General features: G+C 39.8%; 5 protein-coding genes and 1 non-coding gene across 7 annotated transcripts; 1 reads left to right on the top strand and 5 right to left on the bottom strand.

Annotated features, from left to right (window-relative positions):
* Positions 1-284: 284 nt before the first annotated feature.
* LOC126603311 (exosome complex exonuclease RRP46 homolog) lies at positions 285-3,459 on the bottom strand. The gene is made up of 8 exons (XM_050270116.1): positions 3,189-3,459; positions 2,841-2,954; positions 2,623-2,723; positions 1,961-1,981; positions 1,506-1,578; positions 1,362-1,429; positions 718-847; positions 285-607 (listed from the first exon to the last, which is right to left on the bottom strand). Exons 1-8 carry the CDS (start codon positions 3,292-3,294, stop codon positions 507-509), a joined length of 714 nt encoding a protein of 237 aa, XP_050126073.1. The 5' UTR covers positions 3,295-3,459; the 3' UTR covers positions 285-506.
* A 4,588-nt stretch (positions 3,460-8,047) lies between these two features.
* LOC126606073 (U6 spliceosomal RNA) lies at positions 8,048-8,155 on the bottom strand. The gene has a single exon (XR_007617110.1). It is a non-coding gene; the product is annotated as a U6 spliceosomal RNA (small nuclear RNA).
* A 4,632-nt stretch (positions 8,156-12,787) lies between these two features.
* On the top strand, positions 12,788-19,297 carry LOC126603760 (nucleobase-ascorbate transporter 11). 2 transcript variants are annotated; one of them, XM_050270717.1, is made up of 10 exons: positions 12,789-13,751; positions 14,589-14,686; positions 14,771-14,941; positions 15,181-15,281; positions 15,660-15,795; positions 15,920-15,970; positions 16,710-16,997; positions 17,336-17,570; positions 17,816-18,096; positions 18,789-19,297. In XM_050270717.1, exons 1-10 carry the CDS (start codon positions 13,082-13,084, stop codon positions 18,999-19,001), a joined length of 2,244 nt encoding a protein of 747 aa, XP_050126674.1. In that variant the 5' UTR covers positions 12,789-13,081; the 3' UTR covers positions 19,002-19,297. The 2 variants fall into 2 exon arrangements, with proteins under 2 accessions (XP_050126675.1, XP_050126674.1); XM_050270718.1 differs by lacking the exon at positions 14,771-14,941 and having other exon boundaries at positions 12,788-13,751.
* A 749-nt stretch (positions 19,298-20,046) lies between these two features.
* LOC126603759 (putative U-box domain-containing protein 50) lies at positions 20,047-24,661 on the bottom strand. The gene is made up of 8 exons (XM_050270715.1): positions 24,247-24,661; positions 23,913-24,025; positions 23,664-23,791; positions 23,170-23,584; positions 22,040-22,180; positions 21,421-21,960; positions 20,475-21,188; positions 20,047-20,372 (listed from the first exon to the last, which is right to left on the bottom strand). The coding sequence occupies exons 1-8, from the start codon at positions 24,407-24,409 to the stop codon at positions 20,175-20,177; spliced, it is 2,412 nt and encodes an 803-aa protein (XP_050126672.1). The 5' UTR covers positions 24,410-24,661; the 3' UTR covers positions 20,047-20,174.
* A 22,346-nt stretch (positions 24,662-47,007) lies between these two features.
* On the bottom strand, positions 47,008-51,934 carry LOC126601941 (putative U-box domain-containing protein 50). Its single transcript, XM_050268721.1, has 8 exons — positions 51,674-51,934; positions 51,469-51,581; positions 51,248-51,375; positions 50,728-51,151; positions 50,469-50,609; positions 49,695-50,234; positions 48,722-49,420; positions 47,008-47,358 (listed from the first exon to the last, which is right to left on the bottom strand). Exons 1-8 carry the CDS (start codon positions 51,837-51,839, stop codon positions 47,161-47,163), a joined length of 2,409 nt encoding a protein of 802 aa, XP_050124678.1. The 5' UTR covers positions 51,840-51,934; the 3' UTR covers positions 47,008-47,160.
* Positions 51,935-61,140: 9,206 nt separating this feature from the next.
* LOC126602909 (uncharacterized) lies at positions 61,141-61,983 on the bottom strand. The gene is made up of 2 exons (XM_050269730.1): positions 61,677-61,983; positions 61,141-61,583 (listed from the first exon to the last, which is right to left on the bottom strand). Exons 1-2 carry the CDS (start codon positions 61,981-61,983, stop codon positions 61,141-61,143), a joined length of 750 nt encoding a protein of 249 aa, XP_050125687.1.
* Between the last annotated feature and the right edge of the window lie 8,506 nt (positions 61,984-70,489).

Here is a 70,489-nt window from a genome sequence, read left to right as displayed (position 1 = left end):
TGCAAATTTAAGAAGAAAAAAAATATTTTTCTTAACGGGTCATAACGGGTCGAGTAACTTGGGTAAAGTGACTCAACCTGTTAAAGACTAGTTAAGATAACGGGTGTGACACGACACGACCTATTAAGATAACAGATGTTACATGAAAACGACAAACACGACCCGTTTGCCAGGCCTAGTCTGAATGGATTGTCCGGCCCTGTTTATGCATGTATTATACCAAATTACCATCGATGGAATGCTGATTATTCGAAATTAATCATGTGCTATTCTGCTAATGGTGCTTTTGACAGAGTAATTACCGCTGTATTATAACCGCAGGAACAGTTTTGTTCTTCCAAAATTAACCAAAGGGCTACGTTGAAAGTTACCGTATTACATTGATCTGAGGTTCTAATACAGTGGAGTACACAAAATATTGTACGTATGGTTCATGTTAATCGAGTAGAGCTGCGAAATCTAGCTACAGAGACGTTTACGCTGTGCGATATCTCCCAGATTTAGATTTAATCATCTGAAAGCAGTGGTTGCAATCTCTTTTGGAGAAATGCCGACATCTTTGCAGTGGCGGCGCACCCTCGTTCTAAACTGTGAAGATAGTCGTCCACTGGAAAAATATAGAGTGAGAACCGGATTAGATCAAGTATTGTAAATCTTACCAACACAACCAAAATAGCATTAAACACCAGGAAGGGGGAGATGAAGAGCGGTAAACACCTGACATTGCGCCCTGGGTAACTGAGGTGATGATCCCATGCTCCATGGGTTCACCTCCCACCAGTAATCCTCCTTCTGGAAGGGTTGTGAGAGAGTTTGGGAAGACCAAATACGCAAACGCCTTCATTTTCTGCGTCACAAATTCAAACCCCATTAAGGATGGAGAATTATGTAGTGCCAAAGAATGTGACTCCCTTGGCTCACCAGGTAAGGTATGGGTTGGACGCGTAGCGAGTCATAGTTCAAGGTATTACCGATGTAGAGAATAACAAATACACACAAACCCAAACATCTCACATACGGAGATTGACCCTTACTCTTGGCTCACCAGGTTCAGGGGAGTTGAGGTTGGAGTAAGACATAGTTGTTATACTAACATAATTACATTTTTTGCGTGCACACATTTAGATATGAAAACAACTCGACTTCTATAACTCCAGTAAGATTACAGCATGGTGCCTGTTATCTTTAGTCCAACAACACAAAGCATTTCTTGGCACAAAACAAAACTACAGTTCTGCAGATGTAATGTAGACACACACGTGTGAATCGACCCCCCCTTTTATTGCTTAAAGAAGCTATAGAATTTTGGAGTATAATCTAAATGCAATTAGATGTTTACAGAGATATGAATGAAGAAAAACCTGCTCTTCCAGCTTGCTGGGGTCCAATATGATGTATCCGCTCTCTGCCAGGCAACAACATATAGCGACTGCAAAAAGCATAAAAACACCTCAGGACATATTCATCAAACATAGGATAGAAGACCAAACATAGGTCTCATTTACCAGCAAGATGTTTTAGAGGAGTCCCGGCATCAACAAGGGCAGCACACGCTGCATTTATGGCACATGGCAGAAGCTACACAAGTAGTTGTTAAGGTACTTCTACTTGTATCAACATGTAAAAGAAGATAACAAACAAGGGTGTAGCTAACACATTCTTGGATATGTGAAAATGTCAAACATGATATCTAAATGCCTCGAGGTTATTCACCACCGATAAAAAATACTTGTCCCTTGTGCAGTATGGAACTTTATGTAACCCATAGAGAATAACGGCACTACCAGCACCCCGCAAGGTTATATAAAGATATTTATTTTTCCGGGGCCAAACAGAAATAATGAAAGAATACACTGGCAATAAGGACATTCAATGAATGTCAAACTGGAGCTCCCAATTAGCCTATAAAAATTGCTAAACTTCTTCTAATGTACGAAAAATGAAAAACGTTGAAGGATACAGAACCATCATCATTGACAACCTGCAGCAGAAACATAATGTTTTAAAATAAAAGGACGATTACTTAACCATAGTTGTAAACAAGTTAATAACACATACCCAAGGAAACTGAAGCAGTATTCGGTGACTCAGTTACTGGGCATATAAAAGGGTCAATTCGCATACATGAAGATATATAAGAGATGGGAACCTATATTACTAGATGGACATAACTTCAAACAAAATCGGCATTTAGAAAGGGGAGACTACACTAAGTATATTGGCTTTACATAACAATTCATCTTACGGGTTGGAAAAACTACCGCCACCAGGTTGTTTGGTATCCTTCTTGAATCCAATTTTTGGTTTTGAAACTAATGAGTATTAAGTAAGTTAGCTACATTCATCATTTTTGAAAACGACAAAATTGGATCCAAGAAGGATACCAAACAGGCTATAATCGGCAGATGCATTTTCATGCACAAGCTCAAAAGCCAAACCACAGTTACACTTCCTGGAAACTTTTACCTGTCTATGTAAAGGGGCCAATGCCCATATTTACCACCACAAGCCCTTTAAAACTCCTAACATTTGACCTATCCTTAAAGTGATCCACTACTTGACTCTGCAAAACAACGCCTAAGATTCGGACACGAAGTTTTTCATGTAATAAAATTGCCTCACCTGAACAATGACCGAGGTTGTGGTATTTGGGTTTAGAGTCAGTATGCAGATGCTTTGCAAGGTTCTCTTCAATATCATCTCGTATTCCCTCTCCAATTTTCCTATATAATGCAAAAAATGTTCAAATTAGACGGAAATAACAGAATTCGCCCCCACTCTACGTACCCATTGTCCAGTCCAGAGCAATAAGAGTAAGTATAGTAGCGGCAAAAACTCACCACTCAGGCCTGTTTTAGGTTTCCAAACAACCTCAATGCAAGCTTTTTCGGGATTTTCATTCTTCTTTGTTCCTGCTTTAGGTCCATAAACTGCAGCCAGAACTTTCGTATCTCCTATCAAAACCAACAAAACAAACCTAAACATAAATACCAATATCAATCAAAAGCACAGATAAGAAAATGAAATTTCAAATTTTAGCCAAAATAACCAGAAATCAAATCTCAGCCGCTCAATTTATCAAAATTAACAATCAAATGTTTGACGACATACTGAAAATCTGATCATTTCAGCTAACGGCCACATTGAAAATACAGAAAATGTATGCGGATTTGAAGTGAAGTAAGAACCTTGAGTCCAACTTGCAGAGCCGTGAGCGCGGTTGAGGAAGCCGCGAGAACAAGCCAATGGTCTCAACTGGTTTGGCGTGCGTCCGTCGACTCTGTCAATTTCCATTGTCTTTGGCTTTTAAAATTAACGAAATTGATACTTCCGAGAGGCAAAATAGCTGAGATTCAAAAGCGATACTGAGAGATGTGAAAAATTGTAGCCCAAGCAGAAGAAGAATGGCAAAAGTTGGAGTTCCGTTAATGGGGTTTAGGGATGGCCGTTCGGGTTTTTGAGGGTCAATTTTGACTTTGCACTCTTCATGTGTTTGATTTTGGTAACTACGAATGTAGTTTTTATTGTTGTAGGTCTATTTGATTGAACGATCTAGGGTTTAGAGAGAGAGAGAGGGGCCGGCAATATTGAGGGACAAGAGAGAGGGTCGGCAATATTGAGGGACAAGAGAGAGTGATTTAATTATGAGGTGTGTTTGATTCAAACTATTGTGCCTTTATTTATTGTAGTAGGATAGGTAAAAATCTTTCCCTTTAGGATTACAACATTTAATAAGTAATCTACTCCTAAAAGGAATATAAGATACTTTCTCATATCTACTAGGATTTACACTATCATATTCTTATTCTAAATATGACTGCAACATTTATTTATTTATTCATTTTTTAAACAAACGTTATTATCTCCACTAATAGAGAGAATCCAAGATATTTCACTTTACAATTAGATCATAATACTAAGTGGCAACTACGAAGATAGTTTATATTCCTTTTCGAACAAAAAAAGTATATGGTTTATGAAGCACAAACGTAGGAATACACACCAGATTGTGTTAAGTTCTATTAAAAATAGGATTTGTAATTTTTATTCAAAGAAAATTAAAGGAAAAATTCTTTGCCGCAGCTCCTGCCTTTGGTTTTGGGGTCAATAACAATCCTCTTGAAAATCATTCTTCGTCTCTTCTTTTTCACTCTCCGTTTACTTTATTTGGTGTTGAATTGTCATGTGAAACGATGTAGTCGTCTTTTGGCCAACATACATAGTTATCACAAGGTTTTGGATCAAGTTATCACCTTCAATATAGGTTTGAAGCAATAAGCCATGTAAGATGTCAAATTGTGTCGGGATCGAGTTTAGGCAGTACGACATTTTGGGTTTAGCCGGTGCAATGATGCAACTTTTGGATGTTCGAAGGATGCGGAGTGGCGACATGATTTTGTCTTTTTATTTTGCTTCTGTTTAGTAATTTGCAGGAATTGTCCTAGAGTTTAGTTTGATTTCTCTATGTGCAAAGTTTGCCAGTATGATTGCTCTCTTTAGGAGAGTGCTTGATTTTCATTTTCATTTTGGTGTGCTGCCTCTTTTGGATTTATGTGTGAAGGTTGGAGCTGTTGATTTGCTGGATCTACTTTATTTGGTGTTTGGGATCATGGCGGTGATTAGCTAATGCGATTGACCCCCTGTCCCAATTTATGTTTGATATATTGTTCTCACTTGATCTCCTTGTAACATGAAGTTTAACAGTTATTGATAAGTGTAATCGTGTTGCTCCTGATGAGCTCAGACAAATGCTTAAAGTCTATTCATTGCTTTGTGATGCTTTATTGTAATATTTTTAGATCTAGTTTGCAAGGACCCTTTTGGGATGAATTCCTTATGATATGTATTTGTAATGCCTTTTTTTATCCATGAATGAAATATCGTACTCTTCTTATAAAAAAAAACAAAAAAACAAAAACATAAAAAGTGCTTCTTAAAAATTATTGGATTTTTTTTTTCTTAAATAAGTAAAGTGCTTCTATGATTTAGAAAGAGAACTGTTATTAGTATTCCAAAAATCTCATTTTACACTCCTCACAAAAAAACAAAAATACAAAAAAAACAAAAACATAAAAAGTGCTTCTTAAAAATTATTGGAATTTTTTTTTCTTAAATAAGTAAAGTGCTTCTATGATTTAGAAAGATAACTGTTATTAGCATTCCAAAAATCTCATTCTACACTCCTCACAAGTGTATTTTTCTTTCTAATTATAGAAAGTTTGGAGTGCCAAATGAGATTTTGGAGTGCTAATAACAATTCTCTTTATAAATACATACTCTTTATGCCAAACGCATTCACATGTACTTTTGGTTGTCAAAAACATTTTTAATCATTTAGTATGATAATTAGTGGTATTTCTCTTCATTTATAGGTATTTCTCTTTATTTGTAAGTGAGAAATCTTAGATTCGAATCTTGTGAATAACAAGAATGTTAATAATTACTAGTCTCACGCGTATCAGCTGGATATTTTGCTACACTCACAAACTCACCGGTCCTGGCAGAAGAGAGAGAGTATGAGAATAATTTATCACCCTATCCTTTAGTATAAATATATTAGTATATTAAAATTAAAATAAACAACGCTTTTAGCCCTTTCACAAGTAGTTCCAAACCTACTGGCCCTGAATATGGTTAGTTTTACTCACTTTATTTATGGTTACAATATCTTATCAGTTTTAGGATTTGTTACAAAAGTAGCAATCTTCTTAGTTCCCAATTTATATGGAACCAAGGTCTAAAATATCGATATTATCCTGATATTTCCATCGAAATTTCCGTGTTTTTGGACTACCGATATTTCCGATATCATCGATATTTTAGACTTTGATAGGAACTCTATATAGTACTAAGTCACTCATGTATCTTACCATATAATGTATAAAGTGTAAAATATTGTATTAATTCATTATATATAAATGATTATAGTGTGTTTAAACTTCTTTCATTAATTACTACATATTTTCTACTCACAATGTTTGCCAGCTTGCTATATAATCAACTTAAATCAGTTAAATCCATCATGCAATGCATTTCCTTCCAATTTTTTGTGATAAACTAATAGATAATTGACTAAATAAACATCCTGCAAAGTTTCAATAAAAATTTCCAAGTTTTTCTTACAATTTTCGTGGTTTTTATTCAATTTTTATCGATATCGATAATATCCCGATATTTCCATCGAAATTTCCGTGTTTTTGGACTACCGATATTTCCGATATTATTGATATTTTAGACCTTGTATGGAACACATATGCGTTTGTTGCACCGGACTGTCTTGAACTTAACTAGTTTAAGAGATTAAGCTAGACTGGTTTAGATTAGACTAACCTAAACTAGCTTAGTGAAGCGTTTGGTGCACTGTAGGACTAAGAAGCAGGATAAGACAAAAAAATGAAAAAAAATACCCCATAATATATAACAAAAAATTTATATTATTTGCTTCAACTTCAATTTCAATCAATGTCAAAATTTTCAACACCCAAAAATCCAGAGCTCACATCTCTTTTTTTTTAAATCAGAAAAATGAGGTCATCACTTGTGACGGCACCACTATATACATTGTATGCACACCACATGCACATCATATGTATAGTACATGCACATGATATGCACATAACTAGAGATCGAGCAACGAGTTGTGTTGATGTACAAAACCGGAGGTCTTGGAACAACGTAAATCCGACCGTGAATCTGCAAGTAAAGTAAATAACACAAGATGTATCGTGGTTCACCCCAAGGTTTGGGCTACGTCCACACTGAATATGTATTTATTTGAGGGAGAGAGAGCTCTGAGAGTGAGAGCTTGGAGAGGGGTGAGGAGCCTTAGGAATTGGTCTCCCCTAATTGTGAGGGTGAGGGGCCCTTTTATAGAATAAGGACTCCTCACTTATTACATATTTGCCATTTCCTTTACCACATAATTACATTTAAGTCCCCTGAGTATTTATACGAGGTCTAAATACGAGACCCTAAATATGGTACAAACAAGTTGTTTTTTGCATTGATAAGAAACTTTAACGGCAACCTATTAATATAGTGGATACAATTAAAACATAATTGTTACGTATATAAGGTAACAATGGTAGTTTGAAAAGTCTTGTTATGTATATCAACCGTCACTTAACCGTGAACGTAGAAAACATGATACTCATCGTTATTTCATAGATACGCATGACCCTTAACGTCTTTTAAGCTTTTTTTTTTTTTTTTTTTTTTTTTTGCCGATGCCAACTAGGTTGTGGTCATACTCGTTAAATTCCAGGGCCCAACATACATGCATTATAACTAGTGAACATTCTCGCTTCTTATCTTAAGTTGTAGCCATGCACACCACTTGCACATTACGGAAAAAAATTTCATAAATTTCTACAATTAAACACTTGAACCAGAAACTGTTTTATCCCAGTTTTATAGCACGTCAAAAAGTAAAGTTTATTCCACAACCCATAGGCCCCAACTTGAAACTCAAACCCTAATTTAACTTCTACGTATAAAGTCATCTTACAAACAACCCATTTATTCCCTAAATCATTGATGTAGAACCTTGGAACTAAACACTCTACCTTACTATGCTTGTCGAAGCTTCAGTCGCCGAAAAAAATGAAACCTTCTGGCTAAAACAGAAAATTTGGTACAAAGCCCAGCTCACTCTTCTCACCTCTCTCTCGAATCCCTTTGTTCAAAATCAGAGATATGAGGTCAACTTAAAACCGAGCTCACTCTTCTCACCTCTCTTTGGACTTCCCTCTCTTTGAAATATGAGCTCAACTCAAAAACTTAGAGCTCATAGAGCTCTCTTGACATCCCTCTCTTCCAAATGAGAAAAGTGATGGAATGAGTTGATAATTTTTAGTATTTATATGTGGGTATTTTAGTAATTTCAGTTTTGTGCATGGTGTGCATGGCTTGTGCATGGTGTGCATGGCTTGTACATGGCCGAATTGTCTTATTTCTATCCCCAAGATAAAGAAAATGTCCTATTTTTGTCTTCTAAAAATTAAAGTTCAACTGCCGATCGTGAATGGAATTTCATGGCATTGTCGGTAATAATTGATTATATGCTAACTCTCAATTCATGCATGTCATCCTTGCACAAGAGTCATACTAATCTTCATTGCATCGTTCTAATTTTGTAGAATGTTCCCGAAGGAACAATTATATATGGTAGCTCTTGTTGGCCAAAATAACTTTGTGGTAGGCCAATAAGTTATTAAGGAAAGGAAAACGAAGATGCGGAATCTTACAAAAACGTCTTTATCTTATCAACGACCTTACTTATATTTCACGATAAGTGTGTCCACTGCTTTGACAATAATTAAGCAAAGCAAAAGGACCCAATTTCTTTCGGATTAGACGATAATTACAGGACTAGGAGATTGTCATTTTACGGTCAAGACCAAATAGCTTATATACACACAAAATCTTTGTCCAAGCAAAGATTTAGTTTCCTACAGTCCAAGCTTCCTCTTGGAACATTTCATGCACCAAGTCTCAGCTTGAGGGGGTGTAAAGAGTCTAATAGTTCTAGTATAGTTGGAGTGAGTTAGTCAAGGGCTTTCTTGTAATTAGCTGTAAATGTTAGGGTCAAATGTGTACATTGAATTATCAAGTGAATGAAACGAAATGTATTTTTCATACGTTTGAGTTTTCTTACAAGCTAAGTTTCTTTTGAATTTGCCTGGCAACTAGCAATGAGACTGACTTGTGATCTTGACTAATAAAGTAATAGCGTTAGTGAGTTAAATACTTAGTTATTAAGGAAAGAATAAGTGGGGATTGAACCCCACCACAGTACATGAGCATAATTGTTTTTCACTAGTGCAATAAAGCATCATTTACTACTATATTCCTTCATTATTTTCTCTAATCTCTGGCTTAGATTCATTTAAAAGTGAAAAGAAGCAAAATAATGGAGAAATAGACTTGGGGATTATTCTTTGATTATTATAACTGAAATAAAAGTATCCAAACAGTAGTGAAGAGATCCAGCAATTAATCTCTTGACTAACTTTTAATTATGTGTATAAAGCCTCGAACCAAAGGTTGAGTGAGTTATCCTTTAATTCCAACAACAAAAAAGCCATCTTTTAATTGTCTTTAACTTAAAGGTAACATTCACTAATAACATCTTTAATCGCTTTTAAGCTATGAATGTCACTGCAAGGAATAGGAATTCTTACTAAATGAGAAGAAAAATAAATTTGAGAACAAAAGAAAATTTCAAAATACCCTCAAAACACAAAGAAAATTTCACAATACCCTCAAAACTAAAAGCGCAGTTTTTGACCTAGAAAGTGAAACAATCCACTCTACACCCAATGTTCACGTTGTTTTTAGGGAGATTATATTTGAACCCAACATTTCTCTCTAAACTTAGTGGTATTCATTTTCATTTGTAAGTGAGAGGTCTTAGATTCGATTCATATTAAAGGTGAATTCGAACTACATTATTGTTAGCCCATTATGAGGTTTAGCCCTGTCACATCCCAGCCCGGGCCCCCATCACATTCCGGGCTCGACTCTGCCATAACACGATATTGTCCGCTTTGGGCCCTGACCACACCCTCACGGTTTTGTTTTTGGGAACTCACACGAGAACTTCCCAGTGGGTCATCCATCATGGGATTGCTCTTGCGCAAACTCGCTTAACTTCAAAGTTCCGATGGAACCCGAAGCTAGTGAGCTTCCAAAAGGCCTCGTGCTAGGTAGAGATGAGAATATACATATAAGACTTACATGATCCTCTTCTTTGGACGATGTGAGATGTTACAATCCACCCCCCTTAGGGGCCCGACGTCCTCGTCGGCACACTTTCGACCATGAATTGGCTTTGATACCAAATTGTCACATCCTGGCTCGGGCCCCCACCACATCCCGAGCTCGACTCTGCCATAGCATGATATTGTCCGCTTTGGGCCCCAACCACACCCTCACGGTTTTGTTTCTCGGAACTCACACGAGAACTTCCCAGTGGGTCACCCATCATGGGATTGCTCTCGCGCGAACTCGTTTAACTTTTGAGTTGCTCTCGCACGAACTCGCTTAACTTTTGAGTTGCTCTCGCACGAACTCGCTTAACTTTTGAGTTCCAATGGAACCCGAAGCTAGTGAGCTCCCAAAAGCCCTCGTGCTAGGTAGAGATGAGAATATACATATAAGGCTTACATGATCCTCTTCCCTGGACGATGTGGGATGTTACAAGCGCACTCCATTATTAGGATAGATAATATTGTTTGTTAAATAAATAAATAAAAAATCTCCCTAAACCCTTAAATACCTTCAATCACTATGATCCCACGTCTCACATTGATTCTCTTATTACTTTTTCTACACCCAACCAAACAAGGGAAAAACATATAAATGTTACAGCCCTATATTTTTGGATACACAAACCCAAAAGTCCATATAATTTCCGATTTTTTCTCGTTGATATTTTCATCACCATCATCATCAGTGTTTGTGTTAATCTTCCTTTCATTAGTGTGTTAATCTTCCTTTCATTAGTGTTTGATTAGTTTCATTTCATCCCAAGAAATGATACTAATGGATGGTCTAAAGTTTCTGCTTTACTTTGTTTAAGATAAGCATGCCATCAAAACAAAATGTCAGCATGTGATCATGTTGGTTTCTTCAATCCAAGGAAGCAACTTCTCCATTAGGGTTTGCATGAATTAAAGGTCTCAATTCTGATAGTTCTTGATTAGGATTTGCAATATGGATTGTTAACGCTCAAAATTTGCAAGTCAAACTCGGACGAATCCGGGTGGATGCTCATAGATTCTAGACGAAACAGTCAAAGATATTGAGCACTTGGTGGGCTTGGGACATGCAATGTGAAATACTGGGCTAAATAGTTACACAAGGATATATGATGATTCACCCATAATCGGGGTTACATACAAAGTGGCTCAAAACCCTAAGTTGGCCTGGTGAAGCGGTGGAGCAAATGCCCCCCATTTCACCCCAACTCTGCCAACCCCTTCTCCCTCTGCCTTACTCCCCTTAAATAGGCAAATAAACACATTTTCTAATGTGTGGCCTCAAAGAGAAGGTGACGTGGCCTCCTTTTATCCATCCAATAAATATCTAGTCTAATAAATATTTTGCCTTGTTTAACATGCCTTCATTTAATGGTAGTCTAGTTGTAGAGCTTCTCGGGAAGCGGTCGTTTGTAGAGTATCCTCCTAGTAGTTTGCCTAGCGCTTCATGCAGAGCACCACATGACGAGTGATGCTAATCCATTAGTCAATTATTCAGCGATGAAGTGACAGTTGCATATTCGGGTGTGCATCCCTCTATAAGTGATGGGAGCCAAGCGACTTGCTTGGGCTCGGTTACCCAATTATGCCTGACCGAGTATCGTTCCCTTCACACCTACGTCCCGTCATAGACTCTGACATTGAATGATGATTGTTACGTGTCGTGAGTTAACGATTGAATAGACATGTTCCTTGAGCCTTGTCCTATAAAGTTGTCAGTCCATCCATGTACTCATGTTAGTCGGAAAGTAGTTTATGTAACCTAGTCGAGTCGAGCTGGTGGCAGTTGGCAATAGCGCTCAGCGAGATCCCTTTCTATGTGGGCCCTTGGGGTCTTCCTTCAATCTTTGGGCCTTGGTCTTCTCCTTTCCCTAGGCCTTAGTCAGGCCTTCTCTTGGGCATGTATTGTTCCTAGGGATCGGAAAAGGACCCTGTATTAACATGGATTTTATCAAAATGTGTTTTATCCCAATTTTTTGGAAAAAAACAGGGACTTTTTTAAATCTTATACACATTTTTCTTTAATGATTCTTTCATATTACAGTAAATTAGGCAATGCATATCTAATTTTTAAGTTAGGTGCAGAGAGATAAATATTGCATTCAAATAGAATTTTCTTTTTCGTTTGTCAAGTTGCTCTTCATTTTACTCTACCATTTATTCTTTGTCACATACTTTCTAATATAGGCTGAATTGGACGCAAATTATTGACTCTATACCAAGTATACAATATTCATGTGTGTAGCTTGACTAACCCGCTGTGGAGTGGATTCACGTGTGGCCTATGACGTGGTTCCATGCGAGCGAGTGTTGAATAATGAGTTACAAACAAGAAACATGAAATGACATGCCGTTTCTATTAAATGGTTTTAATCCTAATTGTACAAAGATATTTTTGTTATAAAACACCACACCTACTGAATCGCATATGTGGGTCGATCGCTTGGCTGTCTCTTTGAACAACTTAATATGTTATCAGATCGAGTCGTTTGATTGGACTCGAATTGGGTCTACTTTGCCTTTGTTGATTTATTAGATTTACCACCTTCCCTTGTTCCACACTTGAATGACCAATGTGAAATTAGTTACATGTTACCTGGTGATTCCACTTGACGAGAGGCGTATTGAGTAATACCTACATGAGAAAATGGACACAATTAATTATGAATTATATTGAATAATTCCACGTCTAAGTACAGCAAAACTTTTTATAAGCAAACCCTCACAGTTTACATTTTGTGCATATAAAAACAAATAAGTTAGTGATTAGTAATAAACCGCTGACACGTCTACATGAAGCTTTGGTCGGTAGTACGCTGTTGAAAATAATTGACAATTGTTGACTGATACGTAATCTAAAAGAGGGTACTACATTGGCAAATGGCATACGAAAATGACCGAGTTTGAAATGGCAGTTTCTTTCTAACGGCCAGAAAAAAGGGGCGTTTCAGTAATTCCAGCAAAAAGGCAAAACCTTCAGCTGAAAGCAACTAGCGAGCGGCAAAGTACATCCAAAAGCGGTAATAAGATGCTCAAATCAAATCCTCACTCACTCACAGACTAATCTCAATCACCAGCCGACCTGATCACCAATTCATCATTACAATTCAGATTTTTCAATTCCACACATCAACATAATAATTTTTTCTTGCTTTGCTTTCACTCTCCCTCTAGCTTTTTCCAATTTAATATTTTCTATTTTCTGGTTTTTTAGTTGGTGTTCTTCTCCGGCGAGTAACTGAGGCAAAGCTATCTCTTTTCTTTGATTTTGGAGCTCCATTTGGTTAAAAAAACTTGGACCCAATTGAGAAGAAGCTCAAATGGATCCTGGGTCGGGCTCCGAATCACTGGCCAAGGCCGAGAGGGGGAGGGGTCCGAGGGGTGGAGCTGCAATCGGCTCTGTTGAACCCAAGATCTCGGCTTTTGTGCCGAGGAGGGATCACAGTCCGAGAGAGCTGAAATCCTGGGCCAAAAGAACCGGATTCGTCTCTACTTTCTCAGGGGAGACGGCTGCTAGTGGCAGTGAGAGGAATGATAGTGCTGGGTTCGGTTTGGGCAGGGGTGTTGATAGGAGGCGGGGCGGCGGGTCCTCTCCGAAAATCGAGATCGACCCGGTTCTGGGTCGCACTAAACCGAGTAAAGGGGTTGAGATTGAGCCGGATGCCGGGGCTGGACATGGAGGGGTGAGGAGTGAGGGTGATGAAGCAGTGAGGGCTGAGGGTAAGAGGAGGATTGGGAATGTGCCTGTTTTGGGCGCTTCAGATGGTGGGAATGCAAATAGGAATGGGGATGGGAATGGGGGTGGGAATGGGAGTGGGAATGTGCATGGAGTCACAGCAGTTGCTTCGGCGGTGGAGCCGAAGATAATTGATGGGAGAGATGAAAGAGATGTGGAAATGAATTTGTATGCAGATGGGGAAGAACCTCTTGATGGAGGGTGGCAGAGACCGTCTTCAATGAAGCTTGGCTTGAGAGAAAATCCGGGGATTGGTTAGTGTACTCGCCCATTTGTTGTGCTAATTTGTTGATCGGTCTTTGTGTCGATTCATAGGTTGATTCACATAATCGTATTTGTTTATGCACTTGCTGTGTGATGGTTGCAGTCATTAATTTTAGGAATATACAATAATGTTCCATAGGACAGAATCAATTTAGCCTTATTAATAGCTTTAGCCATCTTAGTAAAAAGACAGCTATTTTGTTTTTATTCTTTGTAAAATTCTATAGTAAGTCAAATTTTGTATGCTTATGTGACAAAGTTGTTGATTTGCCAAGTTTTCAGTACTTGAAAAGGTTAGGGAAAAGAAGCTGATATGGGGGAATTAAACTTTCAATGTTTCACTCTTTAATATGAGTAAACCTCGGCAAATAACAAATAGACGGATTCTTGTGACAGGGGAGGCTGGATTCCCTTAAGCAACCTCCATTCCTTTCCAACAGATATGGGCAAGTAGCAGAGAGAAAGAACACACATGCTTGTAATTTATCCCACTATTCTTTTTCCAGAGAGGCATAGCTGAAAACGTTTTCTCGAACATTTTTAGTTTAAATAAGATTCCCAGCTTTAGATTCAAGCTTAGTGGGTTAGCGTAAGTTTTTTTTCTTCATGTTATTATGTAGTGCAGACAAAGCTTTCAAAAGTAAAATAAGTTGCAGTCTTCTCTTAGAATAAATTGATTGATTTCCTTTGGCTTTGTTTAGTAATTGAAAAGCATTCTTACTACTGAAAAACATTTTTTGGAAGAATGAATTTCCACTCTTGAATGTTGTTGGAATAGATCACAACTTTTGTTTTCCTTACTTTCATTTGGTTGTTTTTTATTGCAGTCCCACTATTGTATTATGGTCTGCAGCACTATTTATCACTGGCTGGCTCACTTATATTCATCCCCCTGATCATGGTACCGGCCATGGGTGGAACAGATGTAAGCATGTGTTGTCTTGCGTTCTTTTTGTCTGTCAACTTAAACTGGAAAACTCACTGTATGTTTTTGCCTATATAACCATAGAAGGATACTGCCACGGTTATTTCAACAGTGCTGCTGGTTTCTGGCATTACAACAATACTACACTCTTACTTTGGAACCCGACTTCCGTTAGTTCAAGGAAGTTCATTTGTATACTTGGCACCGGCCTTAGTTATCATTAATGCTCAGGAATATCGAAATCTTACAGAGCATGTAAGTTCAGTAGAAAAAACAATGGTTGAGATTCTATCAACTGTAATTTCCTTGAGTTTTGCCATAATTATCTAGAAAGTTTACATCGAGGTGAATTTCCTACTTGAATTAGTGGCTTTTGCTGTTGCATCTTGAGTATTTAAAAATTATACCCTTCATAAACGAAGTTGACTGTCTTTATTTTCATGTTAGAAGTAACAGGGACCTCATAGTTTTATTGTTCATTAATTTTGTTGCAGAAATTTAGGCATATAATGAGAGAACTGCAAGGAGCTGTCATTGTTGGTTCGATATTTCAAAGCCTCCTGGGATTTAGTGGTTTAATGTCCTTTCTGCTGAGGTAATCCAAGCGGTTTCTTGTAAAATTTTCGTTCTGCCAATATTTCAGTGCTTGTTGAAAAGACAAATAATATATATTCTCTGGAATGAAAATGTGTTTCTTGGATACATTGGCTCTGCTCCTAATCCTACTGGATTATCTATCTTTCATTTTCTTTATTTATGACAATTGACAGTGTAAAACAACTTAGGAGACATATTATTTTTGCATATTTTGCTTGTTTAATCATGTCATGGGGACGTAGCAAAGATAATTGGATAGAATATAGCCGTAGTATTGAGAAATCAAATCATGGTTGCATATATAGTTTGTTTCAGGAGGCCCAGTGCATTAAGTTATGCAATTTCCCTTTCTGATATGTATGATAACTCCTTTCAGATTGATAAATCCCATTGTCGTTGCACCAACAGTTGCCGCAGTAGGTTTAGCGTTTTTTAGCTATGGCTTTCCTCAAGCTGGTAGTTGTGTGGAAATCAGTGTTCCACTGATACTTTTGGTTCTCACATTCACCCTGGTGAGTATGTTTGGTACTACATATGCCTATGAAGCCTGTAGTTCTATACCTCATCGACTGTCTTAAATGCTTTTGGTAAGTGCTAACAAATGCTAATTCCTTTACTTTTTTGCTTCAATTATAGTACCTTCGAGGGGTATCCATCTTTGGGAATCGCTTTTTTCAGATTTATGCGGTAAGTGTTAACAAATGCTAATTTCCTTACAAACGTGTTATTTTAGTGAAACCGTATTTATTTATTAAATTAGATATTGTTCTTTGAAGTCTTTTGAGCTTGAAGATTTCAGTGTTTGCTATGTGTGACTGAACCCTATCCTATAATTTACCTGCTCTTTTGATGGGCAAAAGAGCTCATATGGTCCACGTATTGTGCCATGGTGGAAACTTGAATTCCCAACATCATTCTAGGGGAGGCCTCTAATGCTATCTAAGCTTTGCCCATTTTGGGACAAGATTAAAAGTATCCAAGTTCTTACTCCCAGGTTCGAATATGTACTTTAATTGACATCTAAGCTCTATTGCTGTATCTGTTTTCCAAATCCTGGCTGAGTAATTTTGTTGTATATCATTATGGTCATCAGTTATGGACTTTGTTGGACACGACTGTTTTGCCCATGACTGTCTGACGTGCCAAATTCTTAATAAGAGATGCATTGGACAAATTGTAGGACTAAAAACCTACCCAAGCCAAACCACCAATCTGAAGCCTCTCCTAAAACCCTGCCCATGAACAAGAAGGCCAAACAATTTACAGTTTTTCATTTGATAGTTAAAAAAGAAGAAAGAATAACATGATAATTCACTCTGCTCCCTTCTGTCTAGTTGTCGGTATCACTTACAATGTTTTTGTAACTTTTTTTGGTACAAGCCGAGATTGTGACTTAATTGATCTTGCAAACATTTTCTCATTGCAGGTTCCATTGAGTGTTATGATCATCTGGACTTATGCATTCTTTTTGACAGCCGGTGGAGCATATGATTACAAGGGCTGCAGTGCTGATGTACCTAGTTCAAATATCTTAATAGATGCTTGCAGAAAGCATGCATATACAATGAGACATTGCAGGACCGATGTTTCGAATGCATTGAGAACTGCTGCATGGGTTCGGATTCCCTACCCTTTACAGTGGGGTATTCCTATCTTCCATTTCAGGACTTCTATTATCCTGATCTTTGTGTCGCTTGTTGCATCAGTTGATTCGGTGGGTAGCTTGTAACTCAAATGCAGCTGAAAATCAGTTTTAAATATGATGTCACATGCTTGTGTTTGTGCACACACCACTGCTGCTTATGTCAGGCCATTGGTAAGGCAAGCATATAAACTCCCAAAATTTCCAGTCTCTGAGTAGGGGATTAGTAAAATGCCCTTGAAGAATGCTATGAATTTGTGCTATGGTGAAGGCTTTGTACTTGACCAAGGCCAATCCCTGTCTTGTTAATGCTAAAGAAACTTTAGATCTGTATGTTTAGGATGGTATATAAGCAAAATTTTTGAAATACCACCATGACACTGATGCATATGGTACAATAACTTGTTTAGGTTGGAACATACCACACTACATCTGTGCGAATTAATTTGAAGCCTCCAACCCCAGGAATTGTCAGCAGAGGAATTGCACTGGAGGGTTTTTGCAGTATATTAGCTGGAGTTTGGGGTTCAGGTACTGGGTCAACAACATTGACAGAAAATATGCATACGGTTGACATAACAAAGGTAGCAAGTCGCAGGGCCGTGGAACTTGGAGCAGTTCTCCTAATCTTCTTCTCATTTATAGGTAAAGTGAAGCACAAAGTAATAAGTGTTAAATTATGATATGTACTGGATACATATTGTATCATATTTGACAATTTAGTGCATGTAAACATATTATATGAGATCCCAATTTTTGAATACCAGTTCACATGCCATTTGGTTGCCCTTGTTGACAGATATAGTTAGCTTGCTGGCAATTCTTGGTGGATATTTTAGAACTTCTTTTCTTCTTCTGAATAACATGTATTGCTTTCACTCATGCTGTAGGAAAAGTGGGTGCCATTCTTGCCTCTATACCACTATCCTTGGCTGCTTCCGTACTCTGCTTCACGTGGGCCCTTGTGGTGGCACTGGGTCTCTCAACTTTGCAGTATAGTCGAGCAGCAAGTTTTAGAAACATAATGATTGTTGGTGTTTCCTTATTCCTTGGTTTCTCTATCCCAGCATATTTTCAACAATACCAACCCGAAACCAGCCTCATTCTGCCTAGCTATTTTGTTCCCTATGCTGCAGCATCTAATGGACCTGTCCACACCAACATTAAACAAGTAAGAAAGCTATTTTATCTTTGCTTCCTTTATGGTTCTAAGTTTACAAACACATGAAATATCAGAGCTTTACCACCCCTCCCTAAAAATTAAAAGACAAACAAAGAACAATAGTGATGAACCGCTGAAACATGCTAGTTTTGAGATATCATTTATATAAACTTTCCTGCTGATTATCTTGATTGTCATGGACTGTCCAGCTTAGTTCAGATTCTAGTTAGTTACAAGACCACTTATTCTGATGACCTGGTTTTTGAAAATGGTTAAAATCATTTTTAGGTATTAAGTTTGTAGTAAATAAGAGAAAAGATCCCCACAACTATATGTTATAGAAAAAAACACGACAAGCGCTCAGTTGGAGGAAAAAACCATCATCTATCCATTTGTCATACTCTAATTGATTCTTACCTGTGAAAAATCCTTTGGTGTTGCAAAATAAGTTGGGTTTTTCTCTAAAACATTGGGTTTGAAGTGTTTTTCTCCAAATTGTGATGTTATCAGCGGCTTATGTGTAAAAAGCCCATAATTTTTTTGCTAGGCAGGTAAAGATGATCATAATATGACGTGTCCAGGGTCCATTTTAGAACAAGTAAAGAAACTTATTGTCCGAGTCTATTCTTTGAACAGTTTCAAATTCTGTTTATGTCCTTTGAGTTAGATACGAGCTGATTCACTGTTTAAATGTCTGACAGCTTGATTTTGCTATGAATGGACTTATGTCTTTGAACATGGTGGTGACGTTTCTGGTAGCATTTGTATTGGAAAACACTGTCCCAGGCAGCCGGCAAGAACGAGGGGTTTATTTATGGTCACGTCCAGAAGACATTTCGACGGATCCATCCTCGCTTGAAGATTATTCCTTGCCAAGAAAGCTTCCAGATATTTTTGCCAGGCGAAACGTCTAGGTGGGTGATATTTTAGCAGACCACACGTACGAGCTCCGAGTAGAATAAAAATTCAAGGGCACTTGGTAGATTTTGGATACGGCTCGAGTGAAGAAAAATAACCATATACACATAGCAATTAGCTGCCTACACCAAATTGGAAATGTTTTAAAATTACGAGGTTAGATAATAGTATGCAATCAATTCAATTGATTCTGCAAATGACTGGGAAAGTTTAGTAAGGGCTACAAATTTAGCTGTGTGATCTGTAACTTTATAATACAATTATTCTTCCTAAATAGAAATTTATTAACCGACTCTTACGTTAGTGGAAAAATTATTCAATTTTTCGGACCTAATACGTAGGAGTGTCATTCCTATATTAGCAACATCCCACTTAGTTTTACGGCCCACTAGGTCTTGGACTAACCTCATCATTCCAACAAATGACCTCGTTACAAGACCTTGTCTTAACAAGATGAGGTGGAGGATGTTAAAGAAAAGATAGTGACACTGCAGTCATTCAACCCAGAGTTCGAACTCGATTCATGCAGATCATGCCATTACTTCCCTCAGATCGACGAGTTCAACGGTGAAGCAAGCCGTAAAGCAATACGCCAATATTCAGGACTAACCTGTGCACCATCCAAAAGTTGATTTTCCATTGCAGTTCATCATAATGTAAAAGAATATGAAGAACCAAGAGTGTTTTTTCCTTGGACAAAAGACATTGACAGAACGAAAGGATAAGATCTACTGCTCAAACAAGACACATTTTGCAAGTTGCAACGATTTGAGGGATCCTTGTACAGTAGATTATAGTGCACCTGTATCTGATTGGCTTCGAAGTTCGATAGCCGATGGTCTCAAAAAGTGGGAATGCATAAAAGAAGCAAAAAGAAGTTGTAAACGATGTAATGGACTTACAGTTGCCTAGTTTTAGAGTCGTTGACATGCAGCAGACTTGGTCCTGTGACTTGAAAATATAGATTTTCCGGGAGTGAGATGCATATTATATTTAACTTGGTGTTGGATATCTATAGTGTCACCAGGGAGACGGCAGACATACAACTGTAATTAGAAACGTGGGATTGATTATCAGCATGCATGATTAATTGTTCCTTGGGCGGAAATGACAGTTCTCTTTTCTTGATTGCTACGGAAATTAAATCAATCTGATCCAGTATATACATGTTATGGGGGTGGAAGTAATCTCTTATTATGCCAGTCCTGGATGAGGGAACGGAGGGTGTGATTAGGGGTAAGAAATGTGTGCTTGAGCCTTAAGTTTGTCATGGGCGATGTATCATGCCCCATTCTTAGCCATTCCTCTATGGCGTCGAGTTCATATGAAAACCCATCCGCTGCCGCATGTGGATTCTTCATCACTTCCTGCAATGTTAAGCGCACTCTGTTAGTAAATTATGTATTTTCTTGTATGATTAGCAGTAAAACAAACGAAACACTGTTATGTGAGTTGAAAGGACAACAAACCTGAAAAATGGGGCACAGGAAAAAACTAGGTACATCAGGCGTGTCTTTCGCTTTTACATCTTCTTCCTTCACCCGCTCACTTGCCACTAAATCATCAGCTCTTTTCTTCAACTCATGAAGCTCTTCCGTCAATGTTGCCAGGTTCAAATCTCGACTAGGCCTGCGGTTACTTGTCAAGCACGTCAATGCTAAACCTGCTAGTTTCTCTGCTAGATCCAATGGCCACTGTCCAGCCAAGTCATCTAAATCTCGGATAACAGCTGCTTGGTCCATGTTCATTGCCTGACCTAGCCCCGACCAGTTCCTTCCAGTTAAAAGATGCATCATCAAAACTCCGAAAGCACGAATGTCGGATCGAACACTTTGTTCATCATGGCTAAGTAATAGGCCATAACCGCTGATTTTTGTTACGAGATTGCGGTCCAAAAGGATGTTGGACAAGGAAAGCCGTCCGTGAACAATCGGTTTTGGCTTTGCCATGTGCAGAAAGCCCAAGCCCGAACAGATTTCGGATGCAATACGTATGCGGTCGTGCCATCCTATGGTTCTTTTTCTTGTCTTCGAGCTTAGGTGGGAGGAGAACAATATGTCCCTCAAGAATATATCTCTCAAGCTACCATTGTGCATGTATGCGAACACAATGCACCTTAGCTCAGTGCAGAACCCAATCATTGTGATCAAGTTTGGATGCCGAATGTGGCCAAGGACTGTCACCTACATATGCAAATCATCAACGTTTTTCAGTCAATTTGAAACAACCTCAAAACTGATATGCGGTGTCCAATCAATCAATTACTTCGGTTATAGGGGCATATATTTTAGGAAATGTGTAATGTTCTCACTGTAAACAGTCAAATATGTTATATTATCGGATTATGAATTGGAACAACACATTCCTCACAATACAACATAATAGAACATGAACATTTTCTTGTATAGGGTTTACCTTGGCTTGAAAATCTTGCTTAGAGAGTTCATTACCAGAGTTGAGCATTTTGATTGCAACTGTGGCATGGTTGATGCGCCCTCTATATATACTAGTCCAATCTCCTCCTGGTTTAATTCTCAAACGCTCTGAAAAATCATTTGTTGCCAATCTGATCTCCTCGGCTGTGTACTCCTTGAAACCACAGCTCGTGTCGCTAAGCCTTGCGACCATTCCAATTGCATCCTTTTCTTTGCAAAACTCGATTCTACGATGAAGAACATCTCTCTGCTGCCGCAGTTCCTCAATCTCTCTAACCATCTCCGCTCGGGTACTTACCGCCTTTTCTAGTTGGGCCTCACTGTTTGATTTTGCAAATGTAGATATTTGAAGTTTGTTTGAGAGTTCAAACTGGAGCTCCAATAGTGAACTTAGCCTATTCTTGCTTTCTTCAGTATCCAATATAACTTCATGAAGTTGTTCCTTTTCGGAGTCTAATGCTTTCTTCAACTCTTCTCGCTTCGTCGCCTCTTCATTTATCTTTGCTTCAAGTTGTTCAGCCTATAAAACATGAAAATTCATTACAGGTTCACAAAAAAAGAAGAAAAAAAATTGATTTGTTTTATATCATGTGTATTACCCGACGATTGCATAAAGAAATTGCCCGTTGTGCTTTAGTGCTTCTTTCAAGATTGGCCTTGGCTTCCTTTCTTTTCAACTTGATCATCTCTTGAGCTTCCTTTAAAGTTTTCTTCCTAGACTCTATATCTTCTGCAGCAATCTGATATGAGCCAAGTTGTGGCATTTTTCTTTTAGATATTAGAAATAGAACAGTTTAACATGAACTGTTACTATACGTTAAGATCAAAGGAATTTCATATAGAATACTTAATTTGGGTTCTCCTATAATTTAAAATACAAGGGGTTGGTCCTATTTGAATTTTGGGGAAGCAAAGTCTAAACACATGGACAGGATAGGCATGAACTGTACTTGACAAGGAGGCTCTACTGCAAATTATACTTAGTACCACACAAATTACAACTTGACATGCTATAAGTTATTTCTTTATGTATGCAAATTAAAATTTGACATATTCACAAACTATTCTTTTGTAATTTTAATGAATTAGTTTTGCATGTGTCATAATGTGATTTGTTTGTAAAATAAAATAAGTACATCGATATTTTTACATTAGGGGAATGGGGAGTTCGGCTAAACCACATAATGTGCAACCTAATTTGGTATTGAATTCGCTATCCACGAGATTCGAATATAAGACCTCTTACTTCCAAGTGAAGAGGAATATCACCAAACCGTAATACTAAATGGTAAAATAACTGGTATTACATGTAAGATATGTATTACACGTGATTTGTGGATAAAAACAATAACTCATTACGCGTTAGAAGGTTTGGAGTATAATCATCACAATCATATGTTTCTAAGGTCAAAAAGAAATTTAAGCAAGGAAACAAAATGATGGTATTTGGTACAAAAGAGAGCTTAGTGGAGCCGTTGAATAGCTTCATCATTCTTTACCTACTTCAAAATTAGACCAAGAAAGATAGTTTTGGTAGCATTAAATAATTTTTTTTTTTATAAGGGAACAAATTTGCTCACCACCTAAAAGTAAGGGTGATAATCACTTTTTTATTGATTGTCGTTAGATTAGTTTAAATTTCCAGATTTATGTCTTGAAGTAATTAAATCATACTAATCTAATGACAATCAATGAAGGCGAGCAAAGTTGCACTCATTTTTATACTTACCATATCAGAGTCCGCATGTTCGGGCGTAGCCAACTCCATTGGATTGTTGTGCACTCCTTCATCCATTTTCAAAGACAACAAATGCTGGAAATAGTTTTCAAGTTCGTGGACACAATTTCCCCGTTGGTTCTGTGAGCTTGAGGAGTAGGGATTTGTTGAAAATCCGAGAGAGGGATGAGAAATTGTATCAAGGGAATATGCTGGATTTTCATTGAACATTTTTGCTAGCCAAGCTTTGAAACTGGATTTTTCTCTGATTTTTGCAACCGTCACACCTTGATCATCCTCTATGACTCCTTTACTGTTCTCCCCTCTGAGGAAAACCCGTCTTCCCCCACAAATTACGAATAATTCGCAGAAATCGGGCTTGTGATTATGAACATAAAATGATCCACTTACCGCACTCTTCATTCTCCTACATGGCAAAGAGAGAAAAGTTAAGCACAATTAATCAATGACAATGAAAAAGAATACAATAAAATGAAGAAGCGGACCAAGATGAACTCTTCAGGAATGGAAATCCAATAACCAGTTTGGTTATTTTGTGTCTAAGGATCAACTCTGTGACGACTGTATGAATTGGTTGCTCACATTTTTCTACTCTCAGCAATTCAGCCTTCACCTATGAACATCAAATAAAGTTCTGGAAAATATAAGAAACAACTTGTGATGGTAATTAGGACAATATAATTAATCCCGTTTTAGCAGGAATCAAAGGAAAAAAATCAAGCAATTGCAAAAACCTGGCCACAGAATGATATGTACTTGGACAGTAACTCGTCAATCTTTTCCTGCTCATACTTAATAAAAACTTTCAATTTCTCATCACTCACAGAACTTGCAGGGAGCTTCCCAACTGAACCAAAATGAAAAATAAAAGCAAATTAAATAGAAATTCCTATCAAACTAAACCTTGGGAAAATGATAAGGGCCTTGTAGGTTTGTAGGTCAATTGGTTAAGAGCATTCACACCATTTATCCAAAGTCCCCAGTTTGATTCCCCCTGCGCCAATTTCTCGCTCGTACAAAAAATACTGAAATTAATCAAGGAAATTGAAATCCAATTATGCAACTTACATGGGGTGTACACAAACTCCTGAGAAATGTTGTGAGTTACATGGAGAATGACAATGGAAATTGGCTTGGAATTCCACTTCTTTAGGGTCCACTCCAAGGTCTTAAATCCATCTTCTATATCATTCCCTACGGCAACATACACCTTCTCTGCTTGAGTATCCATTGTCTTCCTTGGTATTTCAAATCATATGTTTGGTTTCCAGAAACATGTAAGGCCCTCCGTTAATTATATATGCACTGAACTGCATAAATAAATACATACCACACCAATCAGCAGAGAAGGATTGAAAATAGGTTTGTAGTCAGTAAGATTTTGACAAAAAGTGGAAAGATAAAGTTGATGTGGGAGCGTTGGGTTCATTATTTTCTCAAGGTTTGTATGGATTTGTCAAATGGACTAGAAATTTAGAAAAGGATTCGGCTGCCTTTAATTTTTTATGGTAGTAGGAGGGTCACCTTTGGACTTTTTTGTGTTTTAGAGGGCATGACAAATCAACATTCGACAGTACACCCACATGCCCTCACGATCACCATCACAATCTTAGAGAGCGAAAGAAAGAGGGTGATTTATGTAGAGCAAAAAATAATCAAGAAAATATGGAGGTAACACGTTAATTTTTGGGTAAAAAAAATAAGATTACCCTTGAGACACATTGGAACCCCTACGCATGAGCAGCGGACAATCATCACTCAATCAAGGTCCAAAGAGATCAAAATAGATATTTATTCAAAACCTATTTCATCAATCCTCATCAAATCCTCCTCGTAGGGTAACCTCCAAATATTCATTCAAAATAGGATTAATTACCTAAATTAATTAATTAATTGATTTCCTAATTAATTAATTAATTAATTAATTTTCTAATTGATTTTCTAATTGATTGCAAGATATTATGGTGACATAATATCTTGCAATTACACCCAAAAACCACCAAATGTGGCAGGTTCTCACCTCTCCAAAGGGGGTCGGCCACACCCCTATAATTACCACTTCATTTCTCCAAAAACCTAAGTGGAATCCCCCTGCAAAATTCTCTAAATTCTTTAAACACTTTTCTCTCAAAATTCTAAATTTAGAAGTTCTTCGGCCAAAGCTCCCCCTATTCATCGCGGGCGAGTGAGGCTCTTGGCCTTGAACTAAGGTGTTAATTGTTTTTGCAGGTGCATTTTCGTCAAAGAACAAGAAGGAAGAAATTTGCATCCACAAATTGGTGCTTTCATTGAGAGTCTTGATCAAACACTCGTAGAAGACTCGCATTCAAGGTTTTTCGTTTTCTTGTTCACTTGTAGATTTTTCGTACGTTTTTATTCTTGTAATTTTTATTTTTAAAAATTCTTCGATAAGACGTAAAAGAAAAGTACAATGGCAAGAGATTCGGAAACCTCAACAAACGGAAATTCCAACGTTCAAGGATTAGGAACGCGATAATCTACGAGGCTCAGCACAATGATGAGTGGAGCGGGACCACCCCCACAGGGCACCACTGTGGCAACCACCAATGTGGCCACCATGACAACCACCCTCGGTAAGGCCTACGGCGCAACAACCACAGCTCAAGTCATGCCATTCAAGCCCACATGGGCCTAAGCCCAAGGCGAGACTGCCCGAGCCACTTAAGCTCGACGCGAACCCAACGCGTTGCCAAGCCGATCCCTAGCCTTACACCCACGTGCGCCACATGCCGAGCAGCCCACTCCCGTGGCCCAGTCTGCTCTCGCGGCCTAGTCTTTTCCCGCGGCCCAGCCTATTCCCGTGGCCTTCCAAGCAGCCCAAATCGGTCCAAGATTAGTTCAACCATCCTGGCTTCAAATTTCTGGGCCTACGATTGAACCAGGGGCATTTTCACCACATTTCTTCGTGAATTTAACATTTCCTAACTCAAATCTCGCGCCTGGAGTCTACCATACTTCCATTGCTCAAGGAGACACATTCATTCTAAGCTCTTCCAACCCAAATGGAGAGTAACACTTGTCTCGAAAAGTCATTGACGAGCGCCCTCGCACAACATATGACCTTGGTCAATCAGCTTTTGCAGCTCACTGAGATGCAACGTGCTCTAAACGAGGTGTCCCAAAGTAGGACAAGGGCAGACGAAGAACCTTTCCAGCAGTGTCCCGGTAAGCAGTCACTTGACCAGCCAAGAATTGAGCGTTCGGCCAGTGTACACTCTTGATTAGGCCCCTGCGATATTGTATACTCCAGTCTTAGCGCGCGAAAGAGTGTGTGCTCTCGACTAGGCCCACAGACGAGCATACATTCATGGTTGGGGTCACACTCCGATAGTCAACATGAGCATCCTTTCAAGTGAAGTGTTCATTTGCGGCTAGGCCCATAAGGAGCATTCTCTACCTCACATTGAAGTAGGCAGCACGAAGGACGGAGAGAAGCAGTCACTTAGTCCGGCTCAAGCTCAACCAGTAGTTTACGAAGAATTCCCTCGCTTGTTAGGAACGAACCACATGCACCGCAGCTGAGGCATAGACGAGCCAAGCACGTAGAAGAGCAGCCTAGACCAGTAGGTCACGACTAGGGCAGCTGAGAGATTCGTTACCTCAACAAAGGAAAATTCAGGAAGAAGTAGAAAGGCTCATGACCGAGCAATTGCACTATTTCTAACGTAACAAGGTCACTAACGAGGCATTACGATGGGACATGACCAACATAAGTAGCTCACCATTCACGGATAAGATTGAGCAGGCAGAGCCTCTATGCAAGTTCAACAGGCCACGTTTCACATCCTTCAAATGGGATTGAGACCTGAAGGGACACCTAAAGCATTACCGAAGCGTAATGATCCTTTATTGAAACAACGATGATCTCATGTGCAAGATATTCGCCACCACTCTACAAGGCAAGACGCATGATTGGTTCTACACCCTGCCACCACTATCCATCTAGAGTTTCGACGAATTTTCTTTGGTTTTCACCAAAGAATATTCATCCTATTACTCCATTAAGAAAAAGTCCTACCACTTGTTCAACGTCAAGAATAACCCAAATGAGTCGCTTCGTGACTATGTGAAGAGGTTCAAAGCAGAGAAGGAAAAGATAGTTGAATGCAACGACTCGATAGCTAGAGCAACCTTCCAAAAAGGACTCTCAGTAGACCACCTACTGTTCGGAGAATTGACCATGAAAGAAGATATAACTCTGGCAGACTCTTTCGCTCTGGCAGAGAAACATGCACTTTGGGATGAGGTTCGTCGATGCACATTCAAGGCAAATCTAAGCGATCTTGAATATGAAGTCCCCCACTACTCTGAAGAAGATTCAAGGTCTGACTGGATGAGCAGCCGCATCTGAAGCAGCAATAAGCTCTACCCTTATACGAGAAGAGCTGGGGGCCCAACTACTTGTATTCCACAGTTCAAAAGCTCTCCTCGATGCATAAACTAGTTACCAGAAATTCAAAAGCTCACTTTGGCGACAGTTGTTGCAACCCGGAAGCTTAAGTTATACATTCAGACGCATGTAGTCATCCTCATGACGCACTATTCCGCCCAATCTAGACGTGCGACGATAAAGGCGCAAACATTGGCGATGCAAAGTTTTTTTACAAACGTAACAACTCGGCTCAAAAGGCACGCCAAGGGCAGACGAACACTAGAAGGACACTAGGAAGCAAGTTTTGTCCTCGTCGCCCCATAAGATTCTACATAGGAGCAACATGTACCGGCAAGTTGAGCACCACCTCCTGCTACACGTCACACAGCCCCAGCCGACCCTTGCTCTATAATTTAGCTCTAAAGCTGCCCGATACCAGCAGTTGAGCATCTCTTGGTACGTTAGCTCCATGGCTCCTTCCCACGCCTTCACGCCTAGCCTAGGCGATGCAACAGAGAGACCCAACGACGCTCCGAAGGTAATCAAGGATGCCCTAGCCACGCCTGCTTCGCCCGATGGAGACTTTTAGCATTTGCATGTCGACGACGCATCCAACTACAAAGGCTCGGAAACAGGCATAGTCCTTGTCACCCCAGATGATTTGATGCTTGAGCATGCGATTACTCTAGGCTTCAAGGCATCCAACAACAAAGCAGAGTACGAAGCCTTACTAGCAGGCCTCCGAATGGCAAAAGACTTGGCAGTGAAAAAGCTTGCAATTCATTCCGATTCTCAGCTAATCACCAGCCAGACTACTGGGGAGTACACGGAAAAACATCCAAGGATAGTGCAATACATAGAGAAAGTATGCAAGTAACTTTAGACATTTTAGACTTACACCCTTACTCAAGTTTTGCTGGCAGACAACGCCCAACCGGATGCTCTAGCTGGCCTAGGCTCTGCCCTCAACCACTAACTCAAACGCTATATCTTGGTGGAATATCTAGACAAGCTAAGCATAGAGGTGGAGCCGACAATCGAAGTGTCACAGGTTAGTACAACTCCAAACTAACAAAGTTCTATTATAGACTACTTAGTCAATGGCACACTCCCTATGGAAAGGTTGGAGTCTAGAAAGCTCCAAATAAAGGCAGCATGCTACTACATGTGGAACGACATCCTACACTGGACCATATCTCCACTGCCTAATGCCTTTCAACAACCTAAAGGTTCTAAGCTTAATCTATGAAAGCGTTTGTGGAAATCACTCCGGAGGCCGATCCTTAGCGCAGAGGGCTCTTAACGCAGGCTATTACTGGCCTACCCCGCGACAGCACTATCCAATGAGAAGACAAGGAAAATTAAATTTTTCTTACCTTAGTGTGGCGCGGAGAAGACGAAGAAAGCAACGAAAGACGGTCCTTTGCACAAGAAAGTGTAAAAGATTGCTAGGGGAGGGGGAACAAATATCCTCTAGCTTTCTCTCTCTTGTAGGGTAGAATAAATTACTTTCTAAAGTTGATTTAATCATCTACTTAAGGTAGACTTAAATAGACTTTAGAAGTGATTTATTTCCCTTTCCTAGAAGGATCTAATTTCCAATTAAAGAGGGAATCTACATCAAAATAGGAAACAATCCTACGTTTCCTAAAGCAAGAAGATCTCTACACCTGCTGCCATTTCCTGCGAGCAGCCCAACAGGTGTGGGGGCATTTGTGGAGCAAGAAAAATCAAGAAAAATATGGAGGTGACACATGGATTGTTGGGTGAAAAAGACAAGATTACCCTCGAGTAGACTTGGCATTCATGTCGTGTTTTCTGTGTTCGTGTCGTTTTTGTGTCATACCAGATATCTTAACGGGTCGTGTCGTGTAACACCCGTTAAAATAAACTGGTAAAATGACCCTACCCGAAATCGACCTGATAATATTAACAGGTAATATGACCTAACTCGTTACCCGTTAAGGAAAATATATCTTAAACCAATAAATAATCAAATGAAAAAACATAATACTAAATAAGTATATACATACCATATTGTCACATCCAAAATATAAAAACGCATTTTTCTTTTAAGTATATTTTCGATTACCTAATTTGATCAAATGGTAAACTTGGAAAATATTGGAATAGAGAAAGGGTTTTATTCGTCCAAAAAAGTTCTAATAATATAAGTGAAATAGAATCCAACGGTACAGATTTACTCTCATTTATCTTACGGCTGTTATTTAAGTAAAGTCTTTAATATTTTTTTAATTAATGTAGAAGTGTAAAAAATATAGAAAAGATATAAAACGCTCGTAATGACAAGCTGTACAACTTTCATGAAGAGCTTAACTTCGAAATTCGCCACTATAATCATATAAATCATAAATCAAAATTTAATCGTTGATTGTTGTTTACATTTACGGTTCATTGTTCTCATAACAATTTTTTTTTTTTTCAAATTTTCTTTTTTGAAAACATGATCTATTAGAGGATGCAGGAAGTTGAACGGTTTGGATCGTTGATATTATATTCAAAGTTTTACGGTTAGTGAAAATGTTGCTTGATGTTTATAAAGTTTCTACAAACTATATGACATTGACTCATATTTCAGTTAACCGTAAATATTGAAACGTGATATTAAAGATCTAAACCGTTCATTTTCTTACATCCGCGAGATGATCATGTTTTCAAAAAAGAAAATAAAAAAACGAAATTCAGTAAGAAGAATAAAGTGTAAATGACAATCGACAGCTAAATATAAATTTAAGGTTTATAGATTATAGTGTTGGATTTCGAAGCTCACCCCTTCATGAAAGTCGTAAAGCTTGTCACTATGAGTGATTTTATATTTTTGTTACATTTTCTACACTTCTACAATAATTATTATTAATTTTATTAATTTTACCCTCAAATAAAAAACATTAATCATGAGGGTTTGGAGGATTTTAAAAATCTAAACGATAATGTAAGTGTAAACATTATCTACTCGTGGAGGAATAATGATGAATCACAAGTGTTTATATATTCTTTCATATTTTTCATACTTGTATATATGTCTTTTAGTTATTGCCTATACAAATATTATACTAGTTTATTTTAATTTTGGACAACAACATGTTAAGTAAAATTTATCCTAGTAATGATAATAATGAACTCTCATAATAAAAATAAATAATGACTAAAACTTTTTTTTTTTTTTAAACTTATAGAATAATAATACAAAACTATATATTTAATATAGAATATATTGTATATATTAATATGGCTATTGTATTTTATAATAAATCTTTTAGTAATTAAACTTTAAAATTATTAAAATAATTTTTTTCTTAACGGGTCGAAATGGGTTATCCACGTGTACACCCGTTAAGAACTCGTTATTAACAGGTCATCCGATAATGACCCGATTAGTTATTGTGTTGACCCAGAACCCGTTATTTTCATGTCGTGTCAGAAACTACCAGGTATACCCTTGAGGCACATCGGTACCTCTACGCGTGAGCAGCGGACAATCATCACTTAATCAAGGTCAAAAGTGATCAAAATAAGTATTTATTCAAAACCTATTTCATCCATCCTCATCAAATCCTCCCCACAAGGTAACCTCCAAATATTCATTCAAAATAGGATTAATTACCTAAATTAATTAATTGATTTTCTAATTGATTGCAAGATATTATGGTGACATAATATCTTGCAATTACACCCAAAAACCACCAAATGTGGCCAGTTCCCACCTCTCCAAAGGGGGAGGGGGCTGGCCGCACCCCTATAAATACCACTTCATATCTCCAAAAACCTAAGTTGAATCCTCTTGCAAAATTCTCTAAATTCTTCAAACACTTTTCCCTCAAAATTCTAACTTTGGCATCAAAGGTTCTTCAGCCAAAGCACCCCCCCATTCATCGTAGGCGCGTGAAGCCCTTGGCCTTGACTTAGGTGTTAATTGTTTTTGAAGGTACATTTTCGTCCAAGAACAAGAAGGAAGAAATTTGCTTCCATAATTTATACTACAATTATTTTGGATTTAGTCCATAGGTAAATGGTTACATTGTTTATTTTGCTGTATATATATATATCTCAATAAATAGTAAGAGGGAAACTCAAAACGATAAAACATATTGTGGATGCAAATTTCTTCCTCCTTGATCTTGGATAAAATGTGGCCAGTTCCCACCTCTCCAAAGGGGGAGGGGGCTGGCCACACCCCTATAAATACCACTTCATATCTCCAAAAACCTAAGTTGAATCCTCTTACAACATTTTCTAAATTCTCCAAACACTTTTCCCTCAAAATTTTAACTTTGGCATCGGAGGTTCTTAAGCCAAAGTACCACCCCCCTCATTCATCGTGGGCACATGAAGCCCTTGGCCTTGACCCAAGGTCTTAATTGTTTTTTAAGGTACATTTTCGTCCAAGAACAAGAAGGAAGAAAATTGCATCCACAATTTATACTGCAATTATTTTGGATTTAGTCCATAGGTAAATGGTTACATTGTTTATTTTACTGTATATATCTCAATAAATAGTAAGAGAGAAACTCAAAAAGATAAAACATATTGTGGATGCAAATTTCTTCCTCCTTGATCTTGGACAAAATTGCACCTACAAAACAAATAACACCTTAGGTCAAGGCCAAGAGCCTCATGCTCCTATGATGAATGGGGGGAGCTTTGGCTGAAGAACCTCCGATGCCAAAGTTAGAATTTTGAGGGAAAAGTGTATGGAGAATTTAGCAAGAGAATTGGAGTTGAGTTTTGGAAAGAATGAGAGGGTTTATATAAGGGACTGGCCGACCACCTTGGGAAAAGATGGACCGGCCACTTGGATGGTTTTGTGGGCTAGGTTCATGATTTGTGTTTAATTGGCTAATTAATTGAATAATTAATCAATTAATTTAGCTAATTAATATAATAGAAAAGGAATGATTTAGAGGTTACCTTGTGGAGAGGATATGATGAGGGATGGATGAAATAGGATTTAAATAAATACCTATTTAGGCACTTTTGACTTGATTGGAGGATGATTGTTTACTGCTCGTGCGTAGGAATCCTGGTATGCCTTGAAGGTAATTTTGTCATTTTTACCCAAAAATCCACGTGTCATCTCTTGATTATTTTTGGCTCCACAAATTCCCCTACACCTGTTGGGCTGCTCGCAAAAAAGGGCAACAGGTGTAGAGATTTTCTTGCTTTAGGAAACTTAGGCTTGTTTCCTATCTTGATGTAGATTCCCTCTTTAATAGGAAATTAGATCCTTCTAGGAAAGGGAAATAAATTTCCCTCAAAGTCTATTTAAGTCCACCTTAAGTGGGTTATTAAATCAATTTTGGAGAGTGATTTATTCTACCCTACAAGAGAGAGAGAGAGAGAGAGAGAGAGAGAGAGAGAGAGAGAGAGAGCTTAGAGGATATTTGTTTCCTCTCCTATAGCAATCTTCTACATCTTGCCCGTGCAAAGGACCGTTTTCGTTGCTTGCTTCATCTTCTCACTGCTTCTAGGTAAGAAAAAATTAATTTTCTTGTTTTCTTAATTTTTTGAAAGTCTCGGGGCTTGAAATTTGGCTCGACGGGGGTCAAGGATGTGAAAAAATAAGTGGGAGGAAGCCTCGACACTGTTGCCGTGGGTGGTGAGTCATGGCGGCAGCTCAGCTCGGCTTAGGCCGAGGGTTGGTGTGGTTGGCGCTAGCTAGGTTAGGCCATGAGGCCTGTAGGTGAGAAAGGGCAGGAGACGCATGGCCTTTGGGCTAGACCTGACATTTGTGTCATGTTTTTCATGTTCGTGTCATTTTCATGTCATACCCGATATCTTAACGGATCGTGTCGTGTAGCATCCGTTAAAATAAACTGGTAAAATGACCCGACTTGAAATCGACCCGATAATATTAATAGGTAATATGACCCGACCCGTTACCCCATTAAGGAAAATATATTTAAAACCAATAAATAATCAAATGAAAAACATAATACTAAATAAGTATATACATACCATATTGTCACATCCAAAACAATATCACATTGTCACATCCAAAACATAAAAACGCAATTTTCTTTTAAGTATATTTTCGCTTACCTAAATTGATCAAATGGTAAAATTGGAAAATATTGGCATAGATAAGGGGTTTTTTCGTTCAAAAAAGTTCTAATAATATAAGCGAAATAGAATCCAACGGTACAAATTTACTCTCATTTATCTTACGGCTATTATTTAAGTAAAGTCTTTAATAATTTTTTAATTAATGTAGAAGTGTAAAAAATATAGAAAAAAAATATTGAAACGCTCGTAATGACAAACTTTACAACTTTCATGAAGAGGTTAACTTCGAAATTTGCCATTATAATCATGTAAATCATAGATCAAAATTTAACTGTTGATTGCTATTTACAATTATGCTTCATTGTTCTCATCACATTTTTTTTTCTTCAGATTTTCTTTTTTGAAAACATGATCTATTAGAGGATGCATGAAGATGAACAGTTTGGATCGTTGATATTATATTCAAAGTTTTACGGTTCGTGAAAATATTGCTTGATGTTTATAAAGTTTCTACAAACTATATGACATTGACTCATATTTCAGTTAATCGTAAATGTTGAAACGTGATATAAAAGATCTGAACCGTTCATCTTCTTACATCCGCTAGATGATCATGTTTTCAAAAAAGAAAATTTAAAAATTGAAATTCAGTAAGAAGAATAAAGCGTAAATGACAATCCACGGTTAAATATAAATTTAAGGTTTATGGATTATAGTGTTGGATTTTGAAGCTGACCCTCTTATGAAAGTTGTAAAGCTTGTCACTATGAGTGATTGTATATTTTTTTTACATTTTTTACACTTCTACAATAATTATTATTAATTTTATTAATTTTTCCCTCAAATAAAACACATTATTCATGAGAGTTTGGAGGATTTTAAAAATCTAAACGATAATGTAAGTGTAACCATTATTTACTCGTAGAGGAATAATGATGAATCACGAGTGTTTATATATTCTTTCACATTTTTCATACTTGTATGTATGTCTTTTTAGTTCTTGCCTATACAAATACTATACTAGTTTATTTAATTTTGGACAACAACATGTTAAGTAAAATTTATCCTAGTAATGATAATATAGAACTCTCATAATAAAAATAAATAATGACCAAAACTTTTTTTTTTTTTAACTTATATAGAATAATAATACAAAACTATATATTTAATATAGAATATATTGTATATATTAATATGGCTATTGTATTTTATAATAAATCTTTTAGTAATTAAACTTTAAAATTATCAAAATAATTTATTTCTTAACAGGTCGAAACGGGTTACCCACGTGTTACCTGCGTGTATACCTGTTAAGAACCTATTATTAACGGGTCACCCAATAATGACCTGATTAGTTATCGTGTTGACCCAAAACCCGTTATTTTCGTATTGTGACAGAAATTGCCCGGTCTACCTTAGGCTGAGAAGAAGAAAGTGATAGAGGGGGCACAGGGCGTCAACCCCCTTTCCTTCGGTTTGGGTCATGAGGCCTGCTGGCTGAAAGGCTTCATTTGCCATTTTTTTGTTTTTTGTTTGTTTTTTGTTTAGCTGGGCTTGGGCCCGTGCTTAATGGAGGGGGAGAGAGAGAGAGGCTGAGAGCCTTTTTTTGGTCCGAGAGGCTTGCTATGCCATGCCTTTTTTTTTTTTTTTGAACAACCTTCTAACGAATCCCTCTTGTATCTTTGTAGAATTTATTCAAACATGTCTTCCTCGAGCCACAAGAATGATGATGGTGCGCCGCCCTTGTATCGTCAAGGCGAGTCTTTGAGCAAGGTTGGTTACTTCAAGGTTGCTCACTTCAAGATTAGCTCTAATGACTTGTTTAGAGACTTCATCGAGGCATATTGGCACGCCATTCCATCGGGAGTACGTGTGAAGCATGTTAAGGATGGTAGCAACCGTGAGCCATGTGATGGGGCTCGGAGAGCCATCAAGTTCCACCCCTACTATTTTGTGTTAGGGTTTACTTTTCCTATGTTGCGTTTCTTCCAAGAAGTGCTCTGCTCCATGAGATATGCCCCCGCCCAATGTTCTTCAAATGCGGTCCGTGTGATGGTGGGATTCCACAATCTAAGCCAATTCTTTGACTTAGGTCTAACTTTCAACGAATTTTGGTACTTCTTTGACATAGGTCACATTGAGGGAGTTGGACAGATGCGATCTTCCCATAGGCTTTCTGATAACTTGAGCATAAGAGATCATGACTGGGCCAAGGAGACTTTGGAGATAAGTGGAGAATGAGAGTCTGATTCTTCCCCCGAGCTGAGTGTACCAACGATTTTTATATCCAGTAAGTAGGCTGCTTAATCTCTTGGCTGCTTTGTATTTGTTCTAAGTTGCTTTTTAATTTTCTAATTGTCTTCCGTTGCTTTTGTAGATTCAGAATTCAGCTCTACTCCTAAGACTTCTTTGGACATGAAGAGAGTGCATGTTGCTATGGGTATCCTATCCGAGTACTATGAGTGGCGTTGACTGTTTAGTCCTCTTCGTAGGGAAAAAAATGGGCTGCCCCCGAAAGAGGAGATAAAACAAATCAAGGATGAGGCGTTGGCTCATCCTATCACTGTGGTGGAGACTTCTACAAATGAAAGTGGGAAAAAGAGGCATTCTCCACCTGCTCAAGAAACGTATGCTGAGAGGAAGCCGAAGACTTCTTCCGCTGCTCTCGGGGATTCACCAGCTGCTCAAAAGATGCCTGCTGAAAAGAAGACGAAGACTTCTTCTGCTGCTCGTGATGATTCACCGACTGCTCCTAAGCTTGTGATTGACTTGACTTCCTTAAAAAACGGGAAAGAGAAGACTGCTGGATCTGTGCCGGTGACACCTGCCATTCCGAAGGCTGCTAGCTTGATTACTGACAGGATTGCTCAGTGTAGAAGTTCCTCCGTGCCTCCGGTGTCAAAGTTTGTGCCAAAGCGTCATTCTGAGGTTAAGTCTAGTTCACCTTTGGAGAGGTTTGTTACTATGAAAAGTGACAAGATGCCCTTGCCTGCTAAAGTGGAGCCAAAATCTGTTCCCTTTGCTGTTGAAACCGACTCGTTTGCTGAGAAGAAGGAGACAGCTCATGTAGGTAGTCGTGAGAAATCTACCAAGTCTGTTTCTGGGGAAATTGCTGAGATTTGTGCGCTTTTGAAACTAGATCTGCTCGAGGACATGAATGTATGTACCAAGTTTATTAATGACGTCAAAAGAGTTGTTGACCCAAGTTCATTTGTGAAGCATACGACTGAGTATAGAAGGACTACTCTATTGGCCATGATGCAGAAAATAGCGATTCTGGCAGCCGAGTCTATTCTTCTTGATCAAGAGGATACCAAGGCTGCCAAGGAAGTGGTAAGAACTGTGGCATCCGAAGGGGTCTAATATTTCAGCCCCCACTTCTCTGCAGTTTGAGACCGCTCGCTAAGAGATCATGGATTTGAAGATTAGACTTGACGCGATCCAAGTGAAGTATGAAAGTCCAGAGAAGGAGATCGAGTGTTACATACCTCAGATTCAAAATCTTAAGCATGACATCATTGAATTCCGCTTTGCTACTTATGCAAAGGATGAAGAACTGATCGCTGCTTATAACCAAGTAATCCACTTCAAGAAGGTTGTTGATAGGCTTGAGCCTCAAGTGTTGGAACTCCAACGTGCTTTGAAGATTAATGACAGTCTAAAGAAAGAAGTGGAGGAGCTGCAGCGGGTTCATGCTTGTTTGCTTTAGGAGAATGAGCAGTTGAAGGGTGAGAAGGTTGGGTTTGAAGCTTCGTTTACTAATAGTCAAGCCGACTTCTACAAGCTGGGTTATGTAGATCATCTATTTGGGCGACCGTCTGACTTTGAGTTTTCTGGTAAAGACTTCGAGACATTCTCTATTTCTCTGGAAAACTTGCTCGTCTTTACTTTTGAGTCTTCTATTGGTGAAGTAGTCGGAGAGGTTGATGTCGCTGGGGTAGCTGAGGGTGAAGCGTCGGATGGTACTGCTGCTGAAGGAGTTGCGGGCGCTGAAGGTGTGGCGACTGAGTAGTCGTGGGTTGTCCAAGTTGCCTAAGAGTAGTCTTCCAAGTAGCCTTTAAGATTTTGTTTGTTTTTCCTTGTTCTTTTACTTTGCTTGAACTTTTTCTATCCTTGCTAGTTGTTTATCAATTTTGCTAGAAAATTTAATAAACTTGTTTCCTTCGCTTTTCTCCATCTTCGCTTCTTTTGTTCATGCCCTAACCTTTAGACTTTATAGGCTAGTGGCGGGTGTGCTGCTTTTCTATAAGTAGACAGGCCTGTGTAGCCTACGCAACTGTAGATATTGGTGTATAACTTTGCAAAGTTGTTAGCTATAGGGTTAGTAGCCGGAAGCCTTACTTACAGAAGCAGACAAGTCTATGTAACCACTAAGTTGTTAACCTTGTCTTTCTCCAATTCCGTAGGTTACGTAGCAAGTAACACAACACTTTAGGACTTGGTGTAGGTTGTTCCGCGCTTGGAAGTGGTGAAGCTTATTGATTACGTAGCATGTCGGTACTGGATAATGCTTCATATATGCACACTAGCTTGTTTAACCTTTCACAAGAATGTGCAGTTGTATAAGTCTAGCTTGGCTTTACTGCTCGAAGGTAAGCCATAGACAGTTTTCTGGAAACCGTAGGCTACCTTAGTGCACTCGGTAGCAGCTTTAGGTTTCGAGGGCTGCCGTCTATAGGGCGTACTGGGTAATGTGCCCCTCCATCTCTAGGGCCCGGTTCTCCTCGGATTAGGCCAAGTGACCCAAAATCCTTCAATTAGCTAAACCTTGAAAAAGACCATTATGGCTACTTCTAGGAATCCCGGCGCAAGCCATCGTGCATCTAGTTATACTAGGGCAACCCGACTCATCCATATTTGGATATTCAGAGTATAGAGTTATTGTCCCACTTTGGAGAGTAGACCCATGTAGGTGTCGGGGAATTAGTTTACTCTCTCACACTGGAGAGCATGGCTGGTCCTTCGGGGGGTGCAATTCCTACGGTGAGTCCCTAAGAAAGGCACAATCTTCTTTTGAAGTGCAGGACAGATAAGCTGTTGTAGACATGTAGTCGAGCCAAGTTGTAAATTACTTCTAAATTCCTTATTGAAAAATGAGTGAAACGAATGAATAACTTAGCTGTAAAAGACCGCATAACAACTGGATAATCTTTGGCTTGCGAGGTGGTGCCAGTTGAGCTACTTGAGTCTTCGGGTCTTGATATAGTGGGAAATCACATATGGTACTTCCTCAGGTTGTAGGCGTTCCATTGCTTCTCGATCTCTTTGTTGTTCATGGTGGCGATAGTGTAATTACCCTTGCCACCTACTCTGTTGATCTTGTATGGACCTTTCTAGATGGGATTCATATTTTTGGAGCCTTCTCTACAGGCAGTGATGAAGGCTTTTCTTAGGACTAGATCTTCGGGTTGGAACTGCCGGATCTTGGCCCTTTTATTGTAACTGGAGAGGAGCTATTGCTGGTTGGCTGCGATGCGGGTGATGGTCTGCTCGTGCTTCTCCTCTGCCAGATCTAAACTTATGGCCATTTATTTATTGTTCGGTTGCTCGTTTTTTGGTGGTGCGATACGCCCATAGACATTCGGGGAGTTTATTTGGCAATTTTCCCTTCTTGTCGATGAAGGATTTCATAAGGCAATCGATGATCGTCTTGTTGGATGCTTTGGCCTGCCCATTGCCTTGAGGATATCTCGGCGTGGACATGTGCTGCTTAATGTCATACTTTTGGAAAATCTTGGCCAAATCTTTGCCCACTAATTGGGGGCCATTGTGACGATGGATTGAGGGATGCTATATCGACAAATGATGTTCCTCCATATTGAACGCTATATGTTCGTTTGAGTCATGGTGGTCATGGGCTCTGCTTTTACCCATTTAGTGAAGTAATTTGTTGCCACGATCATCATGCTTCTGCCCCCAGTTACGGACGGCATTAGCCCTACCAGATCGATTGCCCACTGCATAAATGGCTAAGGACTCGTCTACGGGTGTAGTTCGTTGGCAGGCAGTGCTGGTATCGGCTTGAAGCGTTGGCAGCGGTCACACTTTTGTACTAACTCCTTAGCATCTTGGTGCATGGTAGGCCAGTAGTAGCATGCGTTAAGAGCCTTTTGTGCTAAGGATCGACCTCTGGAGTGATTTCCACAAACGTATTCGTGGATTAAGCTTAGAACCTTCAAGTCATCGGGAGGCGTTAGGCAGTGGAGATGTGGTCCTGTGTAAGATTTTTGGATAAGAATGCCATTCCACATGTAGTAGCGTGCTGCCTTTATTTGGAGCTTCTTAGACTCCAACCTTTCCATGAGGAGTGTGTCGTTGACCAGGCAGTTTATAATATAACTTTACCAGTTGAGAGTTATACTAACCTATGACACTTCGGCTGCCGGCTTTGCTTCTATGCTTGACTTATCTAGATACTCTACCAGAATCGAGCGTTTGAGTTGGTGGTCAAGGGTGGAGCTTAAGCCAGCTAGCGCATCTGTGTGGGCGTTGTTTGCCCGCAGAGCTTGAGTGAGAGTGTAAGTCTGAAATGCCTTAAGCTACTTACGTACCTTCTCTAGGTATTGTGCCATCCTTGGATGTTTTGCTATGTACTCCTCAGTAGTATGGCTAGTGATTAGCTAGGAATCAAAATGAATTACAATTTTTTTCATCGCCAAGTCTTTTGCCATTCGGAGGCCTACTAGTAGGGCCTCGTACTTTGCTTTGTTGTTAGATGCTTTGAAGGCTAGAGTGATCGTCTGCTCGAGCATTGAATCATTTAGGGTGATAATGACCACACCTGCTCCCGAGCCTTTGTAGTTAGATGCGCCGTCGACATGCAAATGCCAGAAGTCTCCATCAGGTGAAGCAGGTGTGGCTAAGGTGTGTAAAACTACTTATGAGGCATCGTTGGGCCACCTAGGCTAGGCATGAATTATGCTATGAAGTCTGCCAAAGCTTGGGTCTTTATCGTAGTGCGGGGTCGAAAAACTAAACAGTATTGGCCAAGTTTCAACGCTCACTTCATCACTCGTTGAGAAGCGTCTAGACCATGTAGGAATGATCGTAGAGGATATTGAGTCATGATGATGACTGTATGAGCTTGAAAGTATGGTCTAAACTTCCGAGCCTCAACAACTAGCGCCAAAATCAATTTTTTGATATTCGGGTATCTAGTTTCTGCATCGAGAAGAGCTTTAGAAGTGTAGAATACCGGCAGTTAGGCCCCCAACTTTTCTCGTATGAAGGCAGAGCTTACTGCTACTTTTGAGACTGCCAAGTAGATGTATAAGTTCTTCACTGCTTCCGGCTTAGATAGTAAGGGAGGTGATGTGAGATACTTCTTCAGGTCTTAGACATCTCTTTCGCATTCTTCATCCCATTTGTCTCGTTGTGCCCTCTTGATGGCCTTGAAAAAAGGTTTGCATCGACCGGTGGACCGCGAAAGAAAACGGTTGAGGGTAGCTGCTTTTCCAGTCAAGCTTTGAATCTCCTTCAAAGTAGTTAGAGACTTCAACTCTAAGATCGCTTGGATTTTCTTAAGATGTGTTTCAATTCCTCGTTGGGTTACTAAATACCCTAGGAATCGGCCTGAAGATACTCCAAACATGCATTTGGTAGGGGTGAGCTTTATCTTGTACTTTCTGAGGATGTTGAAAGTTTCCGCTAGGTTATGGATGTGGTCCAATTGCTGCTTGCCTTTTACCATGATGTCATCAACATAGACCTCCATGGTTACCCCAATTTGCTTCTTGAACATCATATTTACAAACCTTTGGTAAGTGGCTCCCGCGTTCTTGAGGCCAAAGGGCATGACCTTGTAGCAGTAGGTGCCTCGCTCAATTATGAATGCGGTTTTTTCCTTGTCGGGCTCGTACATAGCTATTTGGTTGTAGCCGGAGTATGCATCCAAAAAGCTGAGCAACTGGTCCCAGAATTTGAATCTACCAATAGATTGATTCGAGGAACCGGATAAAGATCTTTTGGGTATGCTTTGTTGAGGTCAGTGTAATCTACGCATATCCTCCATATGCCATTCTCTTTCTTCACGACTAGCACGATGTTGGCAAGCCATGCTGAGTGCACTACCTCTTTTATGAATCTGGCCTCTAGTAGCTTGTCAATTTTCGCATCGATTATCGCTACTTGCTCGAGTGTGAAATGTCCTATCTTTTGGATCAACGGTTTGGCAGCGAGGTCAATGTGCAGCTTGTGGCAAGCTATCTTGGGATCGATGTAGGGCATGTCGAAAAGTGACCATGCAAAGACGTCTCGATTTTCCTGAGGAAACCTGTGAGTTCTTCCTTCTCGGCTAGGCTTAGACGTGAGCTGATTCTAGCAGTCTTTTTCGGTTGCTGGGGATCAAGAATGATGTCTTCAGCGTTCTATTCGGGTTTCCATCCTATCTTGTTTGCTTGGGTGCCATTTTCTCGATCCGCTTGTTGTAATTGCTATTTAGAAGCTTCTTTGTCCCTTTGGACCTCGATAGCCTTTACGGGTTCTTCTTTGACTCATTCAATACTCGTACAGTGCATCGTCGAGATGCGGCCTAGTTAAACTTAATTTCTTCGACTCCTCATCTCGGGATGTGGAATCAGATCTTTTGATACTTGACGAAAATGACGGCATCCAGCTTGATCAACCAAGGTCTCCCAAGAATCCCATTGTAGGGATATGGGTCACTTACGATCGTAAACGTCTGCTTTGAGACAACTGGTGGTGTTTTCACGTCAAGTGTGATGTGGTTGATGGTAGTTAAGGTGTGCCCATTGAATCCGGTGAGTAACTCTGCTCGCGTGTGATTGTGTTTTCCAGGCCCATCTATTGAATGACTGAAAGTTGGAGTAGGTTGACTGCAGTTCCATTATCAACCATCATTCTATTAACTATAACATGGGCTAGTTGGACAGATATTACTAGTGCATCATCGTGGGGGAAATCGACGCCTTCTGCATCCTGCTTAGTAAAGCCAATGATGGGTCCAGGTTGGGTGTCGACTGCTTGGACCTGTGAGACTATTTGAGTTTGCTGGATCTTCATTTTTTTGGAGTTGTTAATGGCCTTCAAGTGCTCGGACTCGGCAAAGATGCCATTAATTCGAATTGTCTTGGTTAGTGGCTCTTCGTTGTAGTCTGCGTTCCTTCTAGGCTGCGTAACTGGCTTGTCCAAGTATATGTCAACCTTTCCTTCTTTCACGAGCTTCTCTAGGCAGTTCTTCCAAGTGAAGCAGTTATCGATTGTGTGATCAGGATCTCGGTGGAATGCGCAGTATTTGGTGTGATCCAACTTGGAAGTATCTCCCTTTGATTATTTCAGCAGCTTAAACCATGGCTTGTTCTAGATGTCGCGAAGGATTTGGTGGATCGAAATTGAGAACTTAGAATAGTTCTTGGTCGTTGAGCGTTCTTTGGTCATGGGTCGGTCCCTACGCTTGGCCTTCTGCTTGCTTTTGCTAGACTTCTTCCTATCCTTTTTTTTTAGCCATTGCTGACTCTTTTCGAGGCTGCTTGGGTGCCTTGTTTGCTTGTTGAGCCTCATCCTAAAGTGCATGCTTATCTGCCAGAGTGAAAGATCCTGCTAGAGTTAGATATTCTTTCATGATCATTTCTCCGAACAATGGGTGGTCTGCTGGGAGTCCTTTTTGGAAGGTTGCGCTTGCTATTGAACCTTTTCTACTTTGAACCTTTTAACGTAGTTGCGGAGCAACTCCTTTGGGTTCTTCTTCACGTTAAGCAAGTGGTCAGAATTTTTCTTGATCAAGAGGTAGGATGAGTATTCTTTGGTGAAAACTAAGATGAGTATTTTGGATCGTGGTGGCAAGGTGTGAAACCAATCTTGCACTTCGCCTTGTAAGGTGGTGGCGAAAATTTTGCACATAAGGGCATCGTTGCTCCAATAAAGGGCCATTGTGCTTCAAGTGCCTCTCCGGATCTTCATCTCATTTGAAATATGTGAAGTATGGCATGCTAAAATTTCGTGGAGGCTCTGCCTGCTCGATCTCGTCCATGAAGGGTGACCTGCTCATGTTGGTCATATCCTGTCGTAGTGCTTCATCGGCCCATTCGTTGCATTGGAATTATGCAATCGCTTGTTGATGAGCTTATCTACCTCTTCCTAAATTTACCTTTGTTGGGGGTAGCGGAGCTCTCGGCTACCCCTGGTCTTAACCTATTGGTCTAGGCTGCTCTTCTACGTTCTCGGCTTGTCTTTGTTGCGGCGGCAGTGTATGTTGTCCATTCCTGGCAGGCAAGGGAATTCTTCGTAGGCTGATGGTTGAACTTGAGCTGGATTGAGTGATTGCTTCTCTCCATTCGTCATGCTACCTACTCTGATGTGATGTGGATGATGCTTCTTGCGGGCTTAGTTGCGAATGGACGCTTTGCCTATAAGGCTGTCCATGTTGATTATCAGAGTGTGGCCCCAACCATGAATGTATGCTCATCCGTGAGCCTAGTGGAGAGTGCACGCTCATCTGCTCGCTTAGACAGGAGTATACGCTATGTCGGGGGCCCAATCGGGAGTGTACACTACCGAACGCTTAGTTCGTGGTTGATCGAGTGGCAGCTTGCAAGGACGTTACTGGAGAGGTTCTTCGTCTGCCCTTGTCCTACTTTGGGACTCCTCGTCTGGGGCACGCTGGATCTCGGTGGGTTGCAAGAGCTGATTCACTAAGGTCGTCTATTGTGCAAGGGCGCTCGTCAACTCTATGACTTGTGGGGACAAGTGTTGTTCGCCATTCAGATTGGACGAGCTTGGAATAAATGTGCCTCATTGAGCAGTGGAAAGGTGGTAGACTCCAAGCGCGAGATTTGAGTTGGGAAATGTCAAATCCGTGGAGAAATATGGTGAAAATGCCCTTGGCTCGGTGGTAGGTCCGGATGGTTAAGATAATCTTAGGCCGACTTAGGCTGCTTGGAAAACCATGAGAGTAGGCTGGGCCACGAGAGTCGGCTGCTCGGCGTGTGGTGCATGCAGGTGCGAGGCTTGGGCTCAGCTTGGCAACGTATTGGGCTCGTGTTGGATTTGGGCAGCACATGCCAATTTGCCTTGGGCTTGGAGTGACACGACTTGGGTTGTGGCCTTGTTGTCGTGGGCTTTGGATGGCACGGAAAGCTTGGATGACACGGCTTGGGCCGTGGTTGTGGCGCCATGGACCTCGTCGTGGGTGGCTACCATGGTGGCCACCGCAGTGGTTGCCATGGTGGAGCCTTGTGGTGGTGGTGCCGCTTTACTTATTGTCACGTTTAGCCTTGTGGATCGTCGTGGTCCTATCTCTTGAACATTGGAATTTTTGTTCGTTGAAGTTTCCAAATTTCTTGTCATTGTACTTTTCTTTTACATTTTACCAAAGAATTTTTGCAAATAAAAAATTCTAAAAATAGGAATGTACGAAAAATCTACAAATGGACAAGAAAATAGAAAACCTTGGATGCGAGAGTCTTCTACGAGTGTGGGACTCAACTCTCAATGAAAGCACCAATTTGTGGATGCAAATTTCTTCCTCCTTGATCTTGGACAAAATTGCATCTACAAAACAAATAACATCTTAGGTCAACGCCAAAAGCCTCACGAGCCCACGATGAATTTGGGGGGGGGGGGCTTTGGCCGAAGAACCTCTGACGCCAAAGTTAGAATTTTAAGGGAAAATTGTTTGGAGAATTTAGGGAATTTAGCAAGAGAATTGGAGTTGAGTTTTGGAGAGAATGAGGGGGTTTATATAGGGGAGTGGCCGGCCACATTGGGAAGGGATGGACCGGCCACTTGGATGGTTTTGTGGGCTAGGTTCACGATTTGTGTTTAATTGGCTAATTAATTGAATAATTAATCAATTAATTTAGCTAATTAATATAATAAAAAAATGAATGATTTAGAGGTTATCTTGTGGAGAGGATATGATAAGGGATGGATGAAATAGAATATAAATTTGGGCGCTTTTGACTTGATTGGAGGATGATTATCCATTGATCGCACGTAAGAATTCCGGTGTGCTTCGAGGGTAATTTTGTTATTTTTACCAAAAAATTCACGTGTCGTTTCTTGATTATTTTTGGCTCCACACATATAACTCAATAAATAGTGAGAGAGAAACTCAAAAGGGTAAAACATAAAAACTGTAAGTAACTTACGATACAGTTCGTTTTATTGATGTAATTTCATGTTCCAAAGGGTTTGTTGTGCGATGAATAATAATGATTAGGAATGCAATTATATAGTTTGTTGTGAGATGAATAATAATAATTAGGATAATGCAATTATATAGATTGTTGTGAGAGGAATAATAATAAATAGGATAATGCAATCATATAATTTGTTGTGCGATGAATAATAATAATTAGGATAATGCAATTATATAGTTTGTTGTGCGAGTCACATTAACACCTTACACAATAAAAGAAGCCAATTACAGGCACGGCTAGCATTCTATAATAATAATGTATCTTCAGAATAATTCAATATAATTTAGGGATGATGAGGAACAATGATATGTTCGTAATCTACCTACAGCTTCTCTGAATCCTTACGAATATGCTTCTTGAAATTCTTTTCAAGATTATCCAATTGGCTTTAAAATAATGTGGCAATCTTTCTAAATTTAAATTTGTAATTTAAGTACGGAAGAAAATCACTTCTAACATGTATGTTTAGTTTTGTCTCTCATGGATGGTATTTGGAATAGACTCAATGTGGTGGTTTATGTTAACCACAAGTTGGTGGTCTAGTGGTAAATAGCGGATTGCAAGGCTTCCTTCAAACTAAAAACTGAAGGTCTCGGGTTCGAAACCCGCTCTTGGCGTGGAAGCTAGACTTGCGGCCATGGGGAGGCTGAAAGGACTTTGTGAGTCTTCCAAGCTCCCGAAAAGGATGGATAACCGTGGCTTGTCACCAGTTGTCCCCCTTTAAAAAAAATGTGGTGGTTTATGTTTAAATTTTTTATTATGGTACGTGGGTCTCTTTTTTCTTAGTTGAGCTTTTTTTTTTCATGCGATTTTACACGGTTGAAGTTTTTCACGATACTCGTTTTCTCTATTTACATGATCAATTTATTCGTACATTTATCTTCTAATGGTTAGAGTTATAAAATACAATAAAATAAATAATTTTGGAGCTTCCAATCAGTAAGAGTTGTGGTCCTGAAACTATTTTGGCACTATACAAGTGTTTGTTCTTCTTATCATTTTGCAATAGAAGTGGAGGACATGTAAGAGGTTAGGCTATTGGGGCCTTGATATAAAACAAATTAGGATTCCATTTGGATGAAATTTAAAATGGCGAGTTTTGATTCGAGTTAGGATTTAGGGTTCATAACTTACATATATGCTTGAATGTTAAGAAGAATGACTATTTCTTCTTGAAAATTAGAAATATTTCTCTTTTCACAAATACCCATATCATAAGAAAATAATAAATAGTAATTAAATCCAATCATACAATTTTCACTAAAAATGAATACTTTATTGTTGTTTTGATTAAGTGAAATACATCAATAATACGATTTACACAATACAAAATTCACACACTTGCTAAAAATATGTATAACAAAGATATTATGTCCATTGGAATTTCTAAAATATGATCGTCACAATTCATGGATATGGAATTGATCTTTTATAATGCCAATCTTGAGCGAGAGACCGTAAGGTGTGATTAGGGATTACAATGTTGTGCTCAAGCTTCAAATTTGTCATCGGTGATGTATCGTGCCCCAGTCGCAACCATTCTCCAATGGCTTCTTTCTCATACGAAAATCCATCAGCCGCTATATGTGGATCCTTCATTACTTCCTGCATCCAAAATAACACATATTTGTATCATTCTTTACTCTTGAACAGCAATAGAAGTGGTCTCTACAAATAGAAGTTGCAAACTCTTGTAAGATAAAGTAGGTTTGGCAGACTTGAACATATCAAAGTTTACTAAAACAATATACTCCTCTTCTACGAATCTCTCTCTTCGGAACTAAGATTAGTCTAGATCGAATATTGCTCAAGTAAGAAAAAATGTATGTTCATACATTGAGCGGGCCAAGCACCCAAATACTAAAATTTTAGCATGCTCATATAAGTGGGTCAAGTCCTTCTGAATGCCAAATTAATAGAGGGTTGCAACTTGTAAAGAAAGAACGCTAAAAGTTTAAATACATTATAAGTTTAAATTTCTGAAAAGTTGTCTCTACTTAGCTAAATTTAGCCAGCAACCGTTCATTATGTTAATTTAATTTGTGGAATAGCTAGTTTGTTAGAGATTGATTTTGAAAAATTTTCAGTTAAAATAGTTAAGCAATCTAGAATAACTAGGCTGTTGGAGATACTCTAACTATATCACAAGTTTAAGCCTTCTTTTTCACCAAGTCTGAACTCAAAATTCGGATTCACATGACAAATTACAATTTCAAGGTAGTTAGTTTGATAACAGTTGGACACATTAGTGTAATATATAGTATTAGCCCTGGTTTGGTACTGAGGTGATTCTGAAAAAAAGTGGCTATAAAAAAAAGCTCTCAGCTTTTATGTTTGGTAAACATTTAGCTTCAGCTTTTTTTTACAGTTTTGGGTGAAAAAAAAAGCCAAAAACACAAGGCAACAAAACCCAGCTTTGAAAAACCAGCTTTTTTTTTCACATCTATTTTACATAAAAATTTATCAAATACTATAATATTAATTTTTTTTTCAAAAACTCTTTTACAAAAAAGTATACCAAACATTCTGTTGCTTTATTTCAAACTGTTTATTCTCACAGCACAGCAGAATCAGTTTTTTTTTTAAAGCACAGCAATACCAAACCAGCCTTAAATATTCCACTTGTTTTGTTCTAAAATGTATATATCATAGAACTTTGCTTTCCTAAGTATCAAAAGACAATAAAAAAATAACCGGTCACTCATGAAAAATGATGAGCCGGAGAGAATCATGCATAAGATCTTTGGTTCAAAAGGGTTAAAAATAAAGTTTTATTGTGAAGGGTCACCCATTAAACGAACTGTTTAAAAGCAGTTTGGTTTTGGGTCGAGCATTCTCCACCCTAGCTTAAGAGTTATAGTTTAAAAGACCCGTTAAAAATGCAGTTATGATCAATACGACACGAACAGAAAAAGAGATCGACATTTTTTTTTGTCTACCAAAAATAGTGAGATATTAAACATCAAACCTGAAATATGGGGCATAAGAAAACCCTCGGGACTTCATTGGTGACCTCTCCATGCACAATTCCCTCAATATTCAAGCCAGATCCTCCTCTTGCTATTAAACTATCGGCCTTTTTTCTGATTTCACAAAGTTCCTCCATTATTGTCACCATTCTTAAATCCGTGTTGGGTCCATTGTTAACGGATAAACACCTTAACACCAAGCTCACAAGTTCTTCTGCCAAATCCAATGGCCATGCTCCAGCCTTCTCATCTAAAACTCGAACTAATCCTGCCTTTTCCATGAGCATAGCCTCATCAACCCAGTTCTTCCCAGTTATAAGATTGAGAGTCAAAATCCCAAGGGCCCGTATGTCCCATCCGACATGACTTTCGTCGTAGGACTGGTTGAGCCCTAAACCACTGACCTTTGCCACGAGATTGTGGTCGAGGAGGACGTTGGATGGGCTGAGGTGGCCATGAATAATGGGTTTGGGCTGAGCCATGTGGAGGTAGCATAAGGCAGAGCAAACCTCTGCCGCAATGCGGATGCGGTCCTGCCACTGAAGGTCCCGGGCCGGATTCTTTTTTTCATGGAAGGAAAATAAGACTTCTTGCAAACTACCATTGTGCATGTCTTCAAAGACAGTGCAGTTTGGCTGGAAGCAGTAGCCCATCATGGCAAGCAGGTGTGGGTGTCTGATGTTGCTGATTAGCTTCACCTACACATATGCATAGTTTTTTGTTAGATTGAAGAAATGATCTCTTGCTAGGCTATATATCTGACAATATAAGATGTTTGTGTTGTAGAACTGTGAATTTGTATCATCGATCATGATTTTTTGTCAGGTGTGTGGTTTAGATGCACTATTTGACCACGTAAACACTTGTCTGATGAAAAGATATGCCCACCCATAAAGCATCACTCTAGTATTTATTGTAACAAATAAGTTCACATCCCATGCATATTCCTTTAGCATGTCTTATAGCAGTTACCTTAGCCTGAAAATCTTCTTGGGACAGTCCATTAGCCGAGTTAAGAACTTTGATACCAACTGTGACATGATTGATACGCCCTTTATAGACACTGCTTAAATCACTTCCTGATTTCAATCTAAAACGTTCTGAAAATTCGTTGGTGGCCTGTTTGATCTCCTCATCTGTGTACTCTCTGAGACGGCAGCTCAATTCACTCAACCCTTCTGCCGTTCCTGTGGCATCCTGTTGTCTGCAAAATTCAATCCTTCGTCGAAATACATCTCTTTCTTGTCGGAGTACTTCAATTTTTCTCTCCATGTCTGTACGTTTCATCACTTCATTCTCTAGCTGGACCTCCGCTTGTGATTTTGCCATTTTGGACATATGGAGCTTGTGTGAAAGCTCATATTGAAGCTCTATGAGTGACTTCATCTTGTTCCAGCTTTCTTCAATGTTGTTAACTACTTCATGGAGTTGTTCTTTTTCCGTGTCTATTTCTTTGTTCAACTCTCTTCTATTGTCACCCTCTTCTTTAATTTGAACGTCTAACTCCTGAGCCTATAAAAACATTTCTCTTTTAAACCAGATAAAATGGAAACAAAAGAATAAATCAACAACTTGAGAGTATTTTGAGTGCTAATTTTTTTTTTCCTAACAGTCTGCCATATTCTGTCATCATATTTTCAATAATCACTCGATTAAATGAAATTATGTCTGCGACCATATATATCCCCTAACAACGTGACATATCGAAATATCTGAAAAATAATTCAGGTTTATATATAATATTACCCGGCGCTCGCATAAACAAATGGCCCGTTCCGCTTTTGCATGCCTGTCAGCATTTTCCTTGGCTTCTTTCTTCTTCATTCTTATCATCCCACGAGTTTCGCTTATTGTTTTCCTAAGAAACTCAATTTTTTCTGCAGGGCTCTGACAATATGCCAAATTTTCTTATGTATTAGTTATTGAAGCATCCAAGTCTTTTTCTTTTTCCTCTATATATTAGTACTGAAACTCATGATATAATTTGTATATGCTACTAACTTACCATATTAGGGTTCCCATTAATTTGCAACATTATAGCCTCTGTTGGACTAGGCTGCTGAGAAGTACCTGTACCATTTCTCTGGTCACAATTTTCTACATCCAAATTTGAACACAACTGCTGGTAGTAAATTTCCATTTCTTGAACACAATTTTCCCACAAATTTTGCAAATTGGCCGAGTCCTTTTTTGTTGGTGAACCAAACAGGCTGTGACGATTTTCAAGGAACATCTTTTCTAACATAAATTTGAAGCTGACCTTGTCTTTCTTTTTTGCAACCATCACTCCTTTCCCATCCACCTGGATTCTTTGATCATTTTCTCCTCTTAGACATAACTCGTTTCCCCCACAAATTATGAACAATTCGCAGGACTCAGTCTTGTGCTCGTGGATGTAAAATAACACGCTGATTGCAGTCTTCGTTCTCCTATTCGGGAAATAAGTAAAATGAATTGGATTTACAATCTCAAAGTTGCATTTATATTTTATATACATACTAGGACTAAATTAACCTGTTGCATACCATGATGATGATTTGATGAATGTAAATCCAATGACCAATTTCGTTATGTGAAGTCCCGAAATCAAGTCTAGGATGAGCTTATGAATAGATTCATCAGTTTGCTCCACTTTAAGTATTTCAGCTTTCACCTAATAGCAAAATGAAAGTTAATAAAAACACAAAAACCATAAACACCATGCACAATGATCCATACTCCATACTCCAAAGAAATTGGCACAGACCTTGCCGCAGAACGCTACATACTTGGAAAGGATATTGTCCATCTTTTTCTGTTCATACCTCCTAAGAACCTTCAATTTCTCATCACTTACAGAACTTGCAGGGAGCTTGCCAACTGCAACAAATAAATTAAAAAACAGTAAAATCCAATCTGAAATTCAATTAAAATATATGGAGATTGAAATCCAATATTTGTGGTTAACTTACATGGTGTGTAAACATAATCCTTCCCTGAAATGCTGTAGGTTACATGGAGAATGACTATGGAAATAGGCTGAGATTTCCACCTCCTCAGTATCCACGCCAAGGTCTTAAATCCATCTTGCAGCTCATTTCCAAGTGCAACATACACTTTCTCTACTTGGGCTTCCATGACTGCTTGGCTAATTCGATTCACTTTCTTCAAAGCTAAAACCCTAAATCAACAAAATTCTACCTGAAATATGTCCAAATTTTATGGGATGAGAATTTCAAAGGATATGGACATATAGAAAAATTACAAGAATATTCAGTAAACTGTTTGCCTCATATATCGTAAGCATATACAATGTTTAATATTTTGTTTCAATGTCAATTGTTGTAGGACGGCCTATTCTTGGAATATTCTGTCCGGCTTAGCAAGCGTGGCAAGGTTTAATTTGTTATTGTAGATGCAAATTTTCTCCTCATCGATCTTGGACGATTTTGCACCTACAAAACAACTAGCACCTTAGGTTAAGGCCAAAAGCCTCACACGCCCATGATGAATGGGGGGGGGCTTTGGCCGAAGAACCTCCAATGCCAAAGTTAGAATTTTAGAGAGAAATAGTGTTTAGAGTATTTGGGATTTTTTGCAAGAGGTTTGGAATGAGTGTTTGGTAAAAATGGGTGACTATTTATAGGACTAGGTTGGTCCACTTTTCCAAGAAAGTGGCCGGCCACTTTGTCTATTTTTTGGTGAGTTTGTGGTTTAATTAGCCACTTTATTGGCTAATAAAATATGATAGAAATAAATGGGGAGTTACCAAATTGAATGACTAGCTTTATTTGGGTAATAAGGTGGAGAAAATCAGAAAAGGTATGGAGCAAAGGGAGGTGGCCGGTTTTGTCTACTAATTTGGGTCACTTTATTGACAATTAGGGGATTAATTGAGTTGATCCCCTAATTAATCAATTATTTATGATTTTAAGGGATGATTTTAGGAGATATGGGAAGAATATATTATTTAGATAATTAATTAACTAAATAATATATTAGAGAAATTAAGTTTCGGAAATAATTACCTAAAATGAGATAGTTTGGAATTGGTTACCTCTTTTGGAGCATTTTTTAATTGGTTGAGGATGATTACCCACTACTTGCGCGTAGGAATCCCGTTATACCTTAAGGGTATTTTTGTCTTCTTTTGTCCCAAAGTCCACGTGTCACTTTGTGATCGTTTTTGGCTCCACAAATGCCCCCACACATGTTGGGCTGCTCGCAAAAAAGGGCAACAGGTGTAGAGATTTTTTTGCTTTAGGAAACTTTGAATTTGTTTCCCTCTTTGATGTTGATTCTCTCTTCTAATAGGAAATTAGATCATTCTAGGAAAAGGAAATAAATTCCTCTCAAAGTTTATTTAAATCCACCTTAAGTAGATTATTAAATCAACTTTTGGAGAGAAATTTATTCTACCTTACAAGAGAGAAAGAGCTTAGAGGATATTTGTTCCCCCTCCTCTAGCAATTTTCTACATCTTGCCCGTGAAAAGGACCGTCCTTCATTGCTTGCTTCGTTTTCTCGTTGTTTCTAGGTAAGAAAAAAAAATTATTTTTCTTGTCTTCTTGATTTTCTGGAATCTTTGGATCTTGACTCTTGGCTTGATGGGAATCGGAGACTTGTGATGGGCTGATTTGGTGAATCATGGCATGGCAACGCTGTGAAAAAATAGATATATATTTTTTTTCTTGTTTTTCTTGCTCGGCGTTGGGGCGCTGCTGAGTGGATGATTAGCCAAGTCGTGGGGCCTGGCAATTTGGCTGGGTTCCTGCGGCTTTTTTTTTTTTTTTTTTTTTATGTCCGTGCCCTAGGAGAGAATGGAAGGGCCTTAAGCCCTTTTGGGTTTCTTGTGGCTAAGCTTTAAGCTTTTAAGTTTTTTTTTTTTTTTTAAAAAACTACTCTCTAACAAATCTTCCTTGTACTTTTGTAGAATCTTCAAGCATGTCTTCTTCGAGCCACAAGAATGATGAAGGTGTGCCCCCGTTGTATCGTCAAGGCGGGTCTTTGAGTAAGGTTGGCTACTTCAAAGCTGCTCACCTCAAGATTAGCTTCGACGATTTGTTTAGAGATTTTCTTGAAGCGTATAGGCATGCCATTCCGTCGGGAGTGCGTGTGAGGCGAGTTAAGGATGGTAGCAGCCTTGAACCATGCATTGGAACTCGGAGAGCTATCAAGTTCCATCCTTACTATTTTGTGTTGGGGTTTACTTTCCCTATGCCGCGTTTCTTCCAAGAAGTGCTTTGCTCCATGAAATGTGCGCCTGCCCAATGTTCCCCGAATGCGGTCCGAGTGATGGTGGGGTTCCACAGTTTGAACCAATTCTTTGACTTGGGACTAACCACCAACGAATTTTGGTATTTCTTTGACATAGGTCGTATTGATGGAGTTGGACAACTGCGAACTTGTCATAAGCTTTTTGATAATTCGAGCAAAGGAGATCATGATTGGGCCAAATAGACTTTGGAGATAAGTGGAGAATAGGAATCTGATTCTTCTCCCGAGCTGCGTGTACCAACGGTCTTCATATCTGGTAAGCAGACTGCTTAGTTTTTTCGGCTGCTATGCTTTAGTGCCAAATTATTCTTCAATTTTCTGATTGTCTTCCGTGTGTGTTTTTTATTTTTTATTTTTTTTGTAGATTCGGAATTTAGCTCAACTCCTAGGGTTTCTCCAGACATGAAAAAAGTACATGTCGCTCTGGGTATCCCTTCCGAGTATCGTGAGTGGTGTTGGCTGCTTAGTCCTCTTCGTAGGGAACAAGGTGGGCTGCCCCCAAAAGAAGAAATAAAACGGATCAAGGCAGACGCGATGGCTCGTCCTATCACTGTGATGGAGCCTACTATCAATGAAGGTGGGAAAATGAAACATTCCCCGCCTGCTCAAGAGATGCCTGCTGAGAAGAAAACGAAGACTACTCGCCGGGATTCTCCGGCTGCTCCCAAGATTGTGATTGACCTGACTTCCTCTAAAGGCGAGAAAGAACGAACTGCTTCATTTGTGCTGGTAACGCCTATTGTTTCGAAGGCTGCTAGCTCGATTGCTGAAGAAATTGCTCAGCGTAAAAGTTCTTCCATGCCTTTAGTACCGAAGTTTGTGCCGAAGCGTCCGTCCAGGACTAAGCCTGGCTTACCCTTGAAGAGGCTTGCTACTATGAAGAGTGATAAGGTGCCCCTGTATGCTAAAATGGCACCAAAAACTGCTTCTTCCGCTGCTGCAACCAACTCGTCTGCTGATAAGAATGAAGCTGCTCGTTTAGGCAGGCTTGAAGAATCCGCCAAGGTCGTTTCTGGGGAAGCTGCTAAGATTTGTGCACTTTTGAAACCATATCTTCTTGAAGACATGGATGTATGTGCCAAGTTTGTTGATGGCGTCAAAGAGATTGTTGGTCCGAGTCTTTTTGCAAAGCACACACCCGAGTATAGGCAGACTGCTCTGCTAGCCATGATGCAGAAAACAACAATTCTGGCAGCCGAGTCTATGTTCCTTGACCAAGAGGACACCAAGGCTGCTAAAGGATGGCAAGAACTATGGCTACCGAAGCTTACTCCTCGGCCGAAAAAATCAAGAAATTAGAATATGAGCTTGCTGCTTTGAAGGAATCTAATACTTCTGCCCCCACTCCTCTGCAGCTTGAGGCCGCTTGCCAGGAGATCATGGATTTGAAGACTAGGCTTGATGCAATCCAAATAAAGAATGAAAGCGCAGAGAAGGAAATCGAGCGTTACATACCTCAGATTCAAGATCTTGAGCGTTCCATATCTGAATTTTGATCTGCTACTTATGCAAAGGATGAAGAATTGATTGCTACTTACAACCAAGCGATCCACTTCAAAAAGGTTGTTGACAGGCTTGAGCCTCAAGTGTCAGAACTTCAAGGTATTTTGAAGACCAACGACAATCTGAAGAAGGAAATTGAGGAGTTGCAGCAGGTTCGTGCTTGCCTGCTTGAGGAGAATGAGCAGTTGAAGAGTGAGAAGGATGGTTTCGAGGCTTCGCTTATTCAGAACCAAGCCGATTTCTACAAGTTGGGCTATGTAGATCATCTCTATGGGCGGCCGTATGACTTTGAGTTTTCCGGTAAAGACTTCGAGACATTCTCTATTTCTCCAGAAGACTTGCTCGATTTTACCTTTGAGTCTTCTATCGGTGAAATAGTTGGAGGAGTTGATACCCAGGCTGGAGCAGTCGAGGGTAAAGATTCGGAGGATGCCGCTGCTGAAAACACCAAGGCTGTTGAAGGTGTAACGACCGAACAGTTGGGACATGTCTAAGCTACTGAAGAGTAGTCTTCTAGGTAGCTTTTATGATTTTCTTTTCTTTCCTTTGTTGCTTTTGCTTGAACTCCTTCGGTATTTGCTTGTTGTATATCAATTTTGCTATAAAATTTAATAAACTTGCTTCTTTTTCTTTTCCCATCCTTACTTTTTTTTTTTTTTTTTTTTTTTTTTTTTTTACCCTAACCTTTAGACCTTATAAGCCAGTGGCAGGCGTGCTACTTTTCTATAAGCAGACAAGCCCACATAGCCTATGCAACCGTAGGTGTTGATGTAGAACTTTTGCAAAGCTATTAACCATAGGGTTGGCAGCCGGATGCCTTACTTACAGAAGCAGACGAATCCGCATAACCACTTGGCTATTCAACCTTGGCTCTTTCCAATTCCGTAGGCTGTGTAGCAAGTATCACAACACTTTAGGACTTGGTGTAGGTTATTCTGCATTTGACAGAGGTGAAGCTTATCGACTACGTAGCATGTCGGCAGCGGATAAAATCTTCATGTGTGCACGCTAACTTGTTTAACCTTTCACAATAATGTGCGGTTGCATAAGTCTAGCGTGGTTCTACTGCTCGAAGGGCAAGCCGTAGGCAGTCTTTTGGAAATCCGTAGGCTACCTTAGTGCACTTGGTAGCAACTTTAGGTTTCCAGGGCAGCCGCCCATTGGGTGTGCTGCATAATGTGCCCCCTCCGTTTCTAGGGCCCGGTTCCCTGCGGATTAAGCCGATAGACCCATAATCCTTCAACTAGCTAAGCCTTGAAATAGACCATTGTGGCTACTTCTAGGAATCCCGGCGCAAGCCATCATGCACCTAGTTATACTAGGGCAGCCAAGCTCATCCACGTCTGGATATTCGGAGTGTTAAGTTTATCCTCCCGCCTTGGAGAGCACAGTTGGTCCCTCGGGCGGTGCAATCTTCTTTTGAAGTGTAGAAAGAAATAAGTTGTTGTAGACATATAATAAAGCCAAGTTACAAATTACTTCTGAATTCTTTATTGAAAAATAAAATGACCAAATAACTTGGTTGCAAAAAACTGCATGATGATTGGATAGTCCTCGGTTTATGAGGTGGTGCCCGTTGAGTTGCTCGAGTCTTCGGGTCTTGATATAGTGTGAAGTCACACATGGTATTTCCTCAAATTGTAGGCATTCCATTGCTTCTCGATCTCTTTATCATTCATGGTAGCAAGAGTATAACTACCATTGCCGCCTACTCTGCTGATCTTGTAAGGACCCTCCTAGATGGGGTCCATTTTTTTCGAGCCTTCTCTGCGAGCAGTGATGAAAGCCTTCCTTAGGACTAGGTCTCCGGGTTGGAATTGCCGGATCTTGACCCTTTTATTGTAGTTGGAAATGAGCTGCTGTTGGTAGGCTGAGATGCGGGTGATGGTTTGTTCGCGCCTTTCTTCTGCCAGATCTAAATCTGTGGCCATCTCTTTACTGTTCTGCTCAACGCTTGGTAATAGAGTGTTGATGCTTGGCACGATGATGTTGGGAGGAATGATTGCTTCCGAACCAAACGCCAAAGAGAAAGGAGTTTCACCTGTTGCTCGTCTTTTGGTGGTGCGATATGCCCACAAACATCCTGGAAGCTCGTCTGGCCATTTTCCCTTTTTGTCGGTGAGGGATTTCTTGAGACAATCGAGGATCGTCTTGTTGGATGCTTCGGCCTGCCCATTGCCTTGAGGATATCGTGGTGTGGACATGTGTTGTTTGATGCCGTATTTTTGGAAGAACTTTGCCAAATCTTTTCCCACAAATTGAGGGCCGTTGTCAGTGACGAAGGACTGAGGGATGCCAAATCGGCAAATGATGTTCCTCCATATAAAGCGCTTTATGTCCGTCTGAGTCGTGGTCGTCATGGGTTATGCTTCTACCCATTTGGTGAAATAGTCGGTTGCCACGATCATCATGCATCTGCCCCCCGTGGCAGGTGGCATAGGTCCTACCAGGTCAATTGCCCATTGCATGAATGGCCAAGGACTCGTTTGCGGGTGTAGCTCATTAGCAGGTAGTGCTGGTACTGGTTTGTAGCGTTGGCAGCGGTCACACTTTTGTACTAATTCCTTAGCATCTTGGTGCATGGTAGGCCAGTAATAGCCTGCGTTAAAAGCCTTTTGGGCTAAGGATCGGCCTCCAGAGTGATTCCCACAAACGTTTTCGTGGATTGAGCTTAGAACCTTCAAGTCATCGGGAGGTGCTAAGCAGCGGAGATGTGGTTCGGTGTAGGATCTTCAGACGAGAATGCCATTCCACATATAGTAGTGTGCCGACTTAATTTGGAGCTTCCTTGACTCCAATCTTTCTATGGGTAATGTGCCGTTGACCAAGTAGTCTATAATTGAACTTTGCCAAGTGGGAGTTACACTAACCTGTGACACTTCGGCTATCGGCTCCATTTCTAAGCTTGGCTTGTCTAGATATTCCACCAGAATTGAGCGTTTAAATTGGTGGTCAAGGGCGGAGCCTAAACCAGCTAGTGCATCTGCAAGTGCATTGTCTGCTCGCAGAACTTGAGTGAGAGTGTAAGTCTGAAATGTTTTAAGCTGCTGGCGTACTTTCTCTAGGTATCGTGCCATCCTTGGGTGTTTTGCCGTGTATTCCCCAGTAGCCTGGCTGGTGATTAGTTGGGAATCAGAATGAATTGCAAGTTTCTTCACCGCCAAGTCTTTTGCCATTCGGAGGCCTGCTAGTAGAGCCTCGTACTCTGCTTCGTTATTGGATGCTTTGAAACCTAGAGTGATCGCCTGCTCGAGCATTAAGCCATCTGGAGTAACAAGAACTACACCTGCTCCCGAGCCTTTATAGTTGGATGCTCCGTTGACATGCAAGTTCCAGAAATCTTTATTGGATGGAGTAAGTGTGGCTAAGGTACTTTCGGCTACTTCTGGGGCGTCGTTGGGCCGCACTGCTGCGTTGCCTAGGCTAGGTGTGAATTCCGCTACGAAGTCTGCCAAGGTTTGGGCCTTTATCGCTGTGCGAGGTCGGAAAACTAAACCATATTGACTAAGTTCCAATGCCCATTTCATCACTCGTTGAAAAGCGTCTGGACCATGTAATATTGATCGTAAGGGATATTGAGTCATAACAATGACTGTATGAGCTTGAAAGTATGGTCTGAGCTTCCGAGCCGCAACAACTAACGCCAAAATTAATTTTTTGATCTTCGGATATCTTGTTTCCGCATCGAGAAGAGCTTTAGAAGTGTAGAATACCGGCAGTTGGGCCCCCAACTCTTCTCATATGAGAGCAGAGCTCACTGCTGCCTCAGAAACTGCCAAATAAATGTATAAATCCTCCGCTGCTTCCGGCTTGGATAGTAAGGGAGGTGATGTGAGATAATTCTTCAAGTCTTGGAAAGCTTTTTCGCATTCTTCATCCCATTTGTCTATTTGTGCCCTCTTGATAGCTTTGAAAAAGGGTTTGCATCGATCGGTGGATCGTGAGAGGAAGCGATTGAGGGCGGCTGCTCGTCCGGTCAAGCTTTGGATCTCCTTCAAGGTAGTTGGAGATTTCATCTCTATGATTGCTTGGATTTGATTGGGATGTGCTTCAATTCCTCGTTGGGTTACTAAGTACCCTAGAAATCGGCCTGAAGATACTCCAAACGTGCACTTGGTGGGGTTGAGCTTCATCTTGTAAATTCTAAGGATATTGAAAGTTTCTGCTAAATTGCGAATGGGATCTGATCGCTACTTGCCCTTTACCATGATATCGTCGACATAGACCTCCATGGTTAACCCAATTTGCTTTTTGAACATCATATTTACTAGCCTTTGGTAAGTGGCTCCCGCGTTCTTGAGGCTAAAGGGCATGACCTTGTAGCAGTAAGTGCCTCGCTCTATCACGAACGCAGTTTTCTCTTTGTCGGGCTCATGCATGGCTATTTGGTTGTAGCTGGAGTATAAGTCTAAGAAACTAAGCAACTGGTTTCCAGAAGTTGAATCTACTAATAGAACAATCCGGGGGACAAGATAATGGTCTTTTAGGCATGCTTTGTTGAGGTCGGTGTAGTCTACGAAAACCCTCCATTTTCCCTTCTCTTTCTTCATGACTAGTACGACATTAGCAAGCCATGCCGAATGTGCTACATCTTCTATGAATTCGGCCTTCAATAGTTTGTCGATTTCTGCCTCGATGATCGTTACTCGTTCGGGTGCGAAATGTCTTCTTTTTTGAATTACCGGTTTGGCAGTTGGATCGATGTGCAGCTTGTGGCAAGCCACTTTGGGATCAATACCGAGCATGTCGGATGGTGACCATGCGAAGATATCTCGGTTTTTCGTAAGGAAAATTGTGAGTTCTTCCTTCTCGTCTGGGCTTAGTCGTGAGCCAATTTTAGCCGTCTTTTCTGGCTGCTGGGGATCAAGAATGATGTCTTCGACGTCTTCTTCGGGTTTCCATCCTATCTTGTCTGCTTGGGCACCATCTTCTTGATCCACCTGCTGTAATTGTTATTTGGTAATTTCTTTACCCTTTTGGACTTCGGTAACCTCTACGGGGGTAAAGGTCTTCTTTTTTTATTCTTTCAACATTTGCACAGTGCATCGTCAGGATGAAACCTGGTCAGACTTGATCTCTCCGACTCCTCCTCCTGGGATGCGAAATCAGATTTTTTGATACTTGACGGAAGTGACGGCATCCAGCTTGATCAACCAAGGTCTCCCAAGAATCCCATTGTAGGGAGATGGGTCACTTACGATTGTGAATGTTTACTTTGAGACGACTGGCGGTGTTTTTACGTCAAGTGTGATATGGTCGATGGCAGTTGAGGTGTGTCCATTGAATCCAGTAGGTACCTTTGCCCGGCGTATGATTGTACTTTCCAGGCCCATCTTCTGAATGACCGAAAGTTGAAGTAGGTTGACTGCACTTCCATTGTCAACCATCATCCTGTCGACTATAGCATGGGCTAGTTGGACAGATACTACTAACGCATCGTCGTGTGGGAAGTCGACTCCTTCTGCATCCTGCTCCGTGAAGCCAATGATAGGTCCAGGTTGGGTATCGACTGCTTGAACTTGTGAGATTAGTAAAGCCTGCTGGATCTTCCTTTTTTGGAGTTATTAGTGGCCCCCAAGTGCTCGGATTCAGCGAAAATGCCATTGATTCGAATCGTCTTAGTTGGTGGCTCCTCATCTCCGTCTGCATTCCTTTTTGGCTACTCAGCTGGCTTGTCCAAATATCTATCGACTTTGCCTTCTTTCATGAGTTTCTCTAGGTAGTTCTTCCAAGTGTAGCAGTCGTTGGTTGTGTGACCAGGACCTCGGTGGAATGCGTAATACTTGGTGTGGTCCAACTTGGAAGTATCTCCTTTTGACTGTTTCGGCAACTTGAACCATGGTTCATTCTTGATGTCACGAAGGATCTGATGAATCAGAATTGAGAACTTAGAATAGTTATTGGTCATCGGGCCTTCTTTGGTCTTGGGTCGGTCCCTGCGCTTGACCTCCTGCCTGTCCTTGTTGGGTTGCTTTTCATCATTCTTTTGAGCAGCTGCTAACTCTTTTCGAGGCTGTTCGGGAGCCTTTTCTACTTGTCGAGCCTCGTCCCAAAGTGCATCCTGCTCCGTGAAGCCAATGATAGGTCCAGGTTGGGTATCGACTGCTTAAACTTGTGAGATTAGTAAAGCCTACTGGATCTTCCTCTTTTTGGAGTTATTAGTGGCCCCCAAGTGCTCGGATTCAGCGAAAATGCCATTGATTCGAATCGTCTTAGTTGGTGGCTTCTCATCTCCATCTGCATTCTTTTTTGGCTGCTCAGCTGGCTTGTCCAAATATCTATCGACTTTGCCTTCTTTCATGAGTTTCTCTAGGTAGTTCTTCCAAGTGTAGCAGTCGTTGGTTGTGTGACCAGGACCTCGGTGGAATGCGCAATACTTGATGTGGTCCAACTTGGAAGTATCTCCTTTTGACTGTTTCGGCAACTTAAACCATGGTTCATTCTTGATGTCACGAAGGATCTGATGAATCGGAATTGAGAACTTAGAATAGTTATTGGTCATCGGGCCTTCTTTGGTCGTGGGTCGGTCCCTGCGCTTGACCTCTTGCCTGCCCTTGTTGGGTTACTTTTCATCCTTCTTTTGAGCAGCTGCTAACTCTTTTCGAGGCTGTTCGGGAGCCTTTTCTGCTTGTCGAGCCTCGTCCCAAAGTGCATGCTTCTCCGCCAGAGCAAAGGAATCTGCTAGAGTTAGGTATTCTTTCATGATCATTTCTCCAAACAGTGGGTGGTCTGCTGGTAGTCCTTTTTGGAAGGTTGCACTTGCTATCGAGTTGTCGCATCCGACAATCTTCGCCTTCTCTGCTTTGAATCTTTTCACGTAATCGCGAAGTGACTCTTTTGGGTTTTTCTTTACGTTGAACAGGTGATCGGATGTTTTCTTGATCGAACGATAAGATGAGTATTCTTTGGTGAAAACCAAGGGAAGATCATCAAAATTCTGGATGGATCGTGCCGGCAAGGTATGAAACCAATCTTGTGCCTCGCTTTGTAAAGTAGTGGCGAATATTTTGCATATAAGGGCGTCATTATTCCGATAAAGGACCATAGCACTTCGGTAATGCTTCAAGTGTCTTTCGGGATCTCCGTCTCCTTTGAAAGATGTGAAGAGCGGCATGCTAAACTTGCGCGGAGGCTCTGCCTGCTCGATCTCATCCGTGAAAGGTGACCTGCTTATGTTGGTCATATCTCGCCTTAGTGCTTCATCAACCATTTCGTTGCGTCAAAAATCACGCATCCGTTCATTGAAAAGCCTTTCTACCTCTTATTGGATCTGCTTTTGTTAGGGTAGTGGAGCCTTCGGCTGCCCTTGGTCTTTATCTATCGGTCTAGGCTGCTCTTCTTCTCGCTCGGCTCGTCTATGCCATGGCTGCAATGTATGAGATAGATTCCTAGCAGGCGAGAGATTTCTTTATAGGCTACCGGTGGAATTAGAGCCGGATTGAACGATTGTTTCCTTCCGTTTGTCAGGCTACCTGCTCCGATGTAATGTGAAGGATACTCCTTGTGAGCCTAATCGCGAATGAATGATTTGCCTGGAAGGCTGCCCATGTTGATTATCAAAGCGTGGCCCTAACCGTGAATGTATACTTGCTCGTGGGCCTAATCGAGAGTGCACGCTCCTCCGCGCGCTAAGACGAGAGTATACGCTATTTCGGGGGCCCAATCGAGAGTGTGCACTGTCTGAATGCTCGACTTGTGATGGGTTGAACGACTGCTTTCCAGGTCGCTGCTTAAAAGGCTCCTTGTCTACCTTTGTTCTACTTCGGGAAACTTCATCGTGGGCGCGTTGCATCTCAGTGCATTGTAAAAGTTGATTCACCAAGGTAGTTTGTTGTGCAAGGGCGCTTGTCAATTCTATGACTTGTCGGGATAAGTTTTGCTCGCCATTCGGATTGGAAGAACTTGAATGGAATGCACCTCCTTGAACAATAAAAGGGTGGTTGACTCCAAGTGCAAGATTTGAGTTGGGGAATGTCAAATCTGCAGAGAAATGTGGTGAAAACGTCTCAGCCTCGATGATTGGTCCGGATGGTTGAGATTGTCTCGGGCCGACTTGGGCAGCTTGGGAAACCATGAGAGCAGGCTGGGCTGCGGGGGCAGGCTGGATCATTGGGGCAGACTGGATCGTTGGAGCAGGCTGGATCACGGGAGCAGACTGCTCAATGCGCGGTGCATGTGAATGCGAGGCTTGGGCTTGGGTCCACGTAAACTTGGATGGCACGGCTTGGATCATGGTCTTGGTATTGTGAGCCTTGGATGGCACGGCTCGGGCCGTGGTGAAGGCTCCATGGACCTCACCACGAGTGGCTACCGAAGTAGCCACCGCGGTGGTTCCCATGGTGGGCGTGGTGAAAGCACCATGGACCTCGCCGCGGGTGGCTACCGAGGTAGCCACCACGGTGGTTCCCATGGTGGAAACTCGTGGTGATGATGCCGCTCCCCTTATTGTCATATTTTGCCTCACGGATCTCCGCAATCCCATTTCTTGAATATTAGAATTTTCACTTGTGGAATTTTCTAAATTTCTAGCCATTATATTTTTCTTATACGTTTTATCAAAGAACCTTTGCACGTAAAAAATTCTATAAATAAGAACGTATGAAAAATATTCAAATGGACTAGAAAACAAAGAAAAAACCTTTTTGCGCGAGAGTCTTTTACGAGTATGGATTTCACCTCTCAATGAAAGCACCAATTTGTGGATGCAAATTTTCTCCTCCTCGATCTTGGACGATTTTGCACCTACAAAACAACTAGCACCTTAGGTTAAGGCCAAAAGCCTCACGCGCCCACGATGAATGGGGGGGCTTTGGCCGAAGAACCTCCGATGCCAAAGTTAGAATTTTAGAGAGAAATAGTGTTTAGAGTATTTGGGATTTTTTGCAAGAGGTTTGGAATGAGTGTTTGGTAAAAATGGGTGACTATTTATAGGATTAGGTTGGTCCACTTTTCCAAGAAAGTGGCCGGCCACTCTGTCTATTTTTTTGTGAGTTTGTGGTTTAATTAGCCACTTTATTGGCTAATAAAATATGATAGAAATAAATGGGGAGTTACCAAATTTAATGACTAGCTTTATTTGGGTAATAAGGTGGAGAAAATCAGAAAAGGTATGGAGCAAAGGGAGGTGGCCGGTTTTGTCTACTAATTTGGGTCACTTTATTGACAATTAGGGGATTAATTGAGTTGATCCCCTAATTAATCAATTATTTATGATTTTAGGAGATATGGGAAGAATATATTATTTAGATAATTAATTAACTAAATAATATATTAGAGAAATTAAGTTTCGGAAATAATTACCTAAAATGAGATAGTTTGGAATTGGTTACCTCTTTTGGAGCATTTTTTAATTGGTTGAGGATGATTACCCACTACTTGCACGTAGGAATCCCGTTACACCTCAAGGGTATTTTTGTCTTCTTTTGTCCCAAAGTCCACGTGTCACTTTGTGATTGTTTTTGGCTCCACAATTATACTTTTCAACGATAGGAGTTTAAGGTGTGGAATTTTCTTGGTGTCTTTCCTGGGAATGTACGTTCATTGATAGGTAGGGACTGGACATCTATATTTAGGACTTGACTGAGATTTATGTGACTCTCTTACGGATTAAAATGAGGTTTTGGTCATAATTCGATTTATAATTCTTAGCCGGGCCAGTTGATGTCTCGTTGGGATTTTTGTCTAGGAAGCATTTTTACTCATAAGTGCTTGAATTAAAAATTCTTTTGATTGTAAAAAATTTCTTTAGTTTTTTCAAAAGCAATCTCATCGCTATAGAATTATGCAGTTGTCTAAAAATCATTTTATTTTTAGTTTTTAGTTTCAATTTTTTGAAAACTGAAAACTTGTTTAATAACTATTTTATTTTCTAATTTTAAAAAGGTTTTTTTAGCCAAAATGATCTCTTAGATTGACATAACTTTTCACTTTGATCATGAGATTCGAAAACGATAAAAGTGGTCCCTGAGTTTGCGCACCATCAACCATTTTGATCATACTGTGAAAAATCTCCATTAAATAAGAATAAAATGACAAAAGTACCCTCAATTTTTGTCAAATAATTTTGGCCTATTGTTATTAAATTGAGGGTATTTTTTTCATTTTGATCCTTATTTAACAAAAAATTTCATGGAAAAACCAAAATAATTGATAGTGAACAAACTCAGAGACCACTTCTACTGACTTCAAATCTCAAGAACCAAATGAGGAATTATGTCAATCTCAAGGATCATTTTGGCTAAAAAGCCTTTTTAAATATAATGAATTAGATTAGTTTCCATGACAATTGAAGTAGAGCTGGAAAGATTGTATATGACGTATTAACATGATACGAATTTACACAAAATTACGATTTTGCGTTGGGGCCTCTCGGGTAGATTTGATAAGTATTGTCCCCTTGTCATCTATTAAAATAATTAATTAAGATGGTAAACAATATTTTCTCAAACTTAGGACCTCGAGTGCATTGGTAAAAGGTTTTAATAAACTAAGTATTTGAAAACTTAAAAAGTTAGCAAAAAAAGAACGGAAAACATAATAGTTAGGAAAACATAATAGTTAACAAACGTACCTTAACAAGCTTATTAGATTTCGTATTATTATTATATAGTTTTACTAAAAAAATTATAAAAAAAATCTCGAGTCTCATGCGCCTTTGAGAAAAGGGAGGTGATAGTGAAGAAATGTTAGGATGAAATTGAAGAGAGTTGCCTTTTTATAAGGCAATAGAAATCTTCTTGCTTTAAATCCTTTTGTAGATTAAGTGAGGGCCAAAGTGAAACTTGAACTATAGTACAACAATCATACACCAAACCAAATAATTCGATTGTATCAGAAAGTCAGATGTCACGATTGAAATATATATAGTTCAAGTGAACATGGTACTAACCCAAAAAAATCCAAAGTGGTGAATGTGAAACCCTAACTTCAAAGAAATCTAATTATAACTTGGTCTTAGATCATGTGTAAAGTAGGCACCGTTTTGATCACTGTAAGAAAATGTGTTGGAACCAATGACTAAAATATCGATAATATCGGCAAAATATCGCCGATATTATCGTTTTTCAGAGAGACCGATATTTTCCCACGTATCCCCCTAATTATCATCAAAATATCGCGATATTATGGATAATATCGATAATATCACGATATATTCGATAATATCGAAACATTCGTCGTGGCTCCATCATCGGAAAGGCAGCCGAGGCTGCATCGTCGCAGCTGCCCAAATCTCTCTCTGCAATCTAGGCTCAGACCCAAGATCTGCGCCTCAACGACGCCGATTTCGCCGCTGTTTTCGAAGTCGTGGCGAAAGAGCTCGCGGAACGGATCGCAGTTTTAGATCCAGAACCCGTGGTCTGTCCCCACAGCGAAGCAGGCGTGGTCTTGGTTGAAGAAGATGTGGAACAGAGACGGAGGCGAGCGCGGCGTCAGCAGGGCTGGCTCCGGGGGGGAGGAGGAGAATGGGTGGTTGTTGTTGAGGTTGGGGTTTGGGGGCTATTGGGGGTCGTGGTGGTTGTCGCTGGAGTCAACGACAGAGGTGGGGTTGTTGTCGGTGGGATCGGTGAGGAAGGCGGAGGCGGAGATGAAAGAGTGCGAAGAGAGAGAGAGAGAGAGTGTGAGTGAGAGCATAGATGAGAGAGTGCGAAGAATATGTGGTGGTTGTGCAAGTTGAGGACTCAAAAAATTGGGTAATGTGAGATAGCAGATGAGGTTGACATTTTGGATGGTTTAAAAATTGAAAACCATACTCTGAGATGGTTTTAATCAAGGAAGAAAAAATTGATAATATCGGCGATATTTCATCGATAATATCGGTGATATTTCGCGGATATTATCATTTTTTTGGGGTCCGATATTTTTTTTAACTATCCAAATGATTTTCGTCAAAATATCGCGATATTATCGATCGCGATATTTTCGAAACTATCGCGATATTTTGGCATTGTGCTAATCGGAGAAGAACGCCGGAGCAAATTAACCGAATCCCTAAATCCCCAAATTGGAATTCAAAGCAAATTAACTGAATCCCTAAATCCCCAAATTCGAATTCAAAGCAAATTAACTGAATCCCTAATTCCTAAATCCCTAAATTCGAATTCAGTACAAAAATGAAATTACATGAAAAAAATTCGAATTCTGTACAAAAATGAAATTACATGCCGAGAAGAAGAGAAGTAGGAGCCTCGGAACGTCGTCTTCCTCACGAATCCAAGACGGCTGGGACAACGTCGTCCTCCTCACCGACGACTACAATGAGTTTCGGTCCATCGTCCGGTGTCCGCTGCCTCCGCTCAGTTTCTCCACAACCATTGATTTGCGATGACGCGACAGTTACGACTCGACGACTGGGACTAACGACACGGCTTCTCCATGGAAAGGTGGTTTACAAGGCAGTTATGGAGTGGTGTCGACGGTTGGGTTTAGGGCGGGTGAGATGGGAAGAGCAGAGGGAGACGCGGACGAGAAAGATCGAGATTCGAGAGATGATGTATGTGTGTGCGTGTGGAAGAACTGGAGAAGGGGGAAGAGAGAAGACTGAGAAGAGAGAAGGAAGGGGGAAGACTCAGAAGAGAGAAGAGAGAGAAGGAAGGATCGAGAGAGAGACTGAGCTCAGTCTCTGTGTGCGTGTGTGGTGTGGTGTGGGGGGTCTCGAAGTGCGTGTGTGGTGGAGTGTGAGTGTGACTCACTCTTTGACTGTCTGTGTGTAGTGGCGTGTAAGAAAAAAAAAGCATCCAATGATCCAAATAATTCAAAACCTGTCTCTAGCTCTCTGATCCAATGATCCAAATAACTTTTTGCAATTTCAGACCAGGGACAACAAATAATAGTGCTTTCATAATGAAACCGTGTGACATTGTGAGTCCGTGAGATTCTTTCACATGCAAAACAGTGTGTCATTGTTTGTTATATTCTTTCACCTTATCAGAGGTGGAGTATCAGAGGCATTCAGAGCATTTTCGTTTCTTCTTCTTCCCTTACCATTTTCAAAGCTATTCCAGATCAATTCCAAAGCTTGAACACAAAGGGTTCCATATTTAAGGTAAGTTTACAAACTTAAATTTATATTATTGTAATTTATACAACAACAAATAAATTTGTGTGGACTCGTATGTTAATTTTTTTAAGTAATTAATACTTGCATGTTAATTTTTGTAAGTAATTAAGTAATGTTAACAATTACATGTTAATTTTTTTAAGTAATTAAGTAATGTTGTATAATTATTCCCTAGGATAATTTTAATATGTTTAATGTTATTTATTATTTTATTTCCCTTACCATTTTCAAAGCCATTCCAGATCCATTCCAAAGCTTGAACACAAAGGGTTCCATATTTAAGGTAAGTTTACAAACTTAAATTTATATTATTGTAATTTATACAACAACAAATAAATTTGTGTGGACTCGTATGTTAATTTTTTTAAGTAATTAATTCTTGCATGTTAATTTTTGTAAGTAATTAAGTAATGTTAACAATTACATGTTAATTTTTTTAAGTAATTAAGTAATGTTGTATAATTATTCCCTAGGATAATTTTAATATGTTTAATGTTATTTATTATTTTATTAATATTAGTTTTTATTATCAAATTGGATTATTATTCATTAAATTGGATTATTATCAAATTGGATTATTATTCATCACCATGTTTTATATTAGGATTATTTTTTTATCAAATTGGATTATTATTCATTAATATTAGGTTTTATTATTCCATATTATTTGTATAATTACTTAAATTTTTACAATCATTTTCTTTACTTCGTATTTAATTCTTCTGTAGAATAACTTTATTATTTAGGTTCTCTTATTTTATCAAAAAATAATTGTCTAATTTTCATGAAAAATAAATATAGGTACGTTTAAGATGTCCAGTGGAGTTACTAAACGTGATCCAGCTTGGGAACATGGAGACCCAATAGACGGAAACAAACATGGCACAATTTGCAAATATTGTGGTCGGGTAATGAAGAGTGGCAGAGTGACACAACTTAAGTACCATCTTAGTGGGTTAGATCCATAAAAAAATGTCCAACGATGCAATAATATCCCCCCAGAAGTGAAGGCATTCATCAGCACATTATTAAAAAATAAAAAACAGCAGAAGGAAAAGATAACACAGGGAATGGAAAATATTCGAGCTGGGCTACGGGGAGAAGTCTATGGCCAAGTGGTTGACAGTGATGACGATGAGGATGAGGATGAATGTGATGATGACATGGGACCTGAAGAACGACGCAGTTTGAAACAAGCATTACGTGCCTCCAAACAGTCAGTATGGGAAAGAGAACACCTTCATAAAATTCCTAATAGAGCATAAGGTTCCGGAACAAGTGGTGGTGCACAAATGAGACGGGGAGGCAGTCTTAGAGAATCACAACCAACACCACCAATAGCCCCAAGTTTATATAAGTCATCCAAAGCACGTCAAAAGAGTGTTTGAAGTTATTTCACTGGAGGTAATGTGAAGGAGGGAATGGGGCGTCTAATTAGCAAGTTCTTTATCTATGAAAATGTCCCTGCTGCGAAGGCATCATCACATCATTTCAAAAATATGGTAGTGGGGTGTCAACAGGCCGGTGTTGGAGTACAACCTCCCACTCCCTATGAGATAAGAAACAAATATTTGGATATGGAGTATAAAGACATTGGCGAGTATGTTAACAAGTTGAGGTCAAAGTGGGAAACTAATGGTTGCACAATCATGTGTGATGGATGGACCGGCCCGACCAGATTGTCTATCATAAACTTCATGGTATACTCCAAGGGAAAGACAATTTTTTTGAAGTCTGTTGATGCTTCAGACCATATAAAGAACTACAAGTATATTTACAAATTATTGAGGGATGTAATTATGGAGGTGGGAGAGCATAATGTTGTCCAAGCCGTGACCGATAACGGTTCTGCATTTGTCAAAGTTGGAAAAAAGTTAATGAAGCATGATAATGTGTTTTGGACATCATGTGCAGCACATTGTATTGATCTCATGTTTGAGGCAATGGGGAA

This window comes from Malus sylvestris, chromosome 15 (genome assembly GCF_916048215.2).
Source record: "Malus sylvestris chromosome 15, drMalSylv7.2, whole genome shotgun sequence".
Lineage (NCBI taxonomy): Eukaryota > Viridiplantae > Streptophyta > Magnoliopsida > Rosales > Rosaceae > Malus > Malus sylvestris.
The sequence above is the reverse complement of the archived record's forward strand: the minus strand, read 5'-3'. Positions and strand labels throughout refer to the sequence as shown.

Bases quoted from the DNA above. Each gene is read 5' to 3' on its own strand.
- LOC126603760 (XM_050270717.1), top strand. From the start codon at position 13,082: ATGGATCCTGGGTCGGGCTCCGAATCACTGGCCAAGGCCGAGAGGGGG. The intron at 14,687-14,770 runs GTAAGCATGTGT...ATATAACCATAG, and splicing joins CGGCCATGGGTGGAACAGAT to AAGGATACTGCCACGGTTAT. The intron at 18,097-18,788 runs GTAAGAAAGCTA...AATGTCTGACAG, and splicing joins TCCACACCAACATTAAACAA to CTTGATTTTGCTATGAATGG.
- LOC126602909 (XM_050269730.1), bottom strand. From the start codon at position 61,983: ATGACCAATAACTATTCTAAGTTCTCAATTCCGATTCATCAGATCCTT. The intron at 61,584-61,676 runs GCATTTTCGCTG...AAGTTTAAGCAG, and splicing joins TAAGACGATTCGAATCAATG to TCGATACCCAACCTGGACCT.
- LOC126601941 (XM_050268721.1), bottom strand. From the start codon at position 51,839: ATGGAAGCCCAAGTAGAGAAAGTGTATGTTGCACTTGGAAATGAGCTG. The intron at 51,582-51,673 runs GTAAGTTAACCA...TATTTGTTGCAG, and splicing joins GGATTATGTTTACACACCAT to TTGGCAAGCTCCCTGCAAGT. The intron at 49,421-49,694 runs GTAACTGCTATA...GCATATGTGTAG, and splicing joins AAGAAGATTTTCAGGCTAAG to GTGAAGCTAATCAGCAACAT.
- LOC126603759 (XM_050270715.1), bottom strand. From the start codon at position 24,409: ATGGATACTCAAGCAGAGAAGGTGTATGTTGCCGTAGGGAATGATATA. The intron at 22,181-23,169 runs GTAAGTATAAAA...GGCTCATATCAG, and splicing joins AACATGCGGACTCTGATATG to ATTGCTGCAGAAGATATAGA. The intron at 21,961-22,039 runs GTAATACACATG...CATGTTTTATAG, and splicing joins TTTCTTTATGCAATCGTCGG to GCTGAACAACTTGAAGCAAA.
- LOC126603311 (XM_050270116.1), bottom strand. From the start codon at position 3,294: ATGGAAATTGACAGAGTCGACGGACGCACGCCAAACCAGTTGAGACCA. The intron at 2,724-2,840 runs GTGAGTTTTTGC...TGCATTATATAG, and splicing joins ACCTAAAACAGGCCTGAGTG to GAAAATTGGAGAGGGAATAC. The intron at 1,579-1,960 runs GTATCCTTCAAC...CTACTTGTGTAG, and splicing joins TTGTCAATGATGATGGTTCT to CTTCTGCCATGTGCCATAAA.